Here is a 72,089-nt window from a genome sequence, read left to right on the forward strand (position 1 = left end):
TGCCGTGAGATACTGAGGTGTTGTGCCTACTGCTTGCTGTCATCTGGCTTTTGTGAAGCTTTGAGGTGTCCTTCCGAATTGATGCCACGACTAGTGAGGTGAGCTGCCTTGAAGATCTGGTGTCGTGAGGTTATGTGCCTTGCGTGAAAGATAAGATTTGTAGTGCATGAAAGATGAGAATGCCTCTTGCTTTTTGTCTTTCATAAACCGAAAATCTTGGACTCTTGGAATATTTCTGTACACAACAAAAATAGCACAGAAATTTTTTAAAACAAAATTGTACTTAGAATAGTATTCAAAATATGAAAACTAACAACGGCTTCGAGTACTTGAACTAATTAAGGAAACGTTTCCATTGGTAGTCTTGAAAACAAAATCAAAACCAGATAAGAACAGAACATTGAGAAGAAAAAATAATACATAAAAAGATCTAATAACCACCCTTGAGATCGTTGACAACATCATAAGGAATGGGGGTGACAGTTTCCAACTGAGCTCCTTCGACCATGAAACCTGGCTTAGGACCCTCTGGCTGCCTCTTGGTGCTGATGGCCTCACCCTTCAACTTGGCCTCGACCTTGACCTTATCTTTCTGTTTCTGAACTCCTCAGTGCATCTAGAGGGCTGGACATGCTCCACACGAACATGAATCCTCTTCTTAATGATGCGGTTCCCAACCTGCTTGTTAACCTCCATGCCAATAGCGCTTGGTGATGTTCCAGACACGCCCAGTTCGGCCATGGTAGAACTTGTGGGGCATACCCTTGTGAATGGCGCCGTTAAACTTTCAAATCCATAAATCAACACAAAAAAAAAATCAAAATTGACAGGCTCAGTTACCTTAGTTTACATATAAATCATACTTCATATATCATAAATTAAAAAAATGGGTTAAAGTTACCTTACTTCACATAATGGACAGACTCGGTTGCCCATCGCCCATGGAGGAAAGGCCTCTGGTTCGCGCTAGGGAGAAGAAAGGGTCAAATCACTTTGGGGAGCATCTGCTTTGCCCCTTATTGTGTCTTTTCATCATCGTCCCAAAGCCCTTTCCTGGGACCCTTCATCATTGATCCTTAGCACCCACATCTGAAAGAGAATGAGAGAGAGAGGTCGGTGAACGATGGTTCCAAACCAGAGAGAGCGAAAGAGAACTGTGAGTGGGATGAACGAGAGATTGAGAGAAGGCAAGAGATTGGAGTGTGTGTGGATATTTTTAGAGGGAGAGAAAAAGAGACAGAGAGGGGAACATGGTTAGGGTTGATTTGTGAAGAAGAAGATACAAGAGAGAGAGAGAGAGAGATACTTTAGGGCTAATAGAATATTAGAGGGGGAGATGGAAAAGCTAGTGGCGGGCTGTAAAATTTTACTGTACCAAGAGCGCGCCTGGTTTTTCTATTTAACCATAGCGTTTTTTGAAAATTGTGATTTTTAGGTGTTATATTATGCTAAAATTCTTGTAATCATCATCACACCCCTGTAATTAAAAATGTGGACCCACATGCATGTATTTAACATCATATTATAATATAATTCACATATACATGCATTCTATCAATTAATGGCATAATTAAACAAGTATGGCCCTCCCGGCCTACTATTCCCGCTATTAAACACATCGGAGAATTCAGGGCATTACATGTTGTGACTAGGTTTTCAACGAGGCTCGGGTTAGAGGACTGTGCTCGGGATTGCAGTGCTCAGACAGCTCGAGACACAGGTAAGAAAACTGTTGTACTCATAGAGCAGGGCGTGGCCCTATTGATTGTATTGCAGGGCGTGGCCCTATTGATTGTATTGCAGAGCGTAGCCCTATTGATTGTATTGTAGGGAATAACCCTATTGTTAGTATTGCAGGGCGTAGCCCTTTTGTTTGTATTGCAGGGCGTAACCCTATAGTTTATATTCAGTATATGTTTAAATATCTATTGATATAATGCTATGTGATGCATGTTTGTGAGTGAATGGTGAAGGCCGGGAACAGTGAAGTCCAGGAACGACAAAGGTCGAGAATGACAGGAAGCTGAGTACGGCAAGGGGCTAGGTATGGCGTTGAGCACGCTGAGTGTAGGCCGTTACGGCGAGACCCTCCTAGGGTGCTGGAGTCACCCTCTTGGTGAAGACCGCGAACCCAGGGCCTGGTAAAGCACCTGGGACAGCGTGGCCTCTATGTGTTTAGCCCGTTGGCTGTTTTATTATATTTTGTTAATAGATATGCAGATGTTATATGTTGTGTGTTGAGTTTTCTTGCTGGGCTTCAGCTCACGGGTGCTCTATGGTGCAGGTAAAGGCAAAGGAAAGGTCGACCAACCATGAGTACGGAGAGTGTGGAGCGACGGGTACATGTCAGCCTACCTGGCTGTCACAACCAGTGTTATTTTGGGAAGATGTAATGTATTTGGTTGATTTGTCACTTAGGTCGACCTTAAATGTATTTTGAGATGTAAAGTATTTTCTAAACAGTATTTTAGGATCCCAAATGTATAACTCTTTATGTTTTCAATGAATGACCACATTTTTATATTAAATGCCTTTAAACGACTTTAATTACAATTTAGCTACACTTTTAACCCAAAACCCCAATTATCGAGCTAATGGCACGTTTTTAACTCACTTAGTAACGACTCTAAAGAAGTAGGGCATTACAGGGTTGGTCGCCTGAAAGGGACTGAGGTGTGAGTGGTCTGATACACTTCTGCTCTTCTGTTGATCAGGACTGTGTAGTTAGCGAACCTTGGCTCGTATCTGTTATGCTTAGGGCGATTGTTATCAGACGTCGTCTACTCAGTATTTTCCCTTTTTCCTTCGTTCTTATTATTACTTTTCCCATTATTGCCATTGGGTTTGCTAGACTCACTAGCAGCCTTGGTCGACTATTCCTTTTTGCTCTGGTTGGCCTTTGGAGACTTTCCTTCATTGGCGATAGCCTCCTCCAGCTTGATATATCTGTCTGGTTGATCCAAAAACTCCTGAGTACTGTTGACTCCATTTTCCTTAGGCTGCTCCAAGGGGGAGATTAGCGTTGTACTCCAGCTCTAATGGCCATCATCTTTCCCTCGTCTCCAACTGTCTTAGCCTGAATAGGTACTCACATAAACCTCTGTATGTACTCCTTGAGAGGCTCTACTTCCTTTTGTTTGATATCCATCAGCTGATTGGCCTCTGTTGGATGTATCCAACTAGCATAGAATTGTTTGTAGAATTCTTTTATGGACATCTCCCTTAAAATTATGCTGGTCGGTGGAAATTTGAAGTACCATTCCTAGGCAGCATCAGATAAAGTAGCTGGAAAGATCCTGCTTCGAGTATCTTTGAACACCTTCTGGATGTCCATTTGTATCTCAAATTTATTTATGGGAGATACCGTGTCGTCTCTTCTAGTAAAGTTGGGTAGTACTGGCATTTTGAATTTGCTTGGGATTTCTGCCACAACAATTTTGTTGATGAACGGGGTGCCCTTTCTCCGGTCATACTCAATATGGGACATTTTATTCCCAACCAGCTATTGTACAACCGATTCAAGGCATCTATTTGAGCCTGAACAACGTTTGTTATAACAAGGATGTGAATGGGCGATGCAGGTGGGACTTGCTCATCGTGCCTTTCCCTTCGGCCATTAAGTATGTCCCTTAGGTCCTCATCCCTCCATCTCTGCTCGCTTGCACCTAGTTGGTCAAATACGTTGGGTTGTCTGGGCTGCCCCCCAGCGTTTTGGCTTGTTGGTTGGTTGTCCATTGGAGGAGGGTTTCGCTGCCCATTCCTTTCCTCCTATTGTCGGCCAGCATTTCTCCTATTATAACCAAAGTACTCCTCGTTGTAATTATAGGTGTCTCTGTATTGCGACCAGTGAGTACGCAACTTGCTGTATGCACTGCCCCCCTCTCTTCTCCTTAGTTCATCTTGGTAAATAGGAGGAGGCTTGCACTGGTCATTGGGTCCTTGGACATTGCTCTATCGTGGGGGATCCCAGACCGAAAAGCCTAAGTCTGTCTGCCTCCTGCTTCTTGAGGGACGCTGCCCCCTACCAGGAAGGTTTTGTTCACTTTCCCCTTGACGTCTAGGGTTTCTAGGATGCTTCTCATCCCTATTCCATCTGTGCTGCTATGTATTGCATCAATCAACACAAGAGGGTTGACGTTGCTTGCTATTTCTAATAGGATGTTGAGATTGCCTTTCTTGCTGAGCAGTTAGATGTTATTCCAGCCACTGTGGGCTCCTTGGGTCTTGTGGATTTGGAGGACATTGGTGGTGCTCTGATCCCGAGTTTTGAGGATGATGAGGATTTGATGGTAGGCCAGGCTGAGAGTTTGGTGTAGGTGGTTGTCCACAAGCCAACTGAATGGCCGTTTTTAAAGCCGTTGTGTCATCTCTTTGACGACGATCCATGTCCGCCTGTCTTTCATTCAATTCTCGATGTTGTCGGTCGATCTCCATCATTTGCATCACCATAGTTTCAACCACGTTCTCTTGGTTAGCTTTTACGGTAGCTAACTCGTCTTGCAACACTCCTAGAGCTATTCACAAGGTTCCAGCGTCCATCTCCTCCTCCTCCAATTCCACATGTGGCTCATCCTTCGCTACGCCTGGTGGAGGAGGTGGATTTGGTACATTTTCTAACGCTTTTCCAGCTTGACCCGTCCTCCTTATGCTCTTAGCCATTGTTTCCTTGATATCCTTGAGTTCAACTCTTAATGAAAGCACCAAAATGTTGAACCTCGATTTGGTCAACGACCCAAAGTCATAAAAAATGATAGGAAGTAAAGAACTGAATTCAAGAATGTAATCGACACCAGGATTTTACAGTGGTTTGGACCCAAGGATTGGTAATAACCTACGTCCACTTAGTGTTTTATTGATGTAAAACAATTTCAAAACCAGTGATCAGCGAACAAGGGTTCACCGAGTTTCACAAGCCCTAAAAATAGATACAAGTACTGTGTATAAAATCACTATTTCTCTCTGAATACCAAGTATTGCGTGTGTTATAAATGAACCCTATGAGTCCTATTTATAAGCTCATGGGTGTACATATGAGCCTATGGGCCATGTTCAATTGGCGTTACAAGCATAACAAAATAATAAAATAAATAATGATATTTACATCTAAAATAATAAATATCTCTGAAATATCTAACTTATAACTATTTCTGAGCATTTGTCTCGGTCCTACGAGCAGTTCTGGTCGTATGCCTATGCACTCCTTCTTTTCCTTCCGCTCAGCATATTCCTTACGCCTATCGAGTAACTTAATTTTCTCTTAACACTCTGGTCGCCAGTCGAATAGGCCTTGATTAATAATAACCTCGTGCCGCTCATGTGCCTTTTCAACATGCCACATCATCATGCAAATATTTTGGGAAACAATTAGTATTATGGTTGTTTTTTATGATTATATTCATTAGTTAAGGTTATGTGTTACAGGGTGAAGATATTGTAGATTGACAACTACTTGGAACCACCATAGCACCGTCGCATTGTAATTTGGTTAGGGGGAAATGGTGTGTAGGATAATATTTTGTTTGTTCTGTGGCGGTCTATACAGATTTCATTTAAGTGTAGGCTGAATTTGTCTTGGTTTTTTGTTATATATATCTGGAGGCATGTTGCATGATTTTTTTCTTTTGAACATGTTATATGGAGTAATGGTGTGTAACGTCCTACTAAATAAGAATCGTTACACTGTGTGTTTAAAATTGTGCTTAACTTGTTAAACGAGTCATTTGGACTAAAACGTGTAGTTGAGGTTAGTTAAAATTTGGCATGAAAGTTTTTGGTTAGACGTTTGCAACTTTTCATTAAAAGATTTAGTATATATACACGAGATCCCAAAGAAAAGAGAAGTTTAAAGTTGATACAAGGGAAAATAAACGAAGTACATAACAACCGTCCTAAGCGGCAAAACCACTAGGCCCTAGCTTTCCAAAAGAAGTCTCGATTGTTGTGGTCGAGCAGGTTGCCTATGTACACACTGCCTCCGAAGCTCTCCAACTCATTGCTGGTCCAACTTCCCCCTGCTCTTACCTGCAACACGTACCATCCGTGAGGAAAGTGTAACGTCCCAAATTTCCTAATAAGGCTTAGGGCCTTGATTAGGGGGCCAGGATGGAAAATTATGGAATTATGTGATATTATGATATTTATGTGTATTATTATGTGATTATGTAAGTAATATTTTAATATGACTTAATATGCATGTGTTTGGTGTATTAAATATGCATGTGAGCCCATTTCTGTTTAAAATGGCAATTTTTTCGTAATATGGTCGTTATGGGTATATTTGGCATATATGTGATATGTGTGTGGTACTATATTACTATGGGAATATGTTTGGGGGTGTGGGAAAGTCACAACAGGACCCATACTTGACTTAGAGTGAGTCAAGGGGTATATTGGTTATTTAGCACATTACCGGGATATCGGGTAATGCTAATTGTTATTTGTTGATATATTGGGAGTTAGTGAGATCAGGAAGGAATTATGGGAATTTTGACTATTTTACCCCAGGGGCGTTTTTGGGACCTCGAGCATTAGGATTTGGTTGATGTTACTTAAGCTCTAAGTAACCTGTTAGAAATAAAAAGAATGTTCAGAACATTCTCTCTCTCTCTCTCTCCTGTTCCCTTTTTTGACATCGTTCACATTTTCAAAGGAAACTCGAGCTTTAGGACATGGATTCAGGCAAGGATCCAGGCATAGAGATTCTAGGAAAGATTAGAAGCTTGTTAGCCGAGGATTTAATTGGCAAACGACTCAATCAGAGGTAATCCAAGTTTGAAGTTTTGAGTTTTCGAGTTCTTAATCTTCGATTGGATTTTATGTTTTGATGAGTTTTTGGATGGTTTGAGATTTGGGTTTTGATGGTTTTGGGCCATTAGGATGTTTGGGAACTTTTTTTTTGAGATTTGGATATGTTTGGATAGTTTTTTGGAGGATTTTAAATGGGAAAAAACGAAGAAAATGGCTAGGTTCATGGTTGGGTCGCGACCTTAGTCTAGGAAGTCGCGACCTGAGTGAACCCATAACCAGGAGGGGTCTGCCTGGGGGGCGCGCCACAACTTTAGAGGGCCATGTTGCGGCCTGCACCCTGAAGCCCAGGTAGAGGGCTCTTTGTCAGGGAGGCATGCCGCGACCCTTAGGGCCAAGTCGCGACCTGCTTGTGCATTTTTGGCCAGATTTGGTTTTTAGTTGTGGGAACTTAACTCTAAGGGCTTAGGATCGATCCTACTACCTAGTTTGGTAGGATTCGATGTCCCAGAGGCTAGGAATTGGTCTGGAAGTATTTATTTACTCATTTTTATGGGAATCTATATTATTGTTGTGACTAGGTTGTCACTAGGGGCTTGGAAACAGGATCGTGCTCGAGGGCCGTTTATTGGCAACCTGTGCTTGGACCAAAGGTAACAAACCTTCACCTAGTATGTGATGCATGTGATTATGGCATGGCATGAATGTTGAATATGAAATTGATCAGAGCTTGAGTCACTGTAAATGTGCATGATCATAATTATGATGGTGATTGTTGATTAAGCATGCTGAATGCCTTATATCTGGATATTTGACATATGATATATGCCTGTTTGCATTACCTCATTGAGGAAGCACTGACTTATTAGTTAAGAAACGACAATGGTGTTTAGTGCTGGTCATGCAGCTCTGTCTTATCAGTCATGATCGGTAATAGTACTAAACGCTAGTCGTATGGAATTGACTTATGAGTCACGAGCGGTAATAGAGCATTGAACGCTGGTCGATATGATTAGATCTAATCAATAAGAGCATTATATGCTTGTTTGACCCCATAGTCGAAGAAAACTAAAGCGCTTGCCTAGTCTAAGACTAGTTACTCAGAGCCAGGGCTAAAAGGCCCAAATGACTTGATGGTCACATGACTTAGGGCACATGACCCCAGGTTGACTCCGTGGTCATCTACTAGGGCAAGGGACCCCAGGTTGATTCCATGGTCATCTATTCAGGGTGTAGGACCCCAAAATAACTATAGGTAATCTATTCAGGGCACAGGACCCCAGGTTGACCCCATGGCCATTTGACCAGGGCTGCAAGCCCCACAATCATTTCATAATCATTTATTTGTACTTGCCTGCATGCATGAATAGGGTTATTACTGCTAGGCATGGTTATTATGATTTGGTGACATGTTATTATCTGATTATGAGCATGTGTGAGTTTTCTTGCTCAGCCTTGGCTCACAGGTGCTATATGGTGCAGGTAAAGGTAAAAGAAAGCTAGACCATCCTTAAGTTGGAGAGCTTTTGTGATGATGTGTACATATGCGGCTGCTCGACCACCACGACCGAGGGTTTAAAGAGGAACTAGGGTTAAACATTATTTTCCCACTTAGGTCGGCAGGTTGTATATTTTATTATAATTAACCTTTAAAATGTATTTTGGGATCCCAATGTATACAGTAAACGTTTTAATGAAACTTTGTATCTTTGACCAAATTTTTTAACCCTAAACCATTAATCACATTTAGTTACACGATTATGGCCAAATGACTCGTTTAGCAAGTTTAGCACTTTTTAAAATACACAGTGTAACAGTCCCTGGGTAGTAGGGCGTTACAACTTGGTATCAGAGGGAGCCAAGGTTAAGGGTTCCTGTAGATAAGCTGGGCTGTACACTCGTCACTAAAGAAAAGCTTCACTCAGGGTATGGTAACTATTTATGTGGTTATTGCTTAACTGCTGAAATAGAATGTAAATGCTTTACTTGCACGCCTTATTAGGGAGCATGAGAATATGTTAGGGCTTATCCCTTGACTATTGATATGATTATGTGATTATCTGCTCAGTGATTATATGAATATGTTATTTTCATGCTGGAGTTGAGAGCATGGTATGTATGTTGGAAGAACATGGGTTATGATTGATGCATGAATGTTGTGGGCATGTATTTTGGTGCTGTGTGATTGCTCCCGTGGGGAAGGCTTTTGAATATGCTCATCATGTTTAATGGGTCATGTTATTGACTGTAGATTCAATCAGAGGTTATGTACCCAAGCTAGTTAATGAGACCTGGTGGTAGTTATACTGAGGCTGGGAATTACAGCCAGGGCTTGACTTCTTCACCTGCCCCTCCAAATTTGCAGAAGGTGTTTACAGATATGCAATTAAGATTGCAAAGGAAAGAGGAAGAGATCAGGTGTTTAAAACAACAACAGATTCTGTCAGGGAACACCTCTTCCTTTGCTATGCCAGGAGTGGCACCAGTATTGGCTTAGCCTAGGGTTGAGAACAGGTGGGAATTTCTGTGTGGAAGATTCTAGGAATATTACCCTCAAGTTTTTGAGGGAGGCCTAGATCCATTTAGAGCTGAGCAATGGAGGGGCATGATTAGTTCCATCCTCGATAGTATGGGGGTGGTAGGTCACGATAGGGTGATATGTGCTACATATGTATTGCGGGATGATGCCCGGACGTGGTGGGAAGTGGTATCCTAGACACGAGATACAACTGTGATGAACTTGAAAGAATTTAGCCAGGTGTTTAATGAAAGATATTACTGTGATGCAGTCAAGACTGCTAAGACAAATGAGTTTCTGAACCTGGTTCAGGGAAATGCAACAGTAACAAAGTATGTTAACAGATTCGATGGGTTGGCCAAGTTTACTTTTGATATGGTACCCACGAATGTAGCTCAGAAGGAAAGGTTTATCCAGGGATTGAATCCCATAATAGCTCAAGCGTTAGAGTCGCCCCAGTACATGAAATCTCTACCTACGCTCAAGTGGTAGGGAAGACTCTTGTTGTTGAGGGCACAGGAAATGAGATCGAGAAAGAGAGTGCCGAAGAGCGCGGACCTCAGATAGTGATACTTCTATTTATTAGATTGGGCAAGGTCAAGGATTGGAAAGTCTACCCAGAATGCACTCAGTGTAAGAGGCGTCATCTGGGAGAATGCCGAGCAATGGCATGTTTCTTATGTGGGATGGTTGGGCACTTTAGGAGAGACTGCCCAAGGAAAAGGAACGATGAGCAAAAGGGGGAGGACAACTCGACTCCAGCTCAAGTTTTTGCTCTGATGCAGTCAGAGTTAGAGACTGAGACTAAGACTGAGGCTGGTTCCTCAGTGGTGGCAGGTCAACTTTTTAATTATGAATGTTGTATTTTGTTAATTGGTTCGGTGCCATGTTTTTCTTTTCTTTGTTGCATCTAGAGATTCCTAGACTTGATATGCAGGCGACATGGTTATGTTGTGATGAGAATGTGACACGCTATTGGTAATTTTAAGAGATAGGTTAGGTTATGGTGAGAAGGGACTCATCAGTTGACTTGATAGAGTTGGTTATGACTGACTTCGATATGATCCTGGATATGGATTGGTTAGCAAAGTATAGGGCAATGATAGATTGCAAGGAAAGGATGGTAACCCTTGGGCTTAAGGGTGGGAAACCCTTGTATTTGTTGGCACTGTGCATGGACCCCGTATGTTTATGACATTTGTTTCTAGAGCTAGAGACCTATTGCAGGAGGGTGCATAGGACTCTAAGCTAGTGTGGTGGATACCACTCAGGTCATGCCAGTGGGACCAAGACAGATTGGATTAGTCTGTGAGTTTCTGGATGTGTTCCAGGGGATTTACAAGGGTTACCTTCACACAAAGAGGGAGAATGGTGATTATGTTGGTGCCAAGGATAGAACCAGGCCTAGGACACTGTATTGAACGACTTCATTAGAGCTGTAAGAACTAAATTTTTAGTTATTGTGTAAGACAATATTCTTTAACGTGGATCTTCGATCTAGTTATTACCAGCTGAAGATCAGGGAGAAGGATATGCAAAAGAATGCATTTTATATTAGATAAGGGCACTAGGAGTGCTGAGTTATGCCTAGTGGATTTGACTTATGCCCCAGTCTTTTGATGGATCAGATGAATAGGGTATTTAGAGATTATTTGAATTGGTTTGCGATTGTCTTGATTGACGGTATCGTGGTATACTCTCAGTTGGATATTGGCCAAGGCCAGGGAATGCCTCAGAGGTCAGGAGTTTCCTTGGATGGGCAGAATTTTACATGGGTTTTGTGAAATAATTCTCGAGGATTGTTACCTCATTGACAGAAAAAGGTGATTGCCTATGCATCATGTTAGTTGAAAGATAAGACCAGAACTAGAACAGAGTTACTGGTGGGCCAGGTGGCCAACATTACACTTGAGTTTACTATTTCAGAGAGGAACAAAGGAAAACAGTTGAGTGACCCACAAATGGGAAGAATTGAGGGGAATGTCTTAGCTGGATTAGCTAAGAATTATGTAGTGCCATGTATGAGTTTATTGAGGTATAGGGATCAAACTTGGAATCTGATGGACACTGAGATTAAACGGGAGATTCTGGATGAATCTCATATTACCCCTTATTCTCTTCATCCAGGCATCATGAAGATGTACCAAAATCTGAAAGCTTTATATTGGTGGCCTGGGATGGAGAGGGACGTAAATGAATACATGGCAAAGTGCCTAATCTGTTAGCAGGTCAAGACAGAGTATCAGAAATCAGTAAGGCCAATACAGCCTTTGTGTATTCCATGGTGGAAGTAAGGAAACATCGTGATGGATTTTGCAGTGGGGCTGCCTAGAATAGTGGGCCAGCATGATTCAGTTCGGGTCATTATGGAGCAATATACAAAGTCAACTCACTTTTATCAGTAAGGACGAGCAATACAGTTGATCAGTATGCAGATCTCTACGTGAGAGAGATAGTACGTGTTGACGGTAAGAACTCGTCAACCAAGTTAAGTTGGAAAAAATTGCAACGTCAAGATTAGCAATAGTGAAGCCTTAGAAATTTAAATGACAACTCAAGAACCCTAGCAGAGCAACAATGGAGAAAATCTATATTTCATTCACTCTCAAGCACTTGCTACAGTAAATTTTCCAACCCCCTTTCAGGTGGAGCTAGAGTTCATTTTATAGTAGGCTCTAATGGCCCTGGGTACATGGTGGTCCAGGAGACCAAGTGGTACATAAGTACTCTGTCAGGAGAGTGGCTTCAGAGGTTGTGGTCGTACATCCAGCACAGGGGCAGGCGTCAGGAAGGTGTCTCCACTACTTGTCCGTACTCATGTCAGAGGAGTGGTGGCAGACGTAGTGGTGTAGGTGGTAGTGGTGTGACTCTGACTCTTGGCCGTAGACGTATGGGCCATAACTCCTATCCTTGCATTCCCACTCCCCCACTGGTACGGGTGTCCGTATTTCGACATACAAGGTCTTAAGGGCCATACCCATTGGGGTATGAGATCGTACAATTACATTCCATTCAACTCATACCCAGGCCCCTAAGCATTGGGGTCCCAAGGTATAGGGGACGGGACACTTGGTGCGCGTAAAGGTGGTGGCGTGAGGTGAGGCTCTCGGGTCCCTGACACGAGATGCCTGAAGCACCCCGAGGTCACCTGCGTGCATAAGTGATAGGCATGGGGCCTTGACAGACGGGTGCGAGGTGAGATGACTTCCTCGCGAGCCCCTTGGTGGTGAGGCTCCTTTGACGCGTGCCCCCATTCGCATGGCCACCTGATGTTGCGGGCGTGGATGCGCGAGGCCAAGGGGCTGCTGGGGCACGAGGCCATCTGGTGTGCGGGCGTGGTTGCACGAGGCCACCTGGTGTGCGGGCTTGGCTGCGTGAGGCCGAGGGCCTGCTGGGGCGCGAGGCCGCTTGGTGTGCGGACGTGGCTGTGCGAGGCCGAGGGCCTGCTGGGGCGCGAGGCCGCTTGGTGTGTGGGCGTGGTTGAGCGAGGCCGAGGGCCTGCTGGGGCGCGAGGCCGCCTGGTGTGCGGGCGTGGCTGCGCGAGGCCGAGGGCCTGCTAGGGCGCGAGGTCGCCTGGTGTGCGGGCAGCGAGGCCTAGCGAGGCCAGTGAAGCTTCGTGTCTATGCCTTGCAAATGGGGGCCACATGGCATTGATCCCATGAGGCACGAATCCAAACTCGTGGCATGATGGTGTGATGACTTCCCGAGACGATGGCGGCCCGAGGGCCTCGCATTGATCTCATATTTTCCCTTGGTGAGATTTTGAGCATCAACACTTGCCCCCCAGTCTAGGAGAGTGCCTTTAGGTGCTCTTGTAGACTATTCTCCTTGATCCTTATAAATAGGCCTTCATGTAAGGCCTATTATTTTCACCTTACTTCCTTGGCTTAGTGGTTTGGAGAATCCTTCCTCTTTCAAGAGGTAAGGGGTTCAATCCCCCACAACCTCACTTTTGCCATAGTTCCCTTTATTTTATTTTTTCACTTCATTTCCATCATTCACCCTTTTTCCTCCTTTTTTTTTTTATATAAGCTAATCTTTGGCATGTCTATTTGGAGGCTAACACATCTTTTTGGTCTATTCTTGCAGACGCGTACTTTCGACCTTTTGGTGCTTTTAGGTCCTCGTCCTCCTTTCGACCACGACAACGCTCCATCTTGTCTGCTTGAGGTATATTTTCTTTTTCCCTCATGTTCATTAAGTCCAAATTAGCATTACTCGGGATGGGGTACCTTGGCCTGAGCTTGTAGTGAGTCTGACCATATGCATGCCCCTCTATTTTATACCCTGTAGTGGGCCATTTAGGATGTTTGCACCTAGAGATATTAAGCCTATTCCTTTGTGTTTTGTAGCTATCCCTTCATTTATACGTGAACCCCTTTTTGCTCTCGGGACAAGGTCTCATGGCCAATGACGGGCCGTCCGACATACCTTCGGGGGCTGAGTTTATTGACTTGTCCTCAGACTCAGAGTCCCTTGAGGGCAACCCTCACCAGGACTATGACTCCTTAAGGCAGGCCCGCATTCGCCATCTTGAGTACATGGCTGAACTTAGGCGTAAAATTTGGGTAGTGGAGAGCGAAATTGACTCGGTGTCGAGAGGAGATGGAGCACCTTTCCCCCCAGACTTTAATGTCCATGTAGCGAGCCTTAGGGTGACCCTTTTAGAGTTGCAGAGGGAGTCTGAGTTTATGGAGGAACACCTTCCGCCTGAGCCTTCCAGCCCATCCTCGCCTGATGACTGTCATGGGGCTGCCTCTACTTCTCCTCAGCCCCTAGTCTCAGTTTTTCCTAGCTTAGCACTTCCGCAGTCGCTCCCTCAACGGAAGACTCTTGCTAGGAAGAAAAAATGGAGGGTCAAGTGTTCTGTATCTTCCTCACATTTTTCTTTTGATTTTACAGATATGCCGAGGGCAAGACGACAGGTATCTACCCAAGAGCAGGACGACGTCCCTTTACTAGCGTCCGAGCTGGTGTCGCGTGTGTCCAACAAAAAACTGATGGACATCGTGAATCATTATCGCGTCCCTCCAGATTATGCTCTATACGCCCCTTTGGAGGCATGCTGGGCTGACCGACCTAGGCCCGGCTTCGTGGCCCTCAGTGAGCACATTCTGAAAGCGGGTGGTACCGTCCCGTTACACCCGTTCTTTGTTGCGGTCCTCAACTACTTTGACCTTGCCCCGCTTCAGCTGGCACCAAATGGCTGGCTGACTTTGAGCTGCCTTTTCATTGCGTACATGAAACTGTTGAAACGCGCCCCTACGTCAACTGAGGTGCATTTCCTCTACAACCTCATGCCCCTTCACAATTCAAAAGGCTTTTACTACCTACAAAAAGCCAACAACGGGGCCTCTTTGATAGAGAGCTCGGTGTCTAACCCGGGGGCTTGGAAGCGGGACTTTTTCTTCGTGGAAGGCCTACTCTCTGTCCGTGAGCATTTCTGGGCCACTCCCAGTAAGTACTCTGAGCATTACTTCCTCTTTTTTTTTTCCTTCTTTTTTTGCAACTTATGGTTTTGTGCCTTACGCTCACATCGACTATGGCGCGTATTATGCAGAGCTATTCGCCGAACCCGCCGTCTTCGGGTTGGAAGCGAAAGACATGAGAAGGTTCCTCAACGCTGATCCTGCCACGAAAGAGGCGGTGCACCTTTTCACCATGAAAAATCTGAACCGCCACAAGATATCTCCCGTCTCTGACCCCAAGTTGTTGTGGACCATCTATGGGTCCATGAAGACGAAGGAGGCCTTGGCCGAGCTTTGCCCAGATAACGATGAGGATGAGGAAGAGCCGGAGGAAGCCCCTCTTGAGCGCGGGGGATCTCACCAGCTGCCTCAATCTCCTGGGGGATGCCCCCCGTGCGCCTCCTATGATCCTGACCCTGAGGGTTACGACGCCTTCACTCAGGCTCCTCTCGACCCCGGACCATCAGGGACTTACTACGCCGACCTTCCGGAGCCTCCCTCTGATCTACCAGATCCCCCGTTTTGCACTTTCACCGCGCCCCCTCCCGTTTTGGCGAGCGGTTCGTCCGTCCTCATCCAGCCCGGTGCCCCTGGTGCGGATGGGGCACCCTGGGTGACTCGGATGGCGACCTCTTAGGGGCAGCGAAACACCCAACTTGGCTCGAGCCTCCCCGTATCTGACTGGAATGGCCTTGGGAACGTTGCTCAGATGGACCTTGGGGAGAACCTAAGGCGTACCATGACTTGGGTGAGTTCCTCCGCCTCGCGTCAGCCTTATTATGTATAGGTGCTTATGTACATGTCTTTTGCTTTTGTCATTTATCGCTGCTGTTGCTAATTTTTCTTGTGCAGGCCTATACGATGGCTATGCGGTTTGCCGACTCGTCTAGCAACCTCTTCGCATCTACTGCTGAGAGGGACTGCCTTGCAGCCCGGGTCCAGGAGCTTGAGAAAGAGCTTAATGAAACCAAGGCTAAGTTGTCAAGGGTCCGGACCAAATTTTCCAACTTGCTACTAAAGAGGAAGGAAGTAAGGGCCAAGACCAAGGGGCTACAGGACAAGGTTACCAGCTTGGAGTGTGAACTCTAGGAGGCCAAGGCCATCGCGGCCACGTCGAAGCAGAGAGTTACCCAGTTGGAGGCCAAAGTCGAGGCCCTCAGGGCCGAACTTCAGTCGTCGCAGGAGAGAAATGCTTCCTTGTAGGTGGAGAAGGCTACCACCGAGCACAGGTCCATAGACCGTGCCCTTTACAACGTGTGGAGGCAGGATCCTAATTTCGATTTCTCTTCTTTCGGTGAGCATGCCGTCGTTCGAGCAGCCATGTGGAGCGCCTATGGTAGGAGGCCCTGAAGTTGTCATGTCATAACTTTTGTTAGCTAGCCCTCCATGGGTGTACGCTCTCTTTTATTTTTTTTTACTCTGTAATATCATTATCACTACTACTTTTCTTTGGTAACTCTTGTACTGTCTCAAGAACTTTTTTTTTATTGTATATATACATGCGTTGCTATTTATCTCTCATTTTACTGCATTTAAGGCCCTTTTGAGCCTGTATGATGGTGTTTGGTTGGTTCCCCTCACTTATTTACCAGGCTGGAGGTCCTTGGGAGCCCATGTGAAAGGGTTCACTGGGACCTCTTTTGGCGCCTTTTGATTACTTTTATAAGGATATTTTGACCCCTTGGGTCCTAGCTATCCTCTTATATATTTTTGCGTGCGCTTATTATTTGTTGCGAGAAGTGTCCTTCTCGTCATTATGCATAGTACTATTTTTGCAAGGGTCTCTTTCGGGACCCTTTTTGGCTAGACGGCTTGGCGGCCGCTCTAGACTTATTATTGTCGTTACTGTATAATGGCTAGACGGCTTGGTGGCCGTTCTAGACTTATTATTGTCGTTACCATATATATATATTTGTAAGACCCTAAGGCCTCCTTGATGTTCACAAGGGTAGCTAATCCTTGTGATCCCAGGAGATGCCTTGTAAGGACTCTGCTTAAGGCCCTGATATAAGGGGTCCCTCTTGGATCCCCGCTAAAGGGTCCTTTTTAGGGTCCTCCTGATGGAGGGTTGTTTTTAGGATCCTTTTGGTAGAGGGTCCCTTTTAGGAGTTAGGAGGGCAAGAGGTCCTTTTTAGGATCCTCCGTTAGAGGGTCCTTTTTAGGAGTCTCCTTTCTAGGAGGGCAAGGGGTCCTTTTTAGGATCCTCCGTTACAGGGTCCCTTTTTAGGAGCCCTTTTTAGGTTCCTCTTGCTGGCTGCATGTTTTCGCCTCCTGTCCTGCCCCCCAAGTGCTTGGTGAAATTTATTTCGGCAGGCACTTTGGCTGATGCTCGTGCAGCGAAGAAAAATAACACATGAAGTTGCAAACAGTTTCATTCATAGCACGCAGTTTACAACCAACTTTGTAAATAAAAGGGGGTTACGTCTAACTAGGAGGCCACCTAGGTAGCCTCTTTGATTCTTACTTAAGCTAAAATAACGAAGAACAAACTAAACATAGGTTCTTTTTGGCACTGAGAGCCGAAGCCTTGCTGGTAGCACTTCTCGAGAGGCTCCGTAACCCGTGGGTCCAATCTTGTGCGGATCTAACTTGTGTGGGTCGCTCCTTCATACACAGCCGTTGTCATTGGCATAGATGGTTTGGTGGCTGCGCGGAGGGACATGTTATAGCATTCCCTCGCTTCCTTCTGCTCCCCTTTCACGCATGCTACTCCCCCAGGGGTTGGGAATTTCATAGCTAGGTGATACACAGAAGTTATCGCCTTCAATTCTCTTAGAAAGGGTCTCCCTAATACCGCATTGAAGGCTGAGGTGCAATCCACCATGACAAAGTTAGCCATTACGGTGGTTTGCTTGGGTTGCTCCCCCATGGTGAGAGCTAATTCGATTGCTCCCAGGGGTTGCATCGAATCTCCCGTAAACCCATACAAAGTCGTAGTGCGAGGCTTTAGGTGACGGAGGCTTAATCCCATCTTTTCCAGCGCCGATCGATACAAGATGTCCACAGAGCTCCCGTTATCCACCATGACCCGATGTACCCTCATGTTAGCAAGCTGAGCAGTTAGCACCAGGGGGTCATTATGAGGGAAATGCACCCCCTGCGCATCTTCTTCAGTGAAAGTTATTGAGTCATTCTCGCCCTTGAAGCTCTTAGGGCGGCGTTGCTCCAAACTTAAAATGCAAGGTGGTGGACTTCGTTGGGCCTCCTTGGCATACCTGTCTCGCCCTTTCCTTGAATCGCCTCCGAATCCTGGTCCTCCAAAGATGGTCCTGACCCCTCCTTGCACTTCTGGGGCCACCTCACGTGCCTGCGATGGGGACACTCCTTCTTCTGGCCTCTGGTTATCCTTGCATACATACCTGCCAAAATGTCCCCTGCGGATGAGTTCCTCAATTTCTTCCTTCAAATGGATACACTCTGCTGTGGTGTGATCGGTATCCTTGTGGTACTGGCAGTATCTACTGGGATCCCTTTTGGACCGGTCCTTTCTCATTGGTGGGGGCTTCTTGAAAGGAACTTGATCTTTGTTGGTGAGGTAAATGTGCTCCCTGGTATCTGTGAGGTTCGTGTAGTAAGTATAAGCCGCTGGCCTATGATCATTCCCCTGTTTGGTTTTCCTTTGCTGGTCATCTCTTGATCCATCATACACCCTTCTCTTCTTTGTTACATTCGACCCGTCGTTAGCTGGGGGCTTCACATGGGGCTCCTCCTTTCCTGCCTTTAGGTTTGCGTGGCCATCCTCCACACGAATGTACTTCTGCGCTCTCTCATAGAAGTCAAATAAGTCGGTTACTTCCCTCTTCAACATGTTGTCCCACAGCTTGCTTCCTGGGAGCACTCCGGCTGTAATGGCCATTTTTAACTCTTGGCGAGTTAGGCTCCCCACTTTCGTGGCCTCCATATTGAACCGGTGAATGTAGCTCTTCAGGCTCTCATTCTCCCCTTGCTTCACGCTGGCTAGGCTGGTACCTGGCATCGTGTAGTCCCGCACGGCATGGTGCTGTTGGAGGAATTCGTCAGAAAACTGCTGCTAGGACCTGATGGACCCCGGCCTTAACCTTTTGAACCATTTGTAGGCGGGTCCTTTCAAAGTGACGGCGAAGCAGTGGCATCTGGCTCCACATCCAATCCCTCTCAGTTTCATCAGGTCGTTAAACGCATCCAGGTGGTACTTTGGATCCGTGTTTCCTTCGTAGGGGGTCATATTGGGTTCCTTAAAGTTTGCAGGGAGTCGGATGTCCTGAATCTCTCTCACAAAGGGCGACTCGTGGTCGAATTCTTCCTCAAAAACCTGGCCGCTCGATGCGGTGACGATCTTGCTTCGCATGCTCCTCATTTCCGTGTCCAGGTCCTGCCTCCTCTTGCTTAGAGAGTCCCTCAAAGGACGGGCTAAGATCTGCCTTTCCCTTGCCCTCTTGAGGCGCCATGGGGGGCGTGGTCCCTTTGCCCGCCCTCTTTTTATTGAGCTCCTCCCTTAAATCCGAGGGTGCTCTTTTAGAGGTGACCTCGCCCTCATTGCGAGGGGCAGCGTTGGTCCTTGGTGCTGGTTTCTGGGCCTACTTCGGTGGTTCAGGGTGTTCGCGTCGCTTCGCTCGGGGGGTGTTACTGGTAGAGTGCCGCGTCCTCCCATCATCTATTGGTACGGTGGTCTCTAGCCCCTCCTGACCTTTTTCCTTCCCCTTAGGCAAGGTCATGCTTGACTTACCCTGCAACAGGCCATTCAGCACCTCTTGCATGTTTTCCAAGCTGGTCTCCATCCTTTGGTTCTTACAGTGGAGCTCACGTATTTCTTCTTCATAGAATCGAGATTTCGAACTCAAGCTCACAGAATGGACCCGGGGATGCTCATCACGCCTACGGGTAGAGGGGCCTGGGTCCTACCGGCCGGAGTTCGGTACCTGTGGTGACTTAGGGAGAGGGAACTCCTTAGCATTTTCCGGTGGTGCTACCGGAGGACTCTCTCCAGGTGGAGCGGCCGGTGACGAGGCCTCTCTATCACCGTCGTGAACCTCAGGGTCCCTTGAGGGCTCTACGTCTCTGGGTGGAGGAGCGTCCTTCATGGAGGCCTTCAGCTGGACTCCGTTCAGGTGGACCTCTACTTCTCGTGGTTCCCTGAGTCGCTCTGAACGTCTTGGCATTTCTTCTTGCCGGAAGTGATGGTAGAACAATAGCTTGGAACTGACGTTCCCACAGACGACGCCAAACTGTTGACGGTAAGAACTCGTCAACCAAGTTAAGTTGGAAAAAATTGCAACGTCAAGATTAGCAATAGTGAAGCCTTAGAAATTTAAATGACAACTCAAGAACCCTAGCATAGCAACAATGGAGAAAATCTATATTTCATTCACTCTCAAGCACTTGCTACAGTAAATTTTCCAACCCCCTTTCAGGTGGAGCTAGAGTTCATTTTATAGTAGGCTCTAATGGCCCTGGGTACATGGTGGTCCAGGAGACCAAGTGGTACATAAGTACTCTGTCAGGAGAGTGGCTTCAGAGGTTGTGGTCGTACATCCAGCACAGGGGCAGGCGTCAAGAAGGTGTCTCCACTACTTGTCCGTACTCATGTCAGAGGAGTGGTGGCAGACGTAGTGGTGTAGGTGGTAGTGGTGTCGACTTTGACTCTTGGTCGTAGACGTACGGGCCATAACTCCTATCCTTGCATTCCCACTCCCCCACTGGTACGGGTGTTCGTATTTCGACATACAAGGTCTTAAGGGTCGTACCCATTGGGGTATGAGATCGTACAATTACGTTCCATTCAACTCATACCCGGGCCCCTAAGCATTGGGGTCCTAAGGTATAGGGGACGGGACACTTGGCACGCGTAAAGGTGGTGGCATGAGGCGAGGCTCTCGGGTCCCTGACACAAGATGCCTGAAGCACCCCGAGGTCACCTGCGTGCATAAGTGATAGGCATGGGGCCTTGACAGACGGGTGCAAGGTGAGATGACTTCCTCGCGAGCCCCTTGGTGGCGAGGTTCCTTTGACGCGTGCCCTCATTTGCATGGCCACCTGATGTTGCGGGCGTGGCTGCGCGAGGCCGAGGGGCTATTGGGGCGCGAGGCCACCTGGTGTGCGGGCGTGGCTACACGAGGCCGAGGGCCTGCTGGGGCGTGAGGCCGCCTGGTGTGCGGGCTTGGCGGCGCGAGGCCGCCAGGTGTGCGGGCGTGACTACGCGAGGCCGAGGGCTTGCTGGGGCGCGAGGCCGCCTGGTGTGCGGGCGTGGCTGCGCGAGGCCGAGGGCCTGCTGGGGCGCGAGGCCGCTGGTGTGTGGGCGTGGTTGCGCGAGGCCGCCTGGTGTGCGGGCGTGGCTGCGTGAGGCCGAAGGCCTGCAGGGGCGCGAGGCCGCTTGGTGTGCGGGCGTGGATGCGTGAGGCCAAGGGCCTGTTGGGGCGCGAGGCCACCTGGTGTGCGGGCGGCGAGGCTTAGCGAGGCCAGTAACGTCCCACGCCTAGGTGGCCGAGCGAGGCCACTGAAGCTTCGTGTCTATGCCTTGCAAATGGGGGCCACATGGCATTGATCCCATGAGGCACGGATCCAAACTCGTGGCGTGATGGTGTGATGACTTCCCGAGACGATGGCGGCCCGAGGGCCTCGCATTGATCTCATATTTTCCCTTGGTGAGATTTTGAGCATCAACAGTACGCCTTTATGAAATTCGAGGTCTATCTTATTAGATGAGGACCCTATATTTACTTCCAATTTTTGGGGAAAGTTACAGAAGGCGATGAGTATATAGTTGGAGTTTAGTACAGCTTATCATCCTCAGATTGATGGTAAATTAGAGGGAGTTATTCATTTATTAAAAGAACACTTTATGAAATGCTGTATGGTAGGAAATGTATATTGCCCATTCACTGGGATGAGATGAGTAAGAGGTTATATTTGGTTCTGAGGTGGTTTAGAGGATTGTTGAGGCTATTGAAAAGATTAGAGCTTGGATGCTCGCTTCTAAGAATAGACAGAAAAGTTATGTTAATCTGAAGTGAAGAAATATGGAGTTCCAAGTGGAAGACTGTATCTTCCTTAGAGTCTCACCATGGAAATGGGTGAGGAGATAAGGGTAAGTTGAGCCCTAGATTAGTAGGACTGTTCGAAATCCTGTATAGGATCGGTCAGGTTGCCTATGGTTTGGCCTTAGCTTTGGCACTGTCGGCCGTATACAACGTATTTCATATTTCCATGTTGAGGAAACATGTGTTAGATGAGACTCATGTGTCAAGTTATGAGGATCTGGAATTAGAGGCTAAGTTATCCTGTGATGAATAACAAGTCCAGATATAAAACAAAAAGAACAGAGTTTGAAGGAACAAAGCTATACCTTGGGTTAAGAAATTATATAGAAACAGTAAGGTCGAGGGAGCGACCTGGTAACTGGAATCAGTTATGCGGGATTGATATTTCGAGCTAGTCAAATAAAATTTCGAGGGCGAAATTTCTGTAAGGAGGGGATAGTTGTAACGTCCCAAATTTCCTAATAAGGCTTGGAGCCTTGATTAGGGGGCCAAGATGGAAAATTATGGAATTATGTGATTATATGATATTTATGTGTATTATTATGTGATTATGTGAGTAATATTTTAATATGACTTGATATACATGTTTTGGTGTATTAAATATGCATGTGGGCCCAATTCTATTTAAAAGGGAATTTTTTTTGTAATTTGGCCGTTATGGGTTTATTTGGCATATATGTGGTATGTATGTGGTACTATATTACTATGTGAATATGTTTGGGTTACTCGACACGAGATGATCCTAGGGAGCAAGCTAGTGGGAAAGTCACAACGGGACCCATACTTGACTCGGAGTGAGTTAAGGTGTATATTGGGTGTTTAGCACATTACCCGGATATTGGGTAATGGGAATGATTATATGATGCTATATTGGGAGTTAGTGAGACCAGGAGGGAATTCTGGGAATTCTGACTATTTAACCCCGGGGGCGTTTTTGGGATCCCGAGCATTAGGATTTGCTTGATGTTACTTAAGCTTGAAGTAACCTTTCAGAAATAAAAAGAACGTTCAGAACGCTCTCGCTCTCTCTCTCTCTCTCTCTCCCGTTCCCTATTTTGACACCGTTCACATTTTCGAAGGAAACTCAACTTTTAAGACTCGAATTTAGGCAAGGATCGAGGCATAATGATTCTAGGGAAGATTAGAAGCTTTTTAGCCGAAGGATTTAATTGGGAAACGACTCAATCAGAGGTAATCCAAGTTTTAAGTTTTGAGTTTTTGAGTTTTTAAGCTTTGATTGGATTTTATGTTTTGATGAGTTTTTGGATGGTTTGAGATTTGGGTTTTGATGGTTTTGGGCCATTGGGATGTTTAGGAACTTTGTTTTTGAGATTTGGACATGTTTGGATAGGTTTTTGGAGGATTTTAAATGGGAAAAAATGAAGAAAATGGCTGGGTTTGTGGTTGGGTCACGACCATGTTCTAGGAAGTCGCAACCTGAGTAAACCCAGAACCAGGAGGGGGCTGTCTGGAGGGCACGCCGTGATTCTTGAGGTCCAAGTTGCGGCCCTCACCCTGAAGCCCAGGCAGAGAGATCTCTATCAGGGAGGCACCCCGCAACCCTCAGGGCCAAGTTGCGACCCGCCTGTGCATTTTTGGCCAGATTTGGTTTTTAGTCGTGGGAACTTAACTCTAAGGGCTTGGGATCGATCCTACTACCCAGTTTGGTAGGATTAGACGTCTTGGAGGCTAGGACTTGGTCCGAAAGTATTTATTTACTCATTTTTTATGGGATTCTATATTATGGTTGTGACTAGGTTGCCGCTAGGGGCTTGGAAACAATATCGTGCTTGATGGTCATTTATTGGTAACCTGTGCTTGGACCAAAGGTAGGAAAACTGCACCCAGTATGTGATGCATGTGATACATGTGATTATGGCATGGCATGAATGTTGAATATGGAATTGATTAGAGCTTGAGTCTCTATAAATGTGCATGATCATAATTATGCTGGTGATTGTTGATTAAGCATGCTGAATGCCTTATATTTGGATATTTGACATATGATATAAGCCTGTTTGCATTACCTCATTGAGGAAACACTGACTAATTAGTTAAGAAACGACAATGGTGTTTAGTGCTGGTCATGAAGCTCTGACTTATCAGTCATGATCGGCAATAGTACTTAGCGCCGGTCGTATGGAATTGACTTATAGTCAAGAGCGGCAATAACGCATTGAACGCTGGTCGATATGATTAGATCTAATCAACAAGAGCATTATATGCTCATCCGACCCCATAGTCGAAGAAAACTAAAGCGCTTGGCTAGTCTAAGGCTGGTTACTTAGAGCCAGGGCTAAAAGGCCCAGATGACTTGATGGTCACATGGCTTAGTGATGGACCCAAAACGGGTATGTTTTAAAAATTTATACTCGCAAGCGCACAAGTCGTATATGGAATATAGTGTTCGTGTAAGCACGAGATCGGACCCAAAGGAGTTGTCTAAAATAAAAAAGAAAACTATTTTAAATCAAAAGATAAATTCTAACCTAGCTCCAAAGATTGACGAGTTTTAATGTTATGAACATAAAATAAAAGATTGAAAAATAAAGCTATTTAAGAGAATAACAATAAACCAATAATGATTTGAAAATAAGTGTTAAAAGAAAAGATTATTAAGATACTAGAATCCACAAAATGTAAGTTTAATAATATTTATTAGTACATTGATTCCCAAGTTTTAGTGATAGTTAAAATAATTCAAACAATAATTTTTCAAATAGATTTATAATTTTAAGCACAAATTACTTCTAAAAAGATATGATTTTTCTTCACTTTTCGAAAATTATAATTTCAAAGTATTTAATGTGAATCAACCTAATGAAACAAAAAAAATCAAATAACATTATTTATAAGGAAAAACATAATATTTTTGTTCTAAGCATGGATGTGTACAATTTAATGACACATCTTACACAAAGAATATTATGTTTTTGCACTAAGGAAGAACAAAGTGTAAATATGTGCTAACAATCCAAAAGATATTAAAATAATCCATTTAAATTAATTAAATTGATTAAATTAATTATAATATGGAAAATAGGGGTAAATTATAGAGTGTAATAATTATGTTTTGGGGTAAAATGTGTAGAAAAGTTTGGGTAAAAATGTGGTCTTTTGAGACAAAGGGACAAAGGTACATTGTTGGGCTCAAAATGGGGAAATGGCAGCATGTTGGCTGCTGGTGGCTGTTTTGGCAGATGGGCCCAGGTGTGGCAAGGCAGGGAGTGTGCTTGGGGTCTTCGCTGGGCCTAGTGCATTAGGATGGCTGGTGAGCTGAAAGGCCTGGCAGGTGGAAATGCTTCAGGACTCAGGAGGCAGGCGGGTGGTCTTGATGACTTTGGCTGAGGCTTCATGCGGCTGGGAGGTTCGGCTGCTGTGTGGAAGAGGCAGCAGGTGTTGCACGACTGGGCAGGCTGCTTGGAGGTGGGCCAGGCTCGGGCCTGGGCTGGTGAGGAGGTGAGGAGAGATTGGGCCTTGACACTTTTAGCTCTTCTCTTTCAATTTTGCCATTTTTTATTTCATTCTTTTCCTTATTTTTCAACCACAAAAATGCAATAAAGTCCCTACAAAATAAATTATAAACTAAATTAAAATTAAATATTTTCACTAATAAAATATACCATATAATTTCTATGAAAATTTTAATTAAAACTTAATTTACTTAAACATTTAAGCTCAAAATTACATCTTTTTACTCCTAACTTAACAATATTAATTTTAAATAATTAAACTAAAACATTTTACAATAATATAACTATAAAAATACAAAAAAATCTATAAAATCAAAATAAACCCAATAAATTCAAAATTACTTTAAAACTTAATAAATCAATTAAAAACTCAAGAATTAAGCAATAATTAGCACATAAAAAGTGGTAAAATAACTCTATTTTGTAGAGTTATCACTTAGGGCACAGGACCCCAGGTTGACTCCATGGTCATCTACTAGGGAAAGGGACCCCAGGTTGATTCCATGGTCATCTATTCAGGGCGCAGGACCCCAAAATAACTACAGGTCATCTATTCAGGGCACAGGACCCCAGGTTGACCCCATGGCCATCTGACCAGGGCTGCAAGCCCCACAATGATTTCATAATCATTTATCTGTACTTGCTTGCATGTATGAATAGGGTTATTACTACTAGGCATTCTTATTATGATTTGGTGACATGTTATTATCTGATTATGATCATGTTTGAGTTTACTTGCTGAGCCTCAGCCCACGGGTGCTATGTGGTGCAGGTAAAGGTAAAAGAAAGTTGGACAATCCTTGAGTTGGAGAGCTTAGGTGACGATGTGTACATATGTGGCTGCTCAACCACCACGACCGAGAGTTTAAAGAGGAACTAAGGTTAAACCCTATTTTGCCGCTTAGGTCGGCAGGTTGTAAATCTTTTATTGTAATTATCCTTTAAAATGTATTTCGGGATCCCAATGTATACAATAAACGTTTTAGTGAAACGTTGCATCTTTGACCAAAATTTTTAACCCTAAACCGTTAATCACATTTAGTTACACGATTATGAACAAATGACTCGTTTAGCGAGTTAAGCACTGTTTAAAATACACAGTGTAACAGTCCCTGGGTAGTAAGGCGTTACACCAAGGCCTAACAAGAAAACTCAATCAAAACAATAAACAGATTACAATTATAAACAACTTGCTTAATAATTAAAAACAATGCTCAACAATATTCAATTTATTCACGTGACCATAGGGCCACCCAAGTGCGCACCTTACTTGTTTCATTCAGACAGATATAGGACTGAACAAGCGTAACCCGTGCTCCAGTCCCATTTAGGGAACCATAGGGCCGTACCAGTTCGTACCACACTTCCAAGTATAAACAAACATGCATTACATACATAACTCAACTATGTAAAGCACATTTACTCACCCTCCAACAAATAGTTAAAGACACAATCATAACTAGTTCAATCACAGGGGCTCAAGCCCTAATTTCAACAAGGGTGCAGTTTTCTTACCTTGAGTTTCGTGCGGATGGCGATACGGCCTCGAGTACGATCCCGATCTCGAGCCTTGCAATAATCTAGTCATAACATATTAATGGGTATCCATCAATAACTAAACCCATTAAAAGCTTCAAGATTGAGTCTTAGCCTCTGGGACCTCGAATTCTACTAAACCGGGTAGTGGAATTCTTCCCGAGCCCTTAGGTTTGAGTTCCTGTACTCAAAACACCCTTTTTGGCTAATTTTCCCAATTAGTGTCGCGGCGCACCCTTGAAGGGTTGCGACGCGCTTCAAATAAGAGAGCCCCCCAAGATATCTCTCTGGACACGCTCCGTGGTGCAGCCCACCAAGCACCGTGGTGCGAAGGCAATTCAGAGGACCGCCATAGCATCTGAGTTCATAACAGTCACGACACGCCAAGAACAGCGTCGCGACGCAACCCCGCAAACTCCGAAATTCTGCGATTCTAGAAATTGCAAAGCGACCCAAAACTCACAAAACCAATCCCAAGCACAATTTCAACCATTTGTGAGCCTAAACCCGACCATAGATCAGTAATACAACCTCTCATCACCTTATAAACAACATTAAAATGCTCCAAAACCCAATAAAACCTCAAAAGCCTGAAATTGACTAAACATCTTAAGAATACCTAAAAAGGATTAAAACACAACTTCTTACCTCTTAGAATTAGAACTCCTCACTGGATTCCCAAAGCTTAACAGCTTCTAATCCTCAGAACAACTTTCAATTCCCCTAAGGGTTGCTTCTAAAATCAATTCTTCAATAGTCTTATTCTTCTTGGAGCAAAGTAGGGTGAGAGAAAGAGAGCAAGAGGGAGAGAACATTTTTTTCTTCTTCTTTCTTTTATGACTAAATCAATCCATGGGCCTGAAATGACCAAAACGCCCGTAGCCTAAATCTTACTCTTTAATGCCCTCAAGGGAAAAATGGTCATTTAACACCACTTTCTCGCTAAACCTCGAATTTCACTTTAGATTCCCAATTAATCTCACTAATGTTCCAAACACTAATATTTTCCCCCAATTATAACTCATACTCTAATATCCCTGGTAATTCACCAAATTACTAAAATACCCATAGGCTCACCCCGAGCTAGGTATTAATCCCCGACATGACTTTTCTTACAAATTGCTCACTAGGATCGCCTCGTGCCACACATCCCAAATATATCCACATAATAATGTGTTCCCAGTCACTAAGCACATAATCACAGGTCGAAATTATGAAAATTCACCAAAACGGGCCCACAATCACATTTAATACACATAAGCATGTATAAATAGTCATATTATAATACAACTCATATATTTCACATAATCACACATTTATTTAATTAAATTCACATAATCATGCATATAATCACATAATTAATTCAATTATTGCCCTACTGACCCCTTAACCAAGGCATTGAGCCTTATTAGGAAAATTGGGATGTTACATGGTGTAATATCTTCAACATATTATTTGTAACTAGTTACCATTGACTATCTCAGAATTTTTGGTTAGGTTCAAGTATTTTGTATCACTATATTGGGATTACAGTTTTGGGTGAGGTGTAATGTTATTAGAATTTATTATCTATGATATTCAAATAAGATATATAAAGGAGGTTGAACATATTGTTGTTAGTAATCTTTCATCATATAGTAAATTGTGACTGAGATTCAGATATTGTTGGTGACTAGGATATATCATATTTTGTATATATCCACCAAGGAACATGACATAATAACTATTTACATTCGTTTATAGAGCTATCTGGTTATAAATATGACCAATAATCGGTTGTAATTTGTAGAGCGATATCCAGTTACACAGATAATACAATAAATGCGTACATTATTTGAAGTGGTAACCAGTTACAATCTTGACAGACTAATTTATTACACTCCTTTTACTAAGTAACCGAATAAAGGAATATCATAATGACAAGTTATAGCTTCTGAAGGTTGTACACTTGTACTGTGTTTCAGTGATGAATACATACCTTTTTTTTTTAAGTTACTAAGTAGACTATATTGTTTACATTGTTGAATTGTAACCAGTTACAAAGGACATGAAAGATTAGCAATGTAATGTGTTATGATATTTACTTTTACATGTGTATTCTCTAACGTTCGTAACCAATTACAGACATTTTAATTATTATGGTTGATTTGACTCACTCTACTCGTAATTGGTTATAGTGCCGATTCAATGTACTATATTAATAAACAACAAGTTTTATTACAATTTAGTGGGATTTTGTCATGTAATTTAAGGGAGGCAATTACGTTTGTGTACATGTTAATTGCGCCTACTACAAACTTGTCACAACTACTAGTTTCAGCCTTTTTAGTGTTCCATGTGTGTCGTCGAGCAACATAGAAGCCCAATTTCAGGAACTACGTGAGACAGTGCTGCCAGGTTTGAAATGTAACCAGTTACTGCACGGTTTGAATCAATTTTTGAAAATATTGCCTCTCATAGATGTCGTTGTATTATTCTACTCTTCTTTATGCAAAGTAGTCAAAAAGTCCTGTAACCGATTACAAAAGTTTTCAATTTTTTCTTGTAACCGGTTTAATAAAGAACAACATTTATTAGCGTTTACGTGGGATTTTTTCCTCAAGTATTTTTGTATGATTGAAGGCAGCGAACGACACTCGTGTACACATTATTTGCATGTACTACAAACATGGCTAAAGTACTAGTTTTAGCATTTTTACGGTTCCATGCGTGTCGTCCACCAACACAGATGTCCAATTTCAGTAACTACATCACACATTGCTCACAAATTTTAACTGTATCCAGTTACAATCCAGTTAAACCAAATTTTATATAAATTTCTTAAAATATTGACTGTCATAGTTGTTGTTCTATTAGGGTACTCTTCCTCTTCTGAAGTACTCATTGAGAGTCCTGTAACCTGTCACAAAAAATGTGGGTTTTTTGTTGTAACCAGTTTCAATCCGATTGAATGCACTATTTTACTAAAGAACAAATAATATATGTAATTGACTTTCAACACCTCATTTTTTTATAACGCCCCCTTAATTTTGTATTTTGAAGATGCAACAGTCGTTAAACAAACATACATTGAAGTATATATCTAAGTACACAGTTTAACCTACATAGGGGAATTAATGGGTTGGGTTACTAACTTCCTTTCCGCATTACAGAAGTCACGCTAATTAACCATGTCTCTTAGTACTTTTGGTAAAGTGTTATATAAAGGATATCTTGAACAACAAATTGAATATATAGTACAACTAAACTAATTAAAGTCGTTCTTGACATCTTCGTTCATGCACCGTGGTGCCAGTGTAATTATTTAAGTGGTCTTAGTCGACACGCATAACTTCGTTTACAGAAACTGGTTGCGTGGATCTGTATCCCATTTTGAGATCAAACCAATTTCTTGAATTAATTAGAAAATAATATAAGTTTATTTTCAGTAGGAAGAGCACAATGTAGATTAGTTATTTAAGAGGAACTATTTCTTTTAATACGAAGCACTAGAGTGATGGACTATGATATAGGAATCATTTAGCATACATTAAGAAAGACTTTTTTAGAAAGCATAAAATGTATATGACAATAAGCAATATGATGATTCGTAACCAGTAAAATCCACAGCAGAATACAATATTTAAACCACAAAAATAAATTATTATGTTTGTATGTGGGAATTAATTCAACTTCTCTTCTGACTCTAAGTCACTCCATTGCCGTGTGATAAGGTGAAAAATTAAATTTCTAATTCGATAGCTTACCAATCTACTGTGAGGTGTGTCTAAAAATTCTATAGTCAGTTACCCTACAAATTAGATTTGAAGTTGACCCATTAGGTAAGATATCCATCTCCTGATTGCTTAAGTTCCCATGAGATGTTCAATACAGACTTGTTGATTCCTTCATGAGTAATTGTTTTAGTGGTTTAGTTTTGTTTGGTCAACATGATGTATTATTAACAACTGTCTTAACAACTTTCAATATACTATTATGCTACCTGTTTATCTCCCTAAATTATTTGGAGCATACGACATCCTTGCTCATTAGATTCAACTTCATTTTCCTTTCCTACTTCATCCATCTGTAAGCACACCCCTTAGTTATGAGCTTCGTCAATGTTTATTTATACAAATAGTAAAAAAATTGACATGAAAATAATTCTTCTTCTAACACAAATAACTATTGTATCTATTACCTTTTCTCTAATTCTGTCGCATAGAAAAATATCTTTGTAATGCTTGTAGTCATTGTTATGCTTTTGTTAAAAAAATAGGTTGCCTCCCTCCCATTTAATGACCATGGCTTATTAACAATTACCAAGTTATCTGTTAGTAGCATAGACCTCGGAGGATTCTTTGGTACTACAAAGTTCTTGTACCCAAAACTATGCATTGGTACTCTCTCACCCAAATACCACCCTCCACCATCCGGTCCTAGGAGTAAAATTCTTCGCGATGTCGCGATTTCGCTATTCATGACATAGCACGACTGATACTTTGACTCCCTCCAAGGGCACCAATGAATCTGAAGTGATTATATTTTAAATGTCAATCTTTCTATTTAAACAATAACTTAAACACTATTAATCACAAAATGCATGGTTGACTACATTTTACCAAAGTATATTGAAACTTACTTCATGTACTGTCACTGTTCTAAGCTTCAACCTATAAAACTCGAGCATTATTTTTTTTCCAAGGGTGGAAGAGAAGATGATGCCCATAAAAGAGTACGTGAGAAAATATTGCTCCCCAACACCTGTGGTATGACTCGAACTCCTGGAATGTATTCTCTTACCCATATCTGCTTTATAAGTGTAACCAGTTACATAACTATACCAGTCAATATTTATTATTAGGAAATATAAGAACATAACTAACCAACTTCAAATAAATTGATATCATTATGTTACTTTATGGAATTGATCATGTGTGTGAAAATGCATTTGGAAATAATAATTTACCTCCCATGCCTTCCACAATCCACCTATTGTGTTATTATTTCTTTTGCACAAGTTATCCATCTGTTGATAAAGGAAGGTAAGCACTGCCCCACCCCAATTGTACTCCCCTATCCATTCCATGTGGGTCACGCTAGGCACGTAGTATATGTGGACTTTCATATTTAACCTTGCAAAGATGGTACTCCAAATCAAAGCGAGTGTAAAAACACGAGCGACTATATCAACCTCCTCTTTTGTTTTGCATGGGAAAATTTTGTAAATTTTCCATATCCATTTAATGTCAACATGCCTTCTCTTGTGTGATGCAAATGGATTCCCCAATAGTCTCCCTACTTCAGCTTCATTCCTGTGGATACATTTATCTAGTTCTATTGGCTTTCCTCTGACTGCAAGTCCCGTAATCGCACTAAAATCTATGGGTGTCATTGTCATTTCACCCAAGTCATCAAACACGATGGTGTGGGTTGTGTCCCACCATTTCTCTGCAAGAGCATGAGTAAGTCACTATCGAACTCTCCTATAGTTAACTGTAATGCCCCGACTAATTCTAGACCACGGACAACTAAAAAATACTAAACATAACTACTATTTTGGAATACATACATACATAAAATATTATAACTTTATTAAAAATCCAAAATACGGTACGAAATACAAAATAAGGTATGGGTACCCATTCTTTAGTACATAAAACATAAAAACATAAACTTTCATCAATTGTTTAAATACTAAGTGCGGAAATACATAAAACATAAATTAAAAGGCTTTAAACAACATCATCCTCAATCTTCCCGCAGTCCATTCAATCCATCCATCCCCAAAACACATGCTAAGCGGCCACGAATCTGTCCCGCCTTCCAAGTTCATTTTCCTGCACCATCTAAAATAAAAGGAATGAGCCTAATGCCCAGCAAAGAAAATCTACTAAAAACATTTATCATAAATCATAAGACTATATCATAAAACATATACTATAAAACATATGATGTAAAAACGTATATCATATAGGAGTACAATATTAATGGTCATTAACTCATTACCGTAGCATGTGATAAAACCATCTAGGTCCTCAGTCTACTAATCGAGGTAGGTTAGATCACAAAATAGTATATGATAACCCATCTAGGTCCTCTGTCTACTAATCGAGGTAGGGTAAATCATAGCTCTAATCCACGATAATGATAAAAATCTTGGGGTTTGCTATCTAAGCAACTATAAGCCCCAAGCGACTACAAAACATATTTATGCATATATACATAGCACATATCATAACATATAAACATATCATAACACATCATATAAACACATATAATCTAACCTATTTTCCTTACCAAAAACTGAGATAATGGAGACAAGAACGGGATTGGAAAACTCCTAAAGTCAACAATAAGAATCATAAGTTTCTAAAGAAATGGAAATGAAAAGGAGATCTAAACCATCAAGATAGAAACTTACTGAAGAACCTTAAGTTTCAAGAACATAAATACCTAACCAAAAGCCATAAAATCAAGTTAGGATCTGAAAGAAAATAAAAGAACTATGATGAACTAAATCTGAGGATAAGAATACATTGATAGACTAGAACTTCGATCTACACCTCGATACCGAAATTTCACTCTATCTTACTTTCCAAGTGTTTATAAAGCTTAGATTGAAAAGCTTTTAAATCCCAAACCCTAGTGTTTTTTCTCTAGAATAAACTTAGCAGCTTGGAGGCTCTGGAGAATGCTTGAATGATGAGTGAAATGACTTAGTACTAGGTCGTATTTATAGAGTTCAAGGAGTGAAACTAACCCCTTTTAAAATGAATAATAATGGAAACGATTTGAATTTTCGTTTCAACAGATGCCCCTACCTATGTCCCGTGATTTTGTTCGTGCGAAGTCGACGTATTTTTTGTATCTCTCTTCGGCGATATATCGGCCCCTATAGCTGCGATATATCGACATACGTTGATATATCAAACACATTTTTTTTCACTCTTTCAGCATATTTTGAATTTGTTTAAACAACTTTGACTGAGTAAAATGTGATCCTGAAAGCTGCTGGAAGGTTCTAGAGCTTCTAGATTTATCCTTTATTAAATTATTCATCCAAAATGATTAAATCCTTAATAAACATGCTTGCGACAAGTGTCACGTTCTTATTAATTATATCTAAACCTTAGGTTATAATAAATAATATTTCTAGGACCAGCTATATTAACCAAAACTTATGTTATAATTAATATTTCTAAACTATAGGTTAAACTTATAAAATCTATAATTGTTTCTATGTGTTTCCAAGTAAATCCCGGCTTGAACCAATATCCACAAAAACTAACATACTACAAGCTACTACTACTATTACTATCTAGCTAAGTAAAATTCTGAGACACTACATTAAGCCATCCACAAGGTATTGTAATCTAGTAATACGAATCAATTCCTAACACTTGTTGGCATGTTGTTGTACCACATCTTCACCAGTTCTGTATCTCCGCACTTCACAATGTTCACATCGTTCGCCTAGATTTCAAAAGTATTGTATAGAAAACAAATATCATTTGTTCAAAAATATTTGTATATTAATTTTTATTAACCGAAATATGCCATACTCTTCAGTGAAAGGATTTTTTAGTTAAGTTGAAAAACAAAAGTTCACATTTTACCATTTCTTTGTAAATTTGGCAAATTCATTTTCCTTCACTTCATTATGTGTTTCAATGACACTGAATACGATTATATGCACTTATTTAATTCATATGACCGTCAACAATGGGCAGTCTTCATTCAGAAACATTATCTTTTAATATCTTCTTTCCATTATTTATATTCAACCTGTAACTAGTTACATTTTTAAAATTTTGTTCTTCTTAAAACATCCGACATAATTGGAAAGGAAACTCACCTTAGCAAACATGTGTTCTCTAGAGAACATTCTCAAAGATTGTATGCCTTCACCATCTTTCACAATAAGCATGTTCCTAAACCCATAATTCCGTAGGGGAATTTTGGGAGACAGAGAAGGCTCCGATTGTGAGCATATTTCTGTCTCTTTTGAGGTTGACAGTGAAGTCGCTTCCACAGTGTTGACGTGTGGGTCTTTTCTCTTTCTATTCTTTACTTTCTCTGCCTGTCTATCGCTCAGTGTCATGGTTAACGTACACCCTTTTGAAATAGACACATTTTGAAAAAATTTTAATGAAAAAAATAAGGTGATGGATGAGGCGCACCACACTTTTATTTCTGGGACATTTTAAATTTTTTATTTGTCTCAAATGACGTATTACTTTCTAATTCTTATAAAGATGTATAGAATGAACTCAAATCTTAACATTTTAATATGACGTATTACATGGTTAGGTGTTGAGTGGATACCCCGTACATGCAAATCTCAACATTTCAGCAAACTAAGGTCCCATGGGTTAAGTGCATTTCTTCACAACCTACCCAACCGACTAATACTTTTAACCTTCGTAAGCCCTAACCGTGAACGTGGTGGTTTTAAAACATGTAAATTAAAGGCATTTTTGTAGTAAGTTCAAATGGGTTTTCCAGATTTCCCCATGAATTTCTTAATTTAAGCTTACATGTGATGATCTAATGAGGGAAGGATTGCCTTACTCTGTTAAGAATCGAAGTTGACATTCATATACACTGTAGACCATCCATACAACTTAAAATATTTGCGATGAGCTGCAGTGTACAACGCTGAGACGCACGTCATCCGTAACATGGGCCAGGTAAATCCAACAGATGTGTTCGTCGAGGGGATGCTCTAAACCATTTCCCAGGATCAGTGTAGTAAGAACATGTATGAATGGTATTATGGAGTATTAATGAACCCTTATGTGGAATGCGACGCCGTTTTAAACAATAGCTCTAGGTTTATACTGTTTCTGAGTTAAGTGGGCTTCATGAACCTAAATACATGGGCCACGGTATTCGAACCAATATTTCTTGGGTTGTCAGTATAGTTCCTTTAAAAAAGGATTAAGACATGAGGAAATTGCATGTTTTATGGCTATTTTTTTTTTTTACAATTTTAGAAAAATATGGCCTTTTTTAAACTTATTTTACGGTTTTTTTTTTAAATTTAAAATTTGATGGATTTAGTTTCCCAAATTTTTGTATAAAAATTGGTTTATGCCATACTTTTACCCTCAATTAAGTTTATTTTAGTCATCTAAGTATTTTTCATTATGTTATTTTTATATCAGTTTCATTATGCAATATTGCCTTAGTATTTTTAAAAGGGAACTTATTCGATTTTATTAGGTAAGTATTGTTTAATCTTTATGTTATTCCCAAAATTTGAAAATGATGACGTGACAATAGAAATGACAAATGGCAAGGAATGGTTGGGTGATCTGGCTTAGGAGTGATCCGGTAGACCAGTGAAGAATGTTGACTGGCCAGTCAAGTGTCATGACCAACCAGGCATGACCTTGTCCGACTAGTCACATGTTTGTCTGCCCAGGCATGACCTTATCCGACCAGTCACATGTTTATCTGCCCAGGCATGACCTTGGCCGACCGGTCATGACCATGTCCGACCAGCCAAGTGCATGTCTGCCCAGTCAAGTGCATGTCTGCCCAGTCAGGTGCGTGTCTGCCTAGTGAAGGTTTGGCCGACCAGCCTGAATGTGATATGGATCGACTAGACAGAGCAGGGCTATGTGAAAAATCCTAGAAACGGCTTCAACAAGAATCGGTCTTGGCTTGCGCGAGAATCTCTTAGTTTATCCCATGAATATAGTGTATTGTTATATTTTGAATATTATTGTAAATTAAATATAATGAGAATAAAAAAATATTCCGATTATGAGGCTTATGGCATCATAAAGAGGACTTTTGGACTTTTTCGAATTCTACTTTTCTAGAGAGAGAGAGAGTACTTGTATCTTGAGAGAATTCTTGTATTCTTGTAATCTGCACTGAAGAAACTCAGTTGACTCAGGTTCATCTGATCTTGAGTGCAGATCTATAATCACAACTCTAAGTGGATTAGGCTATTACCAACACATTGGGGCTGAACCACTATAAAAATCGTCTATGTCATTTATTTCTCTTGAAGGTTTTTGTCGTTTGGACGTCTACACGTCGTTGGCCAAAAACGCGGTCAACATTTTGGTGCTTTCAATGAGAGCCTGAAGAGAAAGACAGACGATCCCTGAAGTATTATGGCGCCTAAGAACACTAATGCGCCCTCCAAGAAGACAGGTTCCTCTAAAGAGCCTGCCAGATCAGAAGGTATTGGCCCTCAAGACCGTGATACTGAGCCTAGAGTCGTGCTCGAGGACGTGACTCCAGAAGTTGAAGAACTCCAGGAAGCCATGGGGGCCTTCCAGGAGGAGATGGCACAATTCAACGCCAGATAGGAGGTGTTCGCTGAAGAGATGGCTAGGCAGAAGGTGGCGTTTGAGCAGTAGAGACAGGAGATGGAGGCCAAGGGCGAGGAGATCAAGCGACAGCAGGAGGAGGCCGATAGGCGACATCGCGAGGCTACACTCGCTTTGGAGGCAGCTACGCAGCTGGCCCAAGCCAATGCCTAAGCTGCAGCACGAGGAGCAGCCACCCCAGGAGCAAGGACCACAGAAGCTGGTCGTAAGAACACTAATATACCACATTCTCGAGGGCCAAACAGGAGTGGTAGTAACCCACCTGGTCGGGAAGAAGATGGGGTTCGGTCGAGCACTGCCTCAACCCAAAGGGGGAACTCCAGAACTCCCTCAAGGAGCCACCGATCAGAGACATCTAGATCAGGAAGTCATAAATCAGGTAGCAAGAAAACTCCACCTGAGCAGGAGCAAAATAGAGCTCCTCGGGGTAAAGAAACTTCACACTTCAAAGATGGGCATGGTCGTGATGAAGCTGATAGTCATCACACTGACCAATCGAAGGAGAAGAATGATAATAACCATCGAGGAGGAAAAGACTGCCCAGTACAGACAGTAAGGCCACCACTGCATCCCAACCAGCGCAGTAGCAAGGAGCATGTTCCGCATGGCAAGCCTTCTGAAAAAACTCAGAGTACGGTGTTCGATCGGTTAGGAAGACATACCGCTCAGAAGGATCTAAGAGACGTCATTGCTGATAGGAGAAGGACCATCCCGGTCGAAGGGCGAGATCCGAACCGACCTACTAGTCAAGTAGAAATACTTGATGATGGTATGCCGGGTAGGAACGCCCCGACCAGGCGGTCCCGAGATAGAGTCCCAAGCAGTGGCCCCAGGCATCCAAGCCCAGCTTGATGCTCTGACAGTAGCAGTTCAGGGTCTGTCGAAATGACCCTCTGCGATCGATCCAATAGACCACAGGAGTGGTAGCCCGTTCTGTGCTCGAATTAGAGCAGCCCAGCCACCAGCGAAGTACAAAGAACCGGTACTGCCAGTTTATATAGAAAAGGCAGATCCGATAAGGCGCGTGGGGAAATTCAAAGATCAGATGGAGCTGCTCGGAGTGAGTGATGACTATCGGTGCAGAGTCTTCCCTACTACATTGTCCGACACTGCCCAGGAGTGGTATTGGAAGTTTAAGCCTAACTCTATCACTTCTTGGGAAAGTTTTAGAAAGGAGTTTTGCAGGCAGTTTAGTGCTACTCGGACCCTTCCAGTTTATGGCAATCACTTAGCGGATATTAAGCAAGGGAAGGATGAGTCTCTCAAGAACAACATACAAAGGTTCATGAGAGAAGCTAACCGAGCTACTGCAGTTGGAGATGAGGGGAAGATGGTGGCAATTTCTTCCGGCATAATCTATCGGAGTCCTTTGTGGGACAACATTCATCGCAACCCAATTTCAACGTTACAACAGTTTCTTGACCGGGCAGATAAATATATGAAATTGGACGACGCGATTGAGAAAGGAGAGAAAGGTCTAAATAATCCGGGCGGATCGACTGATTTCCCCAAGAACGGAGAAAACGGTCAAAATGGTGGAAAGAAACGTGGGAATAACGGGTTTGACCGCCATGATGAAAAGAAAGCTAAGTCGAGTCCGAACGATAAGCCAACCAAATATGAGCCCCGATTCACAAACTACACAACTCTTTCGGCAAGCCGGGCATAAATCTATCTCGCTAGTCATCAGGAAGTTCCCTATAAGAAACCCCCACTGATGAGGAAAGAGACATCTAAGAGGGACATGAAAAAATTTTGCCGGTTCCATGGAGATTATGGCCATGACACAAACGAATGCAATCACCTCAAAGATGAGATAGAATGTCTCCTCCGGTCGGGCAAGTTGAGGAAGTACCAGGCAGAGACACCCCAAGGAGAAGGAGGCAGCATCAATCCTGGTTTCAAACGACAAAGATCTCCACCCTTGCAGCCCGGACCTGTGGACTTTACCTTAGACACTATATGTGGAGGTCCACACTTGGCTGAGGAAAGCAACGAAGCAAGGGAGAAGCATGCTGAGCAGGAGTGCTAGGATCAGGAGCCACTGGAGCGGCGAGCGTCTATGAATATATTATTTCTAAATACCGCTTTCAAAGGGGTAGTTTAATTTCAAGTTGTTTAACTTGTTATTTAAATTTGGTTTTTGAGCTGGTTATTTGCTGACCAACCATCTATTTTGAACAATTTTTGTTGTTTAAGACTCGTTATTAGACACGTTTTGTCCTTTTGAATTTACGAGTAATAAAAGAGACTACGCGCAGCGTGGTCGATTCTTGCTACAAATATGCATGTGTGTTAATTATCCGAACAGTGTTCAACTGGTCGATACATTCAAGCAGTGTTCAACTGCTTGAATATTTTCCATATATTCTATGTGTTTCACGAGTGATAAACTGCTCAAACAGATTCGGTCAAGTAGCAAGTGACTAAGGATCTCTCAACCCTCAATCACTTGGGGGGCACATAGGGTATATCGGTATATAATTTAACATAGGCAATAAGAGCACGAGTTAAGATATCTGTTTTTAGGCTGACTTGTAAATTTTTGAAGTCCAAAAAGGCCATTAAGCTAACTTGTTTGACAAAGCTTAAGTAACTTGGAATTTTTTAAATTTAAGTTAGAAGTAGATATTCGTGTGACAATAAACATTATGCTCATAAAATGTTAGAGCAATAAGAGTGTGAGAAAGTATACTTAGTATGGACTTATGAAATGTCTAGAATTTCTAAGTTAGAAAACTAAGTACTCATGCGAAAATATAAGGCATACATCAGAGTGACTTTGCTAATCACAAAAAACTTATAATGTTTTAAGTCTAAAAAGACTTAGAATGTTTCAAGTTAGCCAAAAGAAAAGTAAAGTATGAATGCCAGCAGCTCAGCCATACGAGCAAGAGTACATAACAAAATACAAAATAAAAGTCTACTAGAGAGCTGGTCGGATGACAACTTGTCTGGTCGGATGGAGGCCTCTCTGGTCGGATGAGAGATCACTGGTCGGCTCTGGCAGGTTGATCAACCCCTTCCTCAGCATCAGCTGCTCCTTCCGGTCGGAATGACAGTGTGGGGGAAACAGATGTAGTGCCGGCAGGATTAGCTGCTTCCTCGGCAGCCTTTGCCTCGCATTTCGCAAGCTCTTCCACCTTGACCTCCTCTGTGAGAAAGTCGAGGTTGAGAGGCTTGTTCCACTTCCACACTTGATAAAAGCAGTTGAAGTAGATGTCCTCATAGCGAGCAAGATTGGCTTCTTTCTCTCGCTTTAGCTCCTCGGTCTCACGAGTCAATTCCTCGTTCTCGTGAGTCAGTTTCTCCAGCCGATCAGTCAACGACTTGTTGGTTTGGTTTAGTTTGTCGTTCTCATCAGCCAACCCCCTAAGAGACTCATCTCGCTCAGCCACAGTCTTCTCTGACTGCTCCAACTTGGATTCAAGATCCTTTTCTGAAGAAGTCAGAGTATCCACCTTAGCTTGGGCCTCCACCAGTTGATCATTTAAGACCTTGATCAACTCCTTGTAGTCTACTGCTCGGTGCTGAGCATGACTGATGGTGATGATCGTCTGCATGGAAAAAAAGAGGTTACTACAAGTATAAATATAAATAACAAACTATCTTGTGGTAGAATACTTACATTCGCCAACTGAGCAAGCCCTCTTTGTAAGACGACATCAACGCTAAGTCGAGGAAAGGATTCAAAGCTTTGAATCGTTGAAGCATCATGAAGAGTCTGATCAACCACTTCCTTCCCAATAGTACTAGCAGTGCGAAGTGCCTCACTCAGGCCAGTCGGGCGAGTGGGGGTTAGGCTCGCTGAGGGAGGAAGCGAGGAAGGGGTCAGCTACGGGATTGCAACTGACCCCTCGGGTTGTCTCCCTTGGCTAGGCGGTACTGTCCTCGGGACTTTGCTCGGAGGGGTGGAGCCACTTCCTTCTCCGGACTTCCTCTTCGGGGCAGGAGGGGCGTTGAAATGCCTAAACATCTCTGGATCTGCAAAAGAGAAAGCACAAGAGTTGTTAGTAAAAAAATAAAGCAATATGTGGATAAGTACATTACTACTACTAGACAGTTCTATAAATCCCATATAACCAAGTTATCAAACATCTCATTATGACTACTAGACCTGAGTTGAGGATTTGGTCGAGGAAGTCGTCCTCGTCGTCGGATGATGAGCTTAAGTCCCTCTCAAGCTGGATGGCCTTCCCCTTTCCAGGCTGTGTGGGAATAGTAGGTTTACGATGGTCCTCTGGCTGGGGCTCCCTAATGCTGCGATCGCCTGGTCTATGGGAGTGAGGAGATGGTTTAGGGGAGAACTGATCGGTCACTACCTCGGTGCCGGCGTTGGACTGATCAGTTGCATTATTTTCCTCAGTAGTGCTCTCCAATGTGATGTTCTAGTTACTTGGTAGCAGGCCCACCATCTGAAGATTGTCTACAGTAACCAAAATTTTCACATCTTTCTCCTCGATGCACATGTTGGCCAACTCCTCTGCTCGGTCAAACATCTCTTTTGTGGGCAAGGGTTGCTGGAATGGACCCGCATGCGTAAAAGCAAGGTTGTTGGCTTTGATGTTCGACGTGAGAAAATACTCTGTATAGTATTTCCCAGGATTTGACTTGTGAGCAATGCCATAAAGGTATTTAACCCCTTTATGCCTATGAAAGAGGTGGAAAAAACCTGTGTTCTTATGGCTCGGGTTGGTTCTGAAGTCGAATAGGTAGTGTATTTCGTGAGGAGTAGGCTCATCCCAGCCTCGCAGGAAGTAAAGAATGAACAGGGCAGACAACGCCTGAATCCCGTTAGAAGCGATCTGGAAGGGAGAAACGTTGAAATAATCCGCTACTGACCAGAAGAAGGGGTGTTGCGGGATAGTCGCTCCTGCATATATATGGTGCCTAGACCAGGCACAGTACGGTCCGCCAGGCCTGTTAGCTCTCTGATGAGGGCGCGGACATATTATATTCACCCCTCTTAAGCCCAAGGCTTGGGTGTGTTTGTCAAACATCCCAGGGTTAAGCTTCGTAGGCTTGGCGGTAAACCAAGAAGGTGTTTCTTCTCCTTCCTTCCTTTGTTTTTGGACAGCCAGACGCTGGATCTCGGTAGCGAATCTCTGGGTAATTTTTCTCCGAGGCTTGTTTGGTTTTGGCGTCCGGCGGGGTGGTCTTGAAGAAACCGCAGTTCGGACCTCACTGCGTTCCACCACTTTTTGTACTGCTCTGCGGGCTATTTGAGGATCCTGGTCCTGCGGAAGTCTGTTGGACTTTTTTACCCTCATGGTTGATTGTTCAGCTTGATGTAGGAACTGCTATTCGTGAAGAAAATATAAAGCTGAAGAGGGAGGATATTTTTAAAGCGGTGGAGGCGATCCTCAGGAGTGCGATTGTCAGGAGACTTCGACGAGGAGTCGCTGCTTTGAGGAGTATCGTTCGACTGCGGGACGGACGTATCAGAATTCGTGTGGTTGTCACCTCCCCTATAGTCGAAGCGATTCATCTACAAAAAATAAAAGTGGGGAGGTGAGTAACCATACAAATATAATTCAGCAGAGTAGTGTTTATTTTTCTACTTAGAAATGTTTTATCTAAGTAGTAAAATTTTAGCATGCATGAGAAAAAAATAATTTTTGTGCCTAAAAGTGCTCAAGGTCCCTAGAATGAGCATGAACGAAAATTTTTGGAAATAGGAAAAAATCTTAGTGTCCGTGTGTGCATGCCTAAGGGGCTGTCCAAGGAGCCCATGTTGTGACCGATCGGACCCCTGTGTCCGAGGGGCCGCGCCTGGTCCGAAGAGTCGTGTGGTGTCTGAGTGGACACTTGTGTCCGAGGAGCCGAAGGATGCCGAGGGGCCGCGTCTAGACACCCATGTCCGAGGAGCCGAGCATCACGCCTGGTCCGAGGGATTGCGTCTAGGCAGCTGCTACCGAGGAGCTGATGCACGTGTGTTCGAGCATCATGTCGAGGGGCCGAGCGGATGCTTCGTGTGACTGATCGGGTGCCGTGCCTTCCGAGGAACGCAGCAGGTGCGCTTGGCCGAGCGGATGGGGCAGAGGTGTGTCTCATGTGTTCGATCGGTGCAGCTGGTCCTGAGGGGCAATTGCGTGATGCGCATCCGAGTGGGGCATGTCCTCCGAGAAGTTGGGGCGTGTCCTCCGAGTAGCTAGCCTGAGCATCCAAGCAGTGAGACACTAATCCGAGCCTGAGTAACATCCGATCGGACCGAGCTAAACACCCAAGCAGTCCTAGACATACCCGTGTATTCAAAAAATAGAAAGAGGGAACAATGGACAATCGGCCATACCCCAAACCACAAGCATAAACCCTAAGCCGAAAAACAAAACCCTAAATTCCATCTAGCACAAACACATTCCTCATCTAAGATACCCAACCACAAGATCAAAAAGGGTGAGTTGAAAGGTTTTCAAATGTTCTTGAGTTCATATATACCATTCATTACCCATAAACCCATATTCATGATTTAGGTTAAAATAATTCATTTTTTTTTTAAATTTCTATGAAATTGAAGATAAAATTGAGTTACCCATAACCTAAACAACACCAAAACAGCCACCAAATACATTGCATCTCTAAGATTCACACATAGATTCAAGGGGAAATTTTCCAAGGGGGTTTCGGCCAACACACTCATATTTTCATGGAATTTTGAAAAAAATAACAACACAAGTGGAGATGAAGGAGAAGACTTACCCAATCTTGAAGAGACCTTGGATTTGCTTGGAGAATTCTTGAAGAAATAAAAGCTCCTCCTTGAAGACCCTTGAACTTTTGGCCAAGAGAAGAGAGGTTATGGGGTTTCGGCCAAAAAGAAAAAAAAAGATGAGGGAAATTTTTGTTTTTGCTCTCTTGTGTGTGTAGAAGTGTCAGAGTATAGGGGTCTATTTAAAGGGAAAAAGTGGGAATTGCCACTTATTTTTGGACCCTTGGAATTCCTTAGATATTTTTTCTCCCCACGACTATGAGCAGTTAATTGCAGTGATCGTGGTCTGTGGAGTCGTGGTCTGTTGCATGGCGGGAAGATGAACAGTTTTTTTTTATTGTGCCGTTAGATGTGGAGAAAAAAGTTTATTATGTGAGAGCATCATATAATAAACTTGGGAGGCAAATGTTATCCCCAAAATTTGAAAACGATGACGTGGCAATAGAAATGACAAATGGCAAGGAATGGTTGGGTGATCTGGCTTAGGAGTGACCCAGTAGACCAGTGAAGAATGTTGACTAGCTAGTCAAGTGTCATGACCGACCAGGCATGACCTTGTTCGATCAGTCACATGTTTGTCTGCCCAGGCATGACCTTGGCCGACCGGTCATGACCTCCGACCAGCCAAGTGCATGTCTGCCCAGTTAGGTGCGTGTTCGCCCAGTGAAGGTTTGGCCGACTAGCCTAAATGTGATATGGATCGACTAGACAGAGCAGGGCTATGTGAAAAATCCCAGAAATGGCTTCAACAAGAATCAGTCTTGGCTTGCGCGGGAATCTCTCAGTTTATCCCATGAATATAGTGTATTGTTATATTTTGAATATTATTGTAAATTAAATATAATGAGAATAACAAAATATCCTGATTATGAGGGATATCATCTGTACGATCCTGAGCCTATAAATAAAAGGCTTATGGCATCATAAAGAGGACTTTTGGACTTTTTCGAATTCTACTTTTCTAGAGAGAGAGAGAGTACTTGTATCTTGAGAGAATTCTTGTATTCTTGTAATCTGTACTGAAGAAACTCAGTTGACTCAGGTTCATCTGATCTTGAGTGCAGATCTATAATCACAACTCTAAGTGAATTAGGCTATTACCAACACATTGGGGCTGAACCACTATAAAAATCGTCTGTGTCATTTATTTCTCTTGAAGGTTTTTGTCGTTTGGACGTCCATACGTCAACGGCCAAAACCGCGGTCAACACTTTAATTTTCAAATGAGGTATGTTACAATTTATAATCACATTTATATTTTCACTTTACAATTTTTAGTTTTCATCTCTTTAACATTCTATTCTACGTGACGTCTTATTTCTCCTCCTTCTTTGTCAAACCATTTCGGAAAAATCTTATTAGTCATCTCCCATTCAACTCAAAAAATTCACGATGCTTTTTATTATCATTTTTTATTACTGTACTTATTTTTTTTTTACAATACTTATGAAGTTCCACCTTTTTAATTTTTTTTAAAGATCATGACAAAATTTTTTCCTTGATTGGATTAAGTAACTGATTACAATCACGTTTTCATATATGAATATTTTTTTTTCTTTAGATTTAGATGTTCCCATCAGGGTAACCGGGTACCCATTTATGTTTTCATATAAGATTTTCTGTTTTAGATTTCAATGTTCCCATCAGGTTAACTGGTTACCCATTTACATTTTTTATATCTATTTTTTTCGTTCTAATTTTGGATGTTCCTATCAGGGTTACTGGTTGCCCATTTAAGTTTTCGTATTTTTTTTTCCAAATTTGGAAGTTTCCACTAGGGTAACCGGTTACCCAGTCACATTTTCATCATATTTATATATATATTTTTTCATATTTGAATGTTCCCATCAGGGTACATGGTTACTCATTCATGTTTTCATATCTATTTGTTTTGTTAATTGGTTCGTATTTCTAAATTGATAAAAATAGAAACTGGTTACCAATGTGCAACTGAGGATGTGGTAACTGGTTACAGATATAGGATTGTACATAAATTTATTTTTTTGTTACTTGATTAATGTTTTACAATTTTAGAAGCCGACTTTAAGTGGTTACAAATATGATGGAAAATAGTTGTAAGTTTGGGGGGGTCATTACCGGTTACAACTTATTCACCATGTTGTTGGTATTAAAAGTGTGAATCAGAGATACGCATCAGAAATTGAGTTTTAAAAAAATTATTAATACCAGCTAGGATCATACATATATATATATATTAAATCACATACAAATAGATTAGAAATTACCTCTTGAAACCTATCAAGTATCCACGAATTTTTTTGTATAAATCATCGATCTTCCAATCCAAATTCTGAAAGTTCACACCTTGATCTTCCAAACCAATCCTTAAATACACAAGGACAAGTGTGGGCATGTATGATTCAAAAGGTTGATTTAGGACTCTCTAGATGTATTCAACACATGAGATCTAGAGATATTTGATTGAGAGAAGATGTATTGAATAGTTTTCAGGTCTAGGAAAAGCTATCGCTTTCTTTTTCAGAGAGAGAGTCTGACAGACTGTGAAAACCACTTCTTGTTCTTCTTAAAAAGTATCACTTCTTTTCATATTTATAAAGATAATTAACTAATTTTATTAATCTTTATTTTATTTAATATAAAACTGATCAGTTATAACCTATTTAATTATTTCATTTAAATCATTTTAAAAAAGAATAATTAAATATATTTAATTAAATAAACAAGTTATTTGAAATTCAAAATTCAAATCCCAGGGATAGGAAATCCCTGTGTGTGGCGCCATACTCTTTAACACCCTACTACTCTAGAGTCGTTACCATGTGGTTTTAAAAGGTATATTTGACTCGCTAATCGAGGTGTTAGACCCAAAAGTGTAATTAAATTAAAGCAAAGACGCATTTGATAAAACTTTCATATAAAAGATTTAAACTTTCATTAAGATCATAAGAGAGTTACATTGGGATCCCAAAATGTTGTTTAAGACATATTTACAACTCAAAAGTCAATGCACAGTCGACCTAGGCGACAAAATCAGACATTTACATTACACTCCTCAAAAGTACCCCAACCGTGGTGACCAGGTAGGCCAAACATGTACGCACCACTCCAAGCCCTCAAATTCATGGTGGGTCGGCCTTTTCCATGCTCTTACCTGCACCATAGAGCACCCATGAGCCAAGGTTCAGTAAGAAAACTGCACCAGCATAGCATATAACAATTTATTTCAATAAGTGCATAACTAATCACACAACAAACAATCCACATGTTTCCATTAAAATTCACAACAACGGCCTAAGCCGGTCAAGGTGCGTTACTAGGCACCAAGTTCACGGTCATAACCGAGCGGGTGAGTACGACACCCTTAGATGGCCCTGCCATGGTGGCATGCATTCAACATGCCTATTGCTGATCCCGACCCTTGCCGCTCAGTCACAAACACATATAGTAGTTACAAACATTTACACATAACACTAATCATAATACAAGCACATATATTTGAGCCATGCCTTGCTCAATGCACACATACAATTTTCTTACCTGAACTCCTTAAGCTCTAGGTAAACGGCCTATATATGATCCCCATCAAACGCCCGGATTAGCCATAAGTCACAATAATATGGAACCTCAATCAATCTTAGGTAATTAAATACTCACGAACCTAGTTCTAGCCTTCGGGACCTCGAATTCCACTAAATCAGGTTGTAGAATCCTTCCCGAGCCCCTAAGTTTGAGTTCCCAAGCTTAAAAATCCTAATTGGCCAACATTCTCTATTTGAGTCGCGACGCTCCTCAGAGGCGCCGCGACCCTCTACAAGTTACAGAACATTCCTAGGCATTTTCCTGGACACGCGCCGCGACGCAAACTACCCAGCGTCGCGACGCCAAGGCAGTTCAGTGAACTCCCTAGGCCTCTGAGTTCATGTGGGTTGCGATGCTCCAAGAACAGTGCCGCAGCACGACCCCACGAACTCAGAATCCCCAGCTCAATTTAAACATGATTAAACCCGAAAGTTGAGTCTAGAACTCACATTAACACTGCATGGGCATCACAATTATCCCAAAAAACTAATCACAAATCCTTCCTCAACTCAGCAACCAAAAATAACACTAAACTTAATCAAAACCTAACTTAATCACAGAAATTCACCAATAAAAAAGGTTTTAAACCTTACCTCAATAATGATTTCGACCCCAAATTTCCTCTTGATCCCAATCACAGCTTCAATCCTTCAGAAAACTCAGCCATTCGCCTTCAATTTTCCAAAGCCCTCAACCAAGCTATGAGAGAGAGAGAGAGAGAGTAACTGAGTTGAAAGTGTTGTTGGTGTTTCTGGTTACTTCCTGCAAGCTTCCTAAGTTATCCATTGGCACCAAAATGACCAAAGTGTCCCTAGGTCAAATCTTGTCCTTTAACGCCCCAAGGGCAAACCCCTCATTTGCCACATTTCCTGCTAATCCTCAAATAGTCCTATAAATTCCCAATTAATCCCAACATACCCAAATAATTGCCAAATAACTACCCGTTACCCGCTAAACCCCGAATACGCACTACGTTCCCAAAATTCCCATAGGCTAACCTCGAGCCGGGTATTTGACCCCGTTGTGACTTTTCAGCTAATCTGCTCACTAGGATCGCCTCGGGAAACATATTGCAAATATATCCACATAATAATGTGGTCCTAATCATTTAACACACATAATTACATTTATACCTTCAGCAGGTCAAAATTACAAATATGCCCTTATTAACAAGAACTGGCTCACATGCACATTTAATATTCATGCATATATATTCATATTACCATATAACTCATGTATGCCACATAATCACACATATATCCAATTATGCCCTCCTGGCATACCAATCAAGGCACTAAGCTTTATTAGGGAAATTGAGACGTTACACACTCCCTGTATAGTGAGTGTGTCGACCACACCATTATGGTTATTTCTAATTTTCTCATTTGTTTATTTAATTAATATTTAAGACAATATATATATTTATCTCAAAATAAATATTAGTTAATTCAAAATCAACTTTATCTTAAAATATCAGTTTTAAATAAATAAATAAATAAATAAATAAATATCTTATTCTAAATAAGAACATTATTAATCTTTCTATATATTAATCCAAACATGATCAATATTTATTTTAACCTATAGTTTTTCAAAACAAAAACTATATAGTTAAATAATTAATTCATACTTAATCAATTGTCTATAATAATCACATAATTATTTTCTTGCCCTGGAAAATAAATTCCTTTGCAATTCAGTCATTCTCTCTACAAATATTTCATTTGACATCCTTACCCTTGACAATGTAGGACATAGGTGATCTGGGGACCATGAACCTACAATACAAAGTTCCAAAAAAATAGATTATTAATTAAATTCTTTAATCTAATATTCTTATTTATTAATTCCATTATTACTCCACTATAAAAATGAAATTGCACTCTAAGTATTTATAGAATTATATTTACAGAGTTTTCTCTTGTAGTTCGTTGATATAATCAATAAATGTAGTTATGTCCTCCATTTATTGGATCGTTAATTAGAGCTGGTCAAGTGTTGAAGTCTAAGAATTTTACTTAGCTAGTTAGATAGTAGTAGTAGTAGTAATAGCTAGTAGTAGTTATAGTATGTTTATACCTGTGGATTTTGGTTCAAGCCGGGACTTAGTTGGACACTCATAGCAACACTTATAGATTTTATAAGTATTAACCTATAGTTTAAGAATATTAATTATAACATAAGGTTTGATTAATATAGCTGATTATAAAGATGATATTTATTATATTATAATGTTTAGATAGAACTAATAAGATCATGACAATTGTCATGTGCATGTTTATTGAGAAATTAAAGTATTTTTGAGGAATAGTTTTATAAGAGGAATATTTAAAAACCCCAGAATCTGCCAGCACCTTTAAAATCATTATATGACTCAGTCAAAGATGTTTACTCAATTCAAATTAGGCTGAAAAAGTGCAATTACGTGTATAATATTTCAGTGTATGCCGATATATCGCAGCTCTAGGGGTGATACATCGCCACATGATAAATACGAAAACACGTAACTTTGCACGAACGCTTCGACGAGCCTCGGGGATATAAGCCCAGGCGATATATAGCCTACCATGGGAGATATATCGGCCCTAGGGCAAGATTTTTAAACATTTTTGAAACCGAGCTCATTTTAATCCTTAACCTCTTAGCAAGTCTCTGATTCTTTTGACCGAGTCTTAAGCCTCTGCTGAACGAATATTCAAATGTTTTTCAATTAAAATTCATTATTTTTATTCAAGCTAAAAGAAGATCTTTTCATCCTTGAACTCTATAAATAGGACCTAGTACCCAACCATTTCTTTCATTCTTCAAGCTGAGTTCAGAGTCTTCAAGCTGCTAGGTTTACTTTAGAGAGTTAAACACTTGGGTTGGGGTTATAAACTTTATCATCTTAAGCTTATTAAACACTTGGGAAGTAAGGTTAATAGTGTGTTTTTTGATAACGAGGTGCAGTTCGGTTATAGTGCATTCAAAGGTATTCCTATTCCTAGTTCATTTCAGTATGTTTCATTAGTTTCTTGTAGTTTTCTCTACTCAACTCCTAACACGCTATTTTCCATTCTTGGTTAGGTATTTAAGTTCTTTGAACTTGAGGTTTCTTTTCGGTAAGCTCTTCTTCTCAGTGGTTTAGACTCATTTCTTTTTCATTTCCTTCTTTTAGAAATACTCACCTTCTCATTGTTGGTTTTAGGAGTGTTCCAAAATCTCGTCCTTGTTCTCACATCCCGGTATTGGTAAGGAAAGTAGGATAGTTTGTACATGCATATGTGTTATGTTATGTATAATATGTTATGATATGTTTATGCTATAATACATTATGTTATGCTTTTATCTAGGGCTCATAGTTTCTTAGTTTGCAAGCCCTAGTGTTTATCATGTTTCGAGTTATGATATACCCTACCTCAGATATTAGACAGAGGACCTAGATGGGTTATCATATACTATCATGTGATCTAACCTACCTCATATATTAGACAGGGGACGTAGATGGTTTATCACATGTCATAATGACCATTAATAGTGTAGTCCTATATGGTATACGTCTTTATAGTCACATGTTCATATGTTTATGTATATGTATATGTTTATGTTTATGTTTTATACTTTTAGTAGATTTTCCTTGCTAGGCATTAGGCTCATTCCTTTATTTTATATGTGCAGGAAAATAGTTATGGCGGCGGAAAGATTCTTGGCAGCTTGGGGTTGTGTATTAAGGAAGAATGGATTCGGTGGACTGCCTGAACGATTCGAGGATGACGTTGTTTTAAGTCTTTTTAATTATGATTTCTATGTATTTTTCGCACTTGATTTTGTAGCAAATTTATTTAAGATTTAAGTTATGTTTTATTTTATTTTAAAACAATGGGATCCCATACCCCGAATTTTATGTATTTCAACATTTACTTTATAGTTTTTAATAAAGTTATGAATGTTTCGTATGTATGTTTTCTTAAGAATAGTGTCTATGTATAGTAGTTTTAATTGTCCAAAATCTTAGAATTAGTTGGGTCATTACAGTTGGTATAAGAGAAACGGTTCATTCGCATGAAGTTCTTCTCGATACACACGCTAAAGCTCCGAATCTAACCGCCAAGTAAGTGTTTATGATTATAGTTATTATGTTTATATGTATAGCTAACGATTTTAGCATTTATGTTTTCAGTTAAGAATGAATGGAGCATTAACTTATGAGGATATCCGAGCCATTAAGGCCTTAAAAAGAATTAGAGAACCGAGAAACACTGTAGGAGTGCTAGAAAGAATCACTCGAAGACTACTTTTGTTCCACAGGGAGATAGGTCACCTCCAAGAATCTAAGCAGATCATGATGAGATCAACGGAGCAATACGTTTTAATAATTAGACTTTTTTTAGAGATTATCCTACTGTGATTGTAGCCTTAGAAGAAATTTGGGAGACGATAGATGATGAAGATGAATTGCCGGTAGCTATGAGATATTATTTTCTCATACTTAGGTTCACTTCAAAAATTGAATTTCAATTTACAAATGAGCAAAAACATAGAATTTTTACGAATCTTCCTCGAGGGCATTTTGAGGCACAAGACAATGATGGCTATGAAGAAATAGATGATGATATGTTAGAAGAAGGTTCAGATGTAGAAGATCCCAATTTTTAAGAATATATTAGTTTCTTATTTATTTTGTTTGTTTGCTTTTGTGATTGTAAATAGTGAATTTTTTTTTTCCAAATTAATATCATTGTTATTTTGTTAACATGTATGAGTTCGATTTCCTTTTGCAATCATAATAAACAATAAATTTAATAAATAATGACTAAGTTCAGTGAGGGTGGATACAAATCAATGAAGCGGGTTCTCTATATTGAGAGTTAGGGGCCCATAGTAGTGGGAATGATTTGACTGATCCCAGGCCTCCCTCAATATGGTTAATTTGGAACAAAGATGAGTTTCGAGCCTTTGAATTAAGTCATATAGGATGATTAGAAATAGACTTAGAAAATAATAAAGATGGCTTATTTTTCTAAGTATAGCAACCCACTCTAAAAATAAAGAAGGCTTATATAATTTTTCATAAGAAATCATAATTTATAAGTCCAAGTTATGTTTGCTTAGATTAATTTTTTGCCTTTGAGCCTATTAGGGCAAGTTCTAATATGTTTTCTCGAAAATTAGAACTTTGTTGAAGATGTCGCTCAGAAGGTCTGCACGCACGAATGTCGATGCCTCCAGCGTCGCTCTTGAGAGCAATGAAGCCCTTCCAGTTCATAGAAGAGAAGCGCTTACTACCACTACTGCTACTCAAAGTGCGCTGCCGCCGCCGCCGATGGACATCACCATAGAAATTGTCTGGTTACGACAACAAGTGGAAGAGCTGCTACAACAAAAATGACAACAGACTCAGCCGCAGCCACATCATAGCAACAAGAATAGGCAGAAGAGAAAACATTTCGATAGTAAGCAGACCAATGGTTACAAAAGATTACGAGCAAGTGATAGGCTGGGGTATGTAGAATACCCGCAGTGCTCCAAATGCCAAAAGAAACATCTTGAGGAGTGTCGTGAAAACATCAAGGGATGCTTCAACTGTGGTCAGGAAGGTCACCGAAGGAGGCAGTGTCCCCAAATCAAGTAAGAGGAGAAAATGGAAAATGCGATGGTTCCAGAACAAAGTCTTTGCCTTGACCCAGGGAGGAGCCCATGCTATTAACAAGCAATTCAAGGTCAGATTCCTGTCCTCGATAGTATATGTTCTAGTATCACTTGATTTGGGAACAACATACTCGTATATCTCATTAGGAATGATAGAGAAACTAGACAAACCTTGTGAAAGATTTAGAACTAGGTTTCTAACAGAGTTGCCTTCAGGCAAAATAGTTCTATCATCACGGATAGTATGAGACGTACCGATCAAGATTAAGGACGTAGAATTAGAAGGAGACCTGATAGAACTGTAGATCAAAGACTTCGACGTAATATTAGGCCTGGACTGGCTAGCAAGGCATGGCGTAACCATTGACTGCAAACGCAAGAAAGTGACGTTCGAGACTCCTAACGGCCAGAGACTATGCTTCATGGGACAAGTTTCAGGACTACGCACACCGCTAATATCATCTCTCAAAGCTCAAAGAATGATAGAAAAAGGATGTCAAGCATTCTTAGCCAGCATCACAGATGTGGTAAAGGAAACACCACTTAAGGTTGGAGATGTCCGCATTGTAAGAGAATTCCCAGAAGTATTTCCCGATGACTTACCAGGGTTGCCGCCGACTCAGGAAATTGACTTCACGATCGAATTAGTACCGGACACCGAGCCTATCTCCAAGGCATCATACCGGATGGCACCTACCAAACTCAAGGAGTTAAAGATGCAGCTACAAGAACTCCTAGACTTGGGTTTCATCAGACCAAGCCATCCACCATGGGGAGCACCGGTACTATTTGTGAAGAAAAAGGATTGAGGCATGCAGATGTGCATAGATTACCGCGAGCTGAATAAGGTGACGATTAAGAATAAGTACTCGCTACCCCGGATTGATGATTTGTTTGATCAATTCCGAGGTGCGACCATGTTTTCCAAGATTGATCTACGGTCCGGGTATCACCAGCTCAAGGTACGAGAAGAAGATATTCCTAAGACAGCTTTGAGAACTCGTTATGGGCATTAGGAGTTCTTAGTTATGTCTTTTGGTCTTACCAACGCTCCAGCCGCATTTATGGATTTAATGAATAGGGTCTTTAAGGACTACTTGGATAAATTCATCGTAGTATTCATCGACGACATCTTGGTGTACTCAAAGGACGAAGTCGAGCACGAGGAACACTTAAGGTTGATCTTTTTACGACTAAAGGAGCATCAAATTTACGCCAAGTTCAAGAAATGCGAGTTTTGGCTTTCGCAAGTGGCGTTCCTCGGGCACATTATATCCAAGGACGCAGTTGCAGTAGACCCATCCAAGGTAGAGGTTGTGAAGGATTGGCCAAGACCAAAGAACGCATCAGAAGTAAGGAGCTTTTTGGGATTAGCAGGTTATTATAGGAGGTTCGTAGAGGGCTTTTCCAAGATAGCCACTCTGCTCACCAACCTGACCTGGAAATAGCAAAGATTCAACTGGACTGATAAGTGTGAAGAAAGCTTCCAGTTACTTAAGGATAAGATGTGCTCAGCACCAGTACTCTGTGTACCGACACCCAATGACAAGTTTGTAGTCTACTGCGATGCGTTGAAGCAAGGGTTGGGTTGTGTTCTGATGTAGAATGACAAGGTGATAGCCCACACCTCAAGGCAGTTGAAGGAGTACGAACAACGCTATCCAACTCACGATATGGAGTTGACAGTAGTAGTATTTGCATTAAAAATCTGGCGCCATTATCTCTACGGAGAATGGTGTGAGATTTATACGGACCACAAAAGTTTAAAGTACTTCTTCACTTAGAGGGAGCTCAACATGAGGCAGTGCAGGTGGTTAGAGTTAGTGAAGGATTATGACTGCGAAATCCTATACCACCCGGGAAAGGAAAACGTAGTTGCTGATGCGTTAAGTAGAAATAATTATGGAAGTCTAGCAGCACTAGCTGGAATAGAAAAGCTGCTACTGCAGAAGCTGATCAGTGCCGGGATATAAGTAGTTGTCGGTAAGCTGGCTAACTTGTCAATCCAGTCAAGTTTGTTAGAAGATATACGGATTAGGCAAGGGCATGATGACACATTAGTAGAAAATATGGATGCAGTTAGAAAGGGGAAGGCCACAAATTTCTCAATATCAGGTCAAGGGTTATTGAGATATAAGGATCGGGTATGCGTGCCAAATGATCAAAGGATTAAGATGACGATTCTAGAAGAAGCACACAGTACCCCATATTTAGTTCACCCATGGTAGACAAAGATGACTCACGACATCAAGGCAATATATTGGTGGCCAGGGATGAAGAAGGACATAGAAGAATTTGTGTCTAAATGTCTAGTATGCCAGCAAGTGAAAGCAGAACATCAACGGCCTGCAGGCTTATTGCAACCTCTTAGCATACCAAAATGGAAATGAGACAATATAGCTATGGATTTTGTGACAGGTTTGCCACGAACAAGTAAGCAGCATGATTAAGCTTGGGTAGTAATAGATAGACTAACCAAGTCCGCTCATTTCCTACCTGTTAAGAATTCATACACAATGGATCAATACACAGACATCTATGTCCAAGAGAAAGTACGGTTGCATGGAATCTCTAAGACAATAGTATCCGATAGAGGATCGGTGTTTACATCAAGATTTTGGGGAAGTTTACAGCAAGCCATGGGTACTAAGTTAAGTCTTAGTACGACATTTCATCCTCAGACAGACGGTCACTCCGAGTGTACAATATAGATTTTAGAAGATATGTTGCACGCTTGTGTACTTGATTTCAGAGGATCATGGATTAAGTACTTACTGCTGATAGAGTTCTCCTACAACAATAGCTACCAGTCAACGATCGGGATGGCACCTTATGATTTACTTTATGGAAGAAGGTGCAGATCGCCGTTACATTGGGATGACGTAGGATAAAGGCAGCTTCTTGGTCCCGAAGCTGTTATAAAAGCTCGAGAAGCAGTAGCGCTGATTAGAGAGCGTATGCTCGCTGCTCAAAGCTGTCAGAAAAGTTATGTAGATGCCAAGCGCAGGATGTGGAATTCAAGGTCGGAGATCAAGTCTTCCTAAAGATATCTCCTATGAAAGGTGTGAAGCGGTTTGGGAAGAAAGGCAAGCTTAGTCCCAGTTTTATAGGTCCTTTCGAGATATTGGACAAAGTGGGAGCAGTTGCATATAGATTAGCCCTACTGCCAGCTCTAGAAGATAGTCACAATGTGTTACACATCTCGATGCTGCGTAGATATGTGTCAGACACATCTCACGTCCTCAAGTATGATACGATAGCACTTAAGAAAGACTTGAGTTACGAGGAACGACCTGTTAGCATCCTAGATAGAGGGATGAAGCAGTTACGGTCCAAGAGTATTCTGATAGTCAAAGTCCTATGGAGTAATAGTTCTGAACGAGAGGCAACGTGGGAGTTGGACGAGGACATGCAAGCCCGGTAACCAGAATTTTTCGGTAAGTAAATTTCGAGGACGAAATTCTTTTTAGTAGGGGAGAATTGTAGAAGTCCAAGAATTTTACTTAGCTAGTTAGATAGTAGTAGTAGTAGAAATAGCTAGTAATAGTTATATTATGTTTATTACTGTGGATTTTGGTTCAAGCCGGGACTTAGTTGGACACTCATAGCAACACTTATAGATTTTATAAGTATTAACCTATAGTTTAAGAATATTAATTATAACATCAGGTTTGATTAATATAGTTGATTATAAAGATGATATTTATTATATTATAAGGTTTAGATAGAACTAATAAGATCATGACACTTGTCATGTGCATGTTTATTGAGAAATTAAAGTATTTTTCAGGAATAGTTTTATAAGAGGAATATTTGAAAACCCCAGAATCTGCTAGCAGCTTTAAAATTGTTATATGACTCAGTCAAAGCTGTTTACTCAAGTCAAATTAGGCTGAAAAAGTGCAATTACGTGTATAATATTTTAGCGTATGCCGATATATCGCAGCTCTAGGGGCGATACATCGCCACACGGGAAATACGAAAACACGTAACTTCGCACGAACGCTTCGACGAGCCTCGGGGGTATAAGCCTAGGCGATATATCAGCCCTAGGGCAAGATTTTTAAACATTTTTGAAACTGATCTAATTTTAATCCTTAACCTCTTAGCAAGCCTCTGATTCTTTTGACCGAGTCTTAAGCCTCTGCTGAACGAATATTCAAATATTTTTCAATTAAAATTCAATATTTTTATTCAAGCTAAAAGAAGATCTTTTCATCCTTGAACTCTATAAATAGGACCTAGTAACCAGCCATTTCTTTCATTCTTCAAGCTGAGTTCAGAGTCTTCAAGCTGCTAGGTTTACTTTAGAGTGTTAAACACTTGGGTTGGGGTTATAAGCATTATCATCTTAAGCTTATTAAACACTTGGGAAGTAAGGTTAATAGTGTGTTTTTCGATAACGAGGTGTAGTTCAGTTATAGTGCATTCAAAGGTATTCCTATTCCTAGTTCATTTCAGTATGTTTCATTAGTTTCTTGTAGTTTTCTCTACTAAACTCCTAACACGCTATTTTCCATTCTTGGTTAGGCATTTAAGTTCTTTGAACTTGAGGTTTCTTTTCGGTAAGCTCTTCTTCTCAGTGGTTTAGACTCATTTCTTTTTCATTTCCTTCTTTTAGAAATACTTACCTTCTCATTGTTGGTTTTAGGAGTGTTCCAAAATCCCGTCCTTGTTCTCACATCCCACTATTGGTAAGGAAAGTAGGATAGTTTGTACATGCATATGTGTTATGTTATGTATAATATGTTATGATATGTTTATGCTATAATACATTATGTTATGCTTTTATCTAGGGCTCATAGTTTCTTAGTTTGCAAGCCCTAGTGTTTATCATGTTTCGAGTTATGATATACCCTACCTCATATATTAGACAGAGGACTTAGATGGGTTATCATATACTATCATGTGATCTAACCTACCTCATATATTAGACAGGGGACGTAGATGGTTTATCACATGTCATAATGGCCATTAATAGTGTAGTCCTATATGGTATACATCTTTATAGTCACATGTTCATATGTTTATGTATATGTATATGTTTATGTTTATGTTTTATACTTTTAGTAGATTTTCCTTGCTAGGCATTAGGCTCATTCCTTTATTTTATATGTGCAGGAAAATAGTTATGGCGGCGGAAAGATTCTTGGCAGCTTGGGGTTGTGTATTGAGGAAGAATGGATTCGGTGGACTGCGTGAACGATTCGAGGATGACGTTGTTTTAAGTCTTTTTAATTATGATTTCTATGTATTTTTCGCACTTGATTTTGTAACAAATTTATTTAAGATTTAAGTTATGTTTTATTTTATTTTAAAACAATGGGATCCCATACCCCGAATTTTATGTATTTCAACATTTACTTTATAGTTTTTAATAAAGTTATGAGTGTTTCGTATGTATGTTTTCTTAAGAATAGTGTCTATGTATAGTAGTTTTAATTGTCCAAAATCTTAGAATTAGTTGGGTCATTACAGTTGGTATAAGAGAAACGGTTCATTCGCATGAAGTTCTTCTCGATACACACGCTAAAGCTCCGAATCTAACCACCAAGTAAGTGTTTATGATTATAGTTATTATGTTTATATGTATAGCTAACGATTTTAGCATTTATGTTTTCAATTAAGAATGAATGGAGCATTAACTTATGAGGATATCCGAGCCATTAAGGCCTTAAAAAGAACTAGAGAACCGAGAAATACTGTCGGAGTGCTAGAAAGAATCACTCGAAGACTACTTTTGTTCCACAGGGAGATAGGTCACCTCCAAGAATCTAAGCAGATCATGATGAGATCAACGGAGCAATACGTTTAAGTAATTATACTTTTTTAGAGATTTTCCTACTGTGATTGCAGCCTTAGAAGAAATTTGGGAGACGATAGATGATGAAGATGAATTTCCGGTAGCTATGAGATATTATTTTCTCATACTTAGGTTAACTTCAAAAATGTAATTTCAATTTACAAATGAGGAAAAACATAGTAGTTTTACGAATCTTCCTCGAGGGAATTTTGAGGCACAAGACAATGATGACTATGATGAAATAGATGACAATATGTTAGATGAAGGATCGGATGTAGAAGATCCTGATTTTTAAGAATAGATTAGTTTCTTATTTATTTTGTTTGTTTGCTTTTGTGATTGTAAATAGTGAATTTTTTTTCTAAATTAATATCATTGTTATTTTGTTAACATGTATGAGTTTGATTTTATTTTGCAATCATAATAAACAATAAATTTAATAAATAATGACTAAGTTCGGTGAGGGTGGATACAAATCAATGAACTGGGTTCTCTATATTGAGAGTTAGGGGACCTTAGTAGTGGGAACGATTTTACTGATCCCAGCCATCCCTCAATATGGTTAACTTTGGAATAAAGATGAGTTTCGAGCCTGAGAATTAAGTCATATAGGATGATTAGAAACAACCTTAGAAAATAATAAAGATGGCTTATTTTTCTAAGTATAGCAACCCACTCTAAAAATTAAGAAGGCTTATATAATTTTTCATAAGAAATCATAATTTACAAGTCCGCGTTATGTTTGCTCAGATTAAGTTTTTTCCTTAGAGCCTATTAGGGCAAGTTCTAATATGTTTTCTTGACTATTAGAACTTTGTTGAAGATTTCGCTCAGAAGGTCTGCACGCACGAATGTCGATGCCTCCAGCGTCACTCCTGAGTGCAATGAAGCCCTTCCAGTTCACAGAAGAGAAGCACGTTGTAACGACCCAAATTTCCTAATAAGGTTTAGGACGTTGATTAGGAGGCCGGGAGGGCCATAATTGATTCATTGTGCTATTATGTGATTATATGCATGATTATGTGGGTCATATTATTATATGATGATAAAGGCATGCATGGGGATATATACTCTGTTGTGAGGGTAGTTTGGTAATTTGGCTCATCGAGAGTGTAATTGCATACTTGTGTGTATATTGGTAGGCTAATGTTGAGACCACATTATTATGTGGGTATGTCTACAGCTTGTGGCTCGAGGCGATCCTAACAAGCGGTTTAGCGGGAAAGTCACAGCGGGGATTTATACCCGGCTCGGTGTGAGCATGGGAATGTATCTGGGAATTTGGAGAATATATTGGAGACTATTTGATATTGAGAAATATAATTGGTGACTAATTAGATGATGGGAATTAAGTGGTAAATATTTAGGACACTTGAGGAGTTAGTGGGAATTGGGAGCAATGACTAAAATGCCCTTAGGATATATAAAAGCTTGGTTTAATTAGGAGGCCAATATGGTCATTTGACTATAAGGGATAAGTAACATCTGCCTTTATGTCTTCGTGGAAGTTGTAGATAAACTCAGAAGCTTAAGGAAAAGAAAAGAAGAAGGAAAGAAAGAAAAACAGGACACTTAGAGTTATCTCTCTCTCATTCGGTTTGTGCTTCTCTTCATCATCTTTCTGTGAGTTTTGGAGCTGGGATCTTAGAGAAAGTTCAGATTGGAGTTTGGGGCTAGAGACTTTGGTGAAGCTAAGGAGTTATCAGGGATTGGTTACTCAAGTGAGGTAAGGTTTAAAGGGTTCTATTGAGTTTTCTGAACTTTGCTAGAATAGGTTTCTAATTTGAGGCTTTGGATGGAACTTAAGGGACATGAGCTTTGGGGATTGAGGAGCTAAGGACTGGAGGGATATTAGAGGCAACCTAAGTTAGGCTCTCCATAAAAGGTAAGGTTTCTGGGTTGTGCTATCTTGAATTGCTTGGTAGTTACTGGTTTTCAGATGAGTTCTTGAGTTCTATGGTTGTCTTCTTAGTTTGGTGATGCATGTGGCTAAGTTTTGGGTTATTGGGCCATTTGGGATGAGATATAGGTGATGGTAGACTCAATTTGTTGTGTAGTTGAGGTTTGGAAGGGTTCCAAGGGGTTTTGGTTCGAGAAAATCGAAGAAGGGAAAAACAGAGTGTTGCTGGTCTGTGACTAGCGCTGTAGCGCTAGCCTTTGGGAGCTACAGCGCTAGGCTAGGGCTTTCTGGGTGTTTTGGTTCTGTTTGTAGCGCTATAGCACCCTCCTTAGAGCGCTGTAGCGCTACCCTGTCTCCAGAAAGGGGTTTTTGAGTTTTTCCTTAGGGTTTTTGCCCGGAGGCTCGGGATTTGATTCCACCACCCTGTTTGGTGGAATTAGGGCTTCCCGAGGGCTCGGGATTAGTCTCGAGGCTAGGTTTTGGATTTGAAGTTTGGTGGTGATTTTGATCTATGGCTGTGACTAGGTACGCGCTAAGGTTCAGATGGGCTCGTGCTTGAGGATCAATTGAACGAGCTAGCAAAATCTGAATGTAAGAAAGCTGCACCTGATTATGTGGTTAGGTTGGGACTAAGTGTTCCCTATGTTTGTATGCATTATTATGTGAATGTGATTAACCATGTGGACACTATGGGACTAAGTACTCCCTATATTTGTGTATCATGTCGTGAGGTGGTATTATGCCATGGGACATGCGATAACCGGCCTAAGGGTGTCAGAATCAATATTTGCGCACAGGGCGCGGCTCGGCCACTAGTAGCTGAGGCAGCTTATTTATCACTGAGCTCGGTTAAGCTAGTCGGAGTCAGTGAGTATTACACTGGGGGCGGCCCAAGTGAGCCGAAGACAGTGTGTTAAATAGAGGGTGCGACCTAAGGGCGCCGACCCTGAATATTATTTGATGGATGGGATAAACTGTTGATTATGAACGTGAATATTGTGTTATGGATATGATTGGTTGACTATCTGGATGATAAACTGTTAATCTGCTGAGTGCTATCATTGATTAGATAAATGTTTTGAATTGCTGAATTCCTGGTTGTGTATTAACTTGATTAGCAAGTCTTGCACTATTTTTAACACACAGTGTAACGGTCTTGGTTATCCAGGGCGTTACAACTTGGCAAGGGTAGGCTGAGACAACCATGAGTTGGAGAGCTCTGGGGGCAAGATGTACATTGTCAGCTGCTCGGACGCCACGGTCGAGGAATTGTATAGGGACGGAAACCTAAAATGTATATTTTGCCATTAGAGTGGCTTGAATTATTTGCAACTCTTGGAATTTGTTGTAACTAAGTCGTCTAAACCCTGTTTTGAGTTTCCATGTATTAAACTGTCATTTTTAATGAAAATAGCCTGTTTGTGACCAAAATCTTTTATTCCTAATCCATTGATGACGTTGGGTTCACATTTTGTTTAAATGACTTGATTAGCAAGTCTTGCACTATTTTTAACACCCAGTGTAATGGTCTGGGTTATCCAGGGCGTTACACACGTGCTACCACTACTACTACTCAAAGTGCGCTGACGCCGCCGCCACCATCGATGGACATCACCGCAGAAATTTTCTGGTTACGACAACAAGTGGAAGAGTTGCTACAACAACATCGAAAGTAGACTCAGCCGCTGCCGCAGCATAGCAACAAGAATAGGCAGAAAAGAAAGCTTCTCGATAGTAAGCAGACCAATGGTGACAAAAGATTATGAGCAAGTGATAGGCCGGGGTATGTAGAATACCCGCAGTGCTCCAAATGCCAAAAGAAACATCTTGAGGAGTGTCGTACAAACATCAAGGGATGCTTCAACTGTGGTTAGGAAGTTCATCGAAGGATGCATTGTCCCCAGCTCAAGCAAGAGGAGAAAATGGAAAATGCGATGGTTCCAGAACAAATTCTTTGCCTTGACCCAGGGAGGAGCTCATGCTAGTAACAAGCAGTTACATGTCAGATTCCTATCCTCGATAGTATATATTCTAGTATCGCTTGATTTGGGAACAACATACTCGTATATCTCGTTAGGAATGATAGAGAAACTAGACAAACCTTGTGAAAGATTTAGAACTAGGTTTGTAACAGAGTTGCCTTCAGGAAAAATAGTTTTATCATCACGGATAGTACGAGGTGGATCGATCAAGATTGAGGACGTAGAATTTGAAGGAGACCTGATAGAACTAGAGATCAAATACTTCGATGTAATATTAGGCATGGACTGGCTAGCAAGGCATGGCGTAACCATCGACTGCAAACATAAGAAAGTGACGTTCGAGACTCCTGACGGCCAGAGACTAGGCTTCATGGGACAAGTTTCAGGACTAAGCACACTGCTAATATCATCTCTCAAAACTCAAAGAATGACAGAAAAAGGATGTCAAGCATTCTTAGCCAGCATCACAAATGTTGTAAAGGAAACACCACTTAAGGTTGGAGACGTCCGCATTGTAAGAGAATTCCCATAAATATTTCCCGAGGACTTACCAGGGTTGCCGCCGACTCAGGAAATTGTCTTCACGATCGAATTAGTACCGGGCACCGAGCCTATGTCCAAGGCACCATACCGGATGGCACCTACTAAACTCAAGGAGTTAAAGATGCAGCTACAAGAACTCCTAGACTTGGGTTTCATCAGACCAAGCCATTCGCCATGTGGAGCACTGGTACTATTTGTGAAGAAAAAGGATGGAAGCATGCGGATGTGCATAGATTACCGTGAGCTGAATAAGGTGACGATTAAGAATAAGTACCCGCTACCCCAGATTGACGATTTGTTTGATCAATTTCGAGGCACGACCGTGTTTTCCAAGATTGATCTACAGTCTGGGTATCCCCAGCTCAAGGTACGAGAAGAAGATATTCCTAAGACAGCTTTGAGAACTCGTTATGGGCATTACGAGTTCTTAGTTATATCTTTTGGTCTTACCAATGCTCCAGCTGCGTTTATGGATTTAATGAATAGGGTCTTTAAGGACTACTTGGATAAATTCGTCGTAGTATTCATCGACGACATCTTGGTGTACTCAAAGGATGAAGTCGAGCACGAGGAACACTTAAGGTTGATCTTTTTACGACTAAAGGAGCATCAACTCTACGCCAAGTTCAAGAAATGCGAGTTTTGGCTTTCGCAAGTGGCGTTCCTCGGGCACATTATATCCAAGGACGCAGTTGCAGTAGACCCATCCAAGGTAGAGGCTGTGAAGGATTGGCCAAGACTAAAGAATGCATCAGAAGTAAGGAGCTTTATGGGATTCGCAGGTTATTATAGGAGGTTCATAGAGGGCTTTTCTAAGATAGCCACTCCGCTCACCAACCTGACCCGAAAATAGCAAAGATTCAACTGGACTGATAAGTGTGAAGAAAGCTTCCTGTTACTTAAGGATAAGATGTGCTCAGCACCAGTATTCTGTGTACCGACACCCAACGACAAGTTTGTTGTCTACTACGATGCGTGGAAGGAAGGGTTGGGTTGCGTGCTGATGCAGTATGACAAGGTGATAGCCCATGCATGAGACATAGGCGTGAGGGGTCGCGAGATGCTCGAGGTAAGGCGGGGTCGCTTGGGGGCTGCGAGACAGTTGCCCATGCAAGGCGCGGTGTACCTCGCTACGTGAGGCTCTCCTTGTGGCACAGACTCCTTGGCGAGGCCATGCGCGAGATGCCTAGGCGAGGCCATGCCTTGCGGATGCGTGAGATGCCTTGGTGAGGCCATACCCGGATGCGCGAGATGCCTCGACGAGGCCATGCCTCGCAAGATGTGCGAGACACCTTGGCGAGGCCATACCCGGATGTGCGAGACGACTCGATGAGGCCATGCCGCGTGAGATGGGTGAGACGCTTCGGCTAGGCCATGCGCGAGATGGGCAAGATGCCTCGGCAAGGCCATGCGTGAGATGGGCGAGACGCCTCGGTGAAGCCATGCACGAGATGGGCAAGACGCCTCGGCGAGGCCATGCGTGAGATGGGCGAGACACCTCCGCAAGGCCATGTGCGAGATGGGCGAGACGCCTCAGCAAGGCCATGCGCGAGATGGGTGGGATGCCTTGGCGTGGCCATACTCGGATGTGCGAGATGCCTTGGTGAGGCCATGCCTCGCGAGATGGTGGTGGCACGAGGTGCCTTGGCGCAAGGTGTAAGGACAACCTTGGCTACTTGCCTTCCAGACCTTTACCCTGAGGTTCACGAGTCGGGGTCTTGTGCGACTAAAATTTTGATATCCACACTTGCCCCCTAGTCTTTGGGTGGGTCTTTAGGTTCTTCGGTAGACTTTTCGGTATGGTGTCTTCAAAGTGTAGGTGGTGTTTGTGTGTTTCTTTACTTTGGTGGCATACAAAAACACCTTTTGGAGATGGAGACTATTATGAGATGTTGAGAGTGAAGGTGAGCCTATCGTTGTGCTTTGCGGATCCCAGGGCGTGTGCCAAGTCCTCTTTTTGACAATTTATCTGGCATCAGATTTGATGGCTAAGATGAGCCTATGGTTCATATCTAGCCCATTATTTACACTTTATCTCTTTAGCTTAGTGGTTTTGGAATCCTTACTCCTTTCAAGAGGTAAGCGGTTCGATTCCTCACAACCTCACTTTGGTTGTCCTTTCCTTTTATTATTTGGGTCCATTTCTTTTATACCAATATCCATACAGGTATTTGGGGACTAAAACTCCTATCTTCTCCATTTTTGTAGGCACAAATCTTTGATCCTTCGCATTTGTTCGATCACGGTGGTGCTTTGGACCCTTTTACTCCTTTTGACCGTGTTGGTACTTTCGTCCTTCGGCTTCCCCTCAACTGTGACAACGCCTGATTTTTCTTACATAAGGTATACTTTCTTTCTTTCTTATTTCATTGGGTCCAAATTAGCACTACTCGGGATGGGTTGCCTGGGCTGGAGCTCGTTGTGAGTTGATCCATTTACATGCCCTTTTTTGTACCTCGTAGTTGGTCATTTAGAGCGCTCGAGTCTAGAGGTTTTGAGCCCATTCCTTTGTGTTTTGTAGCAATCCCCTCATTCACACGTGCACCCTTATTACCTACAAGTCAAAGTTCCATGGCATGTGATGGATCGTCTGGTGCTCCTTTGGGGGTCGAGTTTGTAGACTTATCTTTAGACTCGGAGTCGCCTAAAAACGACCCCCACCAAGACTATGACACTTTGAGGCAGGCCCGTATACGTCACCTTGAGCATATGGCTGAACTTAGGTGTAAAATCTGGGTAGTGGAGAGTGAAATAGATCAGTTTTGAGTGGCGATAAAGTTTCTTTCCCCTTTGACCTTAGCGACCACATAGCAAACCTTAGGGTGAACCTTTTAGATCGACGGATGGAGTTGGAGTTCATGGAGGGAAATCTCCCGCCTGAACCTCCTTCCTCATTCTCCCCTTATGGTTGTCATGGGGTCACCTCGGGTTCCCCTCAACCCTTGTTTTCGATTCACCCATGCTTAGTGCTTCCACACTCGGCGCCTTGGTGGAAGACCCTTGCTGGGAAGAAGAAATGGAGGGTAAAGTGTCTTGTTTCTTCCTCACCTTTTTCCTTTGGTTTTGAAGATATGGCAAAGAGAGTTCGACGACAGGTGACTTTTGAGGCGCAAGATTCTGGTCCTTTATTGGCGTCTTCTATTGTGTCCAATGTGTCGAAGAATCGGTTGTTGGAGCTATCTGCGAAATATGGCAAAGAATACAAGTTGTGTGTTCCTTCCAATACCTACCGGGCCGATAATGCCCCCAGTGGTGCGTGGCCATGAGCGAGCATATCTTGAAAGCGGGTGGGACCATTCCTTTGCACCCATTCTTCATCATGATGCTTAATCACTTCGACCTTGCTCCGCTCCAGCTGGCGCCTAACATCTGGCTGACCTTAAGTTGCCTATACATGGCGTTTATTGAGCTCAACCAATGCGCTCCTATAGCTCGGGAGGTGCATTTTATGTATAACCTCATGCCAACCCCTAAATCCAAAGGCTTCTATTTCTTACAAAAGGCCAATTCCCAAGTTTCCCTCATAGAGGGTTCTGTATCAAACCCGGGGTCCTAGAAGCAATAATTTTTCTTCGTAAAAGGTCCCCATTACGTACGTGAACACTTTCGCTCGTCCCCAAGTAAGTACTTCAAGCTAATCTTCCTTTTACTTTGAATTAGGTAATTTGGAGCTTATGCTTATGTTGGTAATTATGTCGATGGTGTAGAGGAGTTCGGTGACCTTGACATTCCCTGGTCGGAGGCAGCGCCAGTGGACAAACTCCTTGATGCCGACCCCGCCCAGAAAATGGCCGCCCGCCTCTTCACTGTGGCAAACCTGAACCGCCACAACTTATCCACGGTCTCGGATCCTGATGCATTGTGGCACGTTTCCGAACGAAGGAAGAAGGTGCCTTTAGTTGAGCATCACTCTGACGGGGGTGACGCAGAGTGGGTGCCCGAGGAGGTTTCCCCAGAACCCAGACGACCTTGCCGATCATCTCTGTCTCCTAGGGGGTGCCCTCCTTTGGACCCTATGGACCATGACATGGCCTATCACTCCCATGGTTAGCAGGCCATGCCGAGGGGCTTCGTCTGTCCCTTTTCTGAGGACTACGATACTCTTCCTCATGCTCCCCTCAATACTGGTTCGTCGGGGGTTCATTTTTCCTGATATTCCTGTGCCTCCTCCTCCTTCGGTGAGCGGGTCATCTGTCCCTACCCATATAGGCGCCCCTGACTCGAAGGGGGTAGCTTGGGTTGGTCGTATGGCGACCTCTTATGGGCAACGGTATACCTAGATCGCTGAGGGTCTTCCTGAGACTGATTGGAGTAGTCTCGGGAATTTTTCCATGTCAGAGCTTGGGGAGACTCGTGTGCTCTCCGCCACTTGGGTGAGTTCATGCATCTTACATTGGCCTTACCTTTTATTTTTTGTTTGCCCATCATCATTATTATTATTTTTCTTGTGCAGACTTCTCTGGTGGCCCAATGCTTCGCCGACTCGGTGCAGGACCTCTCCTCGTCGAATGCCGAAATTGACTGTCTAATAGTCAAGGTTCAGGGGCTCGCGAGGGAATTTACTGACACCAAGCTTAAGCTTGAGAAGGCCTTGGCGAAGGCCTCTTCATCATCGAAAAAGAAGAAGAGGGCAAACGCCAAGGCCGTGATGCTGCAGGAGAAGGTTGCTCGCCTAGAGGCCGATCTTGGTGGAGTAGAAGCTAAGGTCGCAATGTTGCAGGAGATGGTCACTCTCCTAGAGGAAAATTTGGCTGAAATCGAGTGCAAATCCATAGAGCACGCCCTCTATGGAATGTGGAGGAAAAATCCTAACTTCGATTTCTCCTCCTTTGGTGAGCACGCTGTTGCCAGGGTGGCTGAGTGGAATGCCCGTGGCAGGAGGCCCTGAGATTTTGCTTCTGCGATCTTATCATTTAATTCAATTTGGCTGTATGCTTACTTGAGCTTATTATTCTATTTTTTTGTTGGAACTTTTATTAGTCCTGTTACATTATCGCGACTCCTTTTTTCTGTATATATATGCGATTATTTGCTTTTGTTCCTCTATGTTTGATGTCCTTTTGAGTCCGCAAAAAGGGGTTCGATAGGTTTTTTTTATATATATACTTTTTCATTTATCATGCTTGAGATCTTTTGGAGCCCATACGAAGGGGTTCGATAGCTCTCTCTTTGGTGCATCTTGATTGTATCTATAAGGATATGTTGACCCTTTGGGTTCTAGTTATCCTTTTATATACTTTTGCATGCGCTTATTATTCCTTGTGAGAAGCGTCCTTCTCGTCATTATTTATAGTACTATTTTTGCAAGGGTCTCTTTTAGGACCCTTTTTGGCTAGACGGCTTGGTGGCCGCTCTAGGCTTATTGGTGGGTGCTCTTCTTGAGGCATTTCCTCTCGTGGAAACATCTGCCTTTATTAGGAGGCTTTTCTTGTAGGATCTTTTGACCTCCTTGATGTTCATAAGGGTAGCTAATCCTCGTGAACTCAAGTGATGTCTTGCCAGGTCTTCTTCTTTATTTATAAGGGGTCTTTATATATATATATATATAAGGGTCTCGTTTAGGATATAAGGGTCTCGTTTAGGACCCTTTTTTTTGCTATATACTCTGCCCCCAAGTGGTTGGCGAGATTTATCTCGGCAAGCACTTTGTTCATTCCATTCACGCATTTAGATAATCATTTTGCTTAAACAAGAATCTTTACTACATATTCATTTAATGTCACAACGCAGGCCATGCCACCACTCCTCGACTTCCACTAATTGCCAGGGATGTATGTCAGAGGTTGGCTGAGAAGGACCATAATAGGTACCTCATTCGTACAACCACTACCTATATGGCGTGGATATGAGGATCAAATGTCTAGGGTTCTCAGAGTCGTACACCAATATGGACATCATACCCGTGCGATCCCTTTGAGCCACGTGTGAGCTCTTACACTAGTAGGGCGCCTATCCCTTTCCTTCCTTTAACGCACGTTAACGAGGTCCTTGACTTTAGGTCCCGTGAGACCCACAGGAAGAGAGGTGCCCTGTTGGTGGCGCTTATCTCAGGGAGAGAGATAAGGCCTCTTCAACAAGGCCTACCACGTATGCGATAAGACTTGACGCCCATGTGTGAGTCGAGGGTCTTACTTCACGAGACCAATGCCCCGCGTCCCCCATGTACGAGATGTAGGTCCGAGGGGCCGCGAGACGCTTGAGGCGAGGCAGGGTCGCTTGGGGGCTGCAAGGCAGTTGCCCAGGCGAGGCACAGTGTGCCTCGTTGCGTGAGGCTCTCCTTGTGGCATGGATGCCTTGGCAAGGCCATGCGCAAGACGCCTAGGCGAGGCCATGCGCGAGACGCCTTGGTGAGGCCATACTCGGATGTGCTAGATGGCGTGATGCCTCGGCGAGGCCATGCGCGAGATGGGCAAGACGTCTTGGCGAGGCCATGCGCGAGATGCCTTGGCGAGGCCATGCGCGAGATGCCTTGGCGAGGCCATACCCGGATGCACGAGACGCCTTGGGGTGGCCATGCCTTGCGAGATGGTGGTGGCACGAGGCGCCTTGGCGCAGGGTGTAAGGCCGGCCTTGGCTACTTGCCTTCCAAGCCTTTACCCTGAGGTTCACGAGTCGGGGTCTTGTGCGACTAAAATTCCGATATCCACACTATCCACATTAGTAATCTGAATCTAGATCACTCGCATCTTGTATGCTTAGTAAACCGCACTAGTAACCATTCATGAAAGATTCCTTACTTTAATATGTTACTGACTATGATATTGATTATATATGATCTTAATTCTCTCGTACTAATACGAGTTCATATTCTCATAAATGAATGAATAAAGAATTTTCTTGATATTATTATATACTTAATTCAAACATTAATTATAACATTCAAATATAATAAAATTATACTTTTATTTAAATTAATAAAATGATTTTACATGCTTTTAGAGCATTAATCCTAACACATGCCGCACTAGTTACTGTGATTCCATTGGTATTTTACTTTGTTCTTTATTAAATGTGCTTTTATTATATATGAATAAATAGATTTCTGTAACAATATTTATATATATTTATAAATTTCATACTATATTTAAATAAATGTTTTCTAGTTTGTTAGTTTTCCTTTTCTCTATCTTATATGAGGTCCACTTCGAATTTTAGAAGTTAAGTATATATATTCTTTTTGACAGTCGTTTACATGATGAACATAAATAAACTATGACAACATACAAAGTAGTGACCAATTCATTATTTAATTATATTCCTAGTTCTCCATCCGAAGGTATAGAGACTTTTATATCAACTAGTAATTAAACATATTAAAACCATAAATCTAATAAACTTAAGAAAAAAACAATAGAATAGGTACTTATTTCATATGTCTGATAGTAAATGAAAACGTAAAAACCTACAATCAATAGTTATTATAATATGTAGATTATTAGATTTATAGGCTTATTCTATTTTGATAAGCTCTCTTGTATTTCACTATATTTCCCTTTTGTTATTTTTGTTATTAGTTTGTTACAATATTATTGGTCTTATGCTAACCTTTACTAGTCAGTTAGGATCTTTATTCTCTTTTAGCTTATTACTTCGTTATATATAGGCCTTAGTTATTAGATTGTATTCATTCAATTCAGATCAATGAAAAACATTTTTCTTCTTTCACTCATTTCGCATTATGGTATTAGACACTGGAGGTTAAGCTTCCCCGGCGATCCGATTTCTTCTCCGATCATCTTCCTGCTTGCCGTGCTTCCTTCTCTGGCAACGTAGCATTTTTTCGATTCTTCAGAACTTGTGTTTGGTTTGGTTCAATTCATTTCGATTCAACCAATTTCTCAAGATCTTCTTGAACTTGTTTTCTCATCTGTTCTTTTGTATTTCTTGATCTCCTTTATTCAATTTTTCTTGTCTATTATGTTGTTTTCAATATATAGAATATGTTGATTGGTGGCCTTCCTCCATCATAAACTTCCCAGGCCGATGACAATGTCTCTTTAGTTGTGGATGAATCAAAAAATCCATCTGGACAAACTAACCAGAATTCTCAAACTACTCACTCAAGACAACCTCTTGAAGATCAAGTTGACCCTTATTACCTTCATCATGCTAACAACCCCAGAAACGTTTTGGTCTCTCGGCTTCTCACATTCCAAAACAACTATCCTTGTAATGCCCCGAATTTCCTAATAAGGGTTAGGACCTTGATTAGGAGACCAGGAGGGCCATAATTGATTTATGATGTTATTTAATGATCATATGCATGTTTATGTGAATTATATTATTATATGATAATAAATGCATGCATATGGGTGTATTTATAATTATAAGGGCATTTTGGTAATTTGGCCCGTTGAGGGCGTAATTGTGTATTTTCGTGCATGTGGGTGAGTTATGAATGGTACCACATTATATGTGGATTTGTTCGAGCCTTTCGGCATGAGACGATCATGAAATGCAAGTGTTCGGTCTGGTCATAACGGGTTTAAGTTCGGGGCTCGGGGTGAGTCTCGGGGTAATTTTTAATGGTTAGAGCATTACCGGGAATTAAATGGTAATGAGATATAATTTATTGGTGTTTGAGAACATCGAGAATAGCGAGAATTGGAGAGTGTTAATTATGATTAACAAAATAGGTGTGAAAGGACGATTTTTCCCTTGGGAGCCTTTAGAAACCCTTATTAGACCTAGGGGTATTTTGGTCTATTCACCCCTAGGATAGATATAAGCCATTAAGGTTGTAGAACTGTGTCAAAAACAGAGTCTCCTTCCTCCTTCTCTCCCGATGGTTTTCTCCTCCATTTCTCCTTGAATTTTCAAGCTCTTTTTGAGGAATCAAGCCAAGGAACCAAGCTGGGATAAGCTAGGGTTATGCCC

Source organism: Humulus lupulus, chromosome 2 (genome assembly GCF_963169125.1).
Source record: "Humulus lupulus chromosome 2, drHumLupu1.1, whole genome shotgun sequence".
In the NCBI taxonomy this organism is placed as follows: Eukaryota; Viridiplantae; Streptophyta; class Magnoliopsida; order Rosales; family Cannabaceae; genus Humulus; species Humulus lupulus.